This window comes from Lepidochelys kempii, chromosome 13, assembly GCF_965140285.1.
Source record: "Lepidochelys kempii isolate rLepKem1 chromosome 13, rLepKem1.hap1, whole genome shotgun sequence".
Lineage (NCBI taxonomy): Eukaryota > Metazoa > Chordata > Testudines > Cheloniidae > Lepidochelys > Lepidochelys kempii.
This window is the reverse complement of record NC_136392.1, coordinates 37,119,987-37,191,303: the sequence shown is the minus strand read 5'-3', so window position 1 is coordinate 37,191,303 and position 71,317 is coordinate 37,119,987. Positions and strand designations below refer to the sequence as shown.

Sequence of the window (71,317 nt, the reverse complement as noted above, 5' to 3'; positions counted from 1 at the left end):
CATCTATCTGCCACCCTGACTGGGAAAACCGAGAAGTCTGCTGCTTGCCAGGGGCTAAGATTCGCGATGTGACGAAGAGACTGCCGAGACTCATCAAGCCCTCGGATCGCTACCCCTTCCTGCTTCTCCATGTTGGCACCAATGATACTGCCAAGAATGACCTTCAGCGGATCACTGCGGACTACGTGGCTCTGGGAAGAAGGATAAAGGAGTTTGAGGCGCAAGTGGTCTTCTCGTCCATCCTGCCCATGGAAGGAAAAGGCCAGGGTAGGAACCGTCGAATCGTGGAAGTTAATGAATGGCTACGCAGGTGGTGTCAGAGAGAAGGCTTTGGATTCTTTGACCATGGGATGGTGTTCCATGAAGGAGGAGCGCTGGGCAGAGACGGGCTCCACCTTACAAAGAGAGGGAAGAGCATCTTTGCGAGCAGGCTGGCTAACCTAGTGAGGAGGGCTTTAAACTAGGTTCACCGGGGGAAGGAGACCAAAGCCCTGAGGTAAGTGGGAAAGCGGGATACCAGGAGGAAGCACAGGCAGGAACGTCTGTGAGGGGAGGGCTCCTGCCTCATACTGAGAATGAGGAGCGATCAGCAGGTTATCTCAAGTTCTTATATACAAATGCACAAAGCCTTGGAAACAAGCAGGGAGAACTGGAGGTCCTGGTGATGTCAAGGAATTATGACGTGATTGGAATAACAGAGACTTGGTGGGATAACTCACATGACTGGAGTACTGTCATGGATGGATATAAACTGTTCAGGAAGGACAGGCAGGGCAGAAAAGGTGGGGGAGTAGCACTGTATGTAAGGAGCAGTATGACTGCTCAGAGCTCCGGTACGAAACTGCAGAAAAACCTGAGTGTCTTAAGTTTAGAAGTGTGAGCAACAAGGGTGATGTAGTGGTGGGAGTCTGCTATAGACCACCAGACCAGGGGGATGAGGTGGATGAGGCTTTCTTCCCGCAACTCACAGAAGCTACTAGATCGCACGCCCTGGTTCTCATGGGTGACTTTAATTTTCCTGACATCTGCTGGGAGAGCAATACAGCGGTGCATAGACAATCCAGGAAGTTTTTGGAAAATGTAGGGGACAATTTCCTGGTGCAAGTGCTAGAGGAGCCAACTAGGGGGGAGCTTTTCTTGACCTGCTGCTCACAAACCGGGAAGAATTAGTGGGGGAAGCAAAAGTGGATGGGAATCTGGGAGGCAGTGACCATGAGTTGGTTGAGTTCAGGATCCTGACGCAGGGAAGAAAGGTAAGCAGCAGGATACGGACCCTGGACTTCAGGAAAGCAGACTTCGACTCCCTCAGGGAACGGATGGGTAGGATCCCCTGGGGGACTAACATGAAGGGGAAAGGAGTCCAGGAGAGCTGGCTGTATTTCAAGGAATCCCTGTTGAGGTTACAGGGACAAACCATCCCGATGTGTCGAAAGAATAGTAAATATGGCAGGCGACCAACTTGGCTTAATGGTGAAATCCTAGCGGACCTTAAACATAAAAAAAAAGCTTACAAGAAGTGGAAGGTTGGACATATGACCAGGGAAGAGTATAAAAATATTGCTCGGGCATGTAGGAATGAAATCAGGAGGGCCAAATCGCACCTGGAGCTGCAGCTAGCAAGAGATGTCAAGAGTAAAAAGAAGGGTTTCTTCAGGTATGTTGGCAACAAGAAGAAAGCCAAGGAAAGTGTGGGCCCCTTATTGAATGAGGGAGGCAACCTAGTGACAGAGGATGTGGAAAAAGCTAATGTACTCAATGCTTTTTTTTGCCTCTGTCTTCACTAACAAGGTCAGCTCCCAGACTGCTGCGCTGGGCATCACAGCATGGGGAGTAGATGGACAGCCCTCTGTAGAGAAAGAGGTGGTTAGGGACTATTTAGAAAAGCTGGACGTGCACAAGTCCATGGGGCTGGACGAGTTGCATCCGAGAGTGCTAAAGGAATTGGCGGCTGTGATTGCAGAGCCATTGGCCATTATCTTTGAAAACTCATGGTGATCAGGGGAAGTCCTGGACGACTGGGAAAAGGCTAATGTAGTGCCCATCTTTAAAAAAGGGAAGAAGGAGGATCCTGGGAACTACAAGCCAATCAGCCTCACCTCAGTCCCTGGAAAAATCATGGAGCAGGTCCTCAAGGAATCAATTCTGAAGCACTTAGAGGAGAGGAAAGTGAGCAGGAACAGTCAGCATGGATTCACCAAGGGCAAGTCATGCCTGACTAATCTAATTGCCTTCTGTGACGAGATAACTGGCTCTGTGGATGAGGGGAAAGCGGTGAACATGTTGTTCCTTGACTTTAGCAAAGCTTTTGACAAGGTCTCCCACAGTATTCTTGCCGGCAAGTTAAACAAGTATGGGCTGGATGAATGGACTACAAGGTGGATAGAAAGTTGGCTAGATTGTCGGGCTCAATGGGTAGTGATCAATGGCTCGATCTCTAGCCGGCAGCTGGTATCAAGTGGAGTGCCCCAAGGGTCGGTCCTCGGGCCGGTTTTCTTCAATATCTTCATAAATGATCTGGAGGATGGCGTGGATTGCATCCTGAGCAAGTTTGCAGATGACACTAAACTGGGAGGAGAGGTAGATATGCTGAAGGGTAGGGCTAGGATACAGAGGGCCCTAGCCAAATTAGAGTATTGGGCCAAAAGAAATCTGACGAGGTTCAACAAGGACAAGTGCAGAGTCCTGCACTTAGGACGGAAGAATCCCATGCACCGCTACAGACTAGGGACCGAATGGCTCGGCAGCAGTTCTGCAGAAAAGGACCTAGGGGTTACAGTGGATGAGAAGCTGAATATGAGTCAACAGTGTGCCCTTGTTGCCAAGAAGGCCAATGGCATTTTTGGGATGTATATGTAGGGGCATTGCCAGCAGATCGAGGGACGTGATCGTTCCCCTCTATTCGACATTGGTGAGGCCTCATCTGGAGTACTGTGTCCAGTTTTGGGCCCCACACTACAAGAAGGATGTGGAAAAATTGGAAAGAGTCCAGCGAAGGGCAACAAAAATGATTAGGGGTCTGGAACACATGACTTATGAGGAGAGGCTGAGGGAACTGGGATTGTTTCGTCTACGGAAGAAAAGAATGAGGGGGGATTTGATAGCTGCTTTCGACTACCTGAAGGAGGGTTCCAAAGAGGATGGATCAAGACTGTTCTCAGTGGTAGCAGATGACAGAACAAGGAGTAATGGTCTGAAGTTGCAGTGGGGGAGGTTTAGGTTGGATATTAGGAAAATCTTTTTCACTAGGAGTGTGGTGAAACACTGGAATGCGTTACTTAGGAAGGTGGTGGAATCTCCTTCCTTAGAGGTTTCTAAGTTCAGGCTTGACAAAGCCCTGGCTGGGATGATTTAGTGGCGGAGTGGTCCTGCTTTGAACAGGGGGTTGGACTAGATGACCTCCTGAGGTCCCTTCCAATATTCTATGATTTTATGATTCTATGATTCACTCCTTGTTCTTTTAAATCCTGTAGCAATTCCTCTATGTGTGGAGACCTTCTGCAGGATAAGAATATTGAGGAACTGGTTTTACAAATTTTCCTGCTAGGGAGAGTCCATTCTGGCTTATTGTGCTAGAATGTTGTTGGCAGGTTCTCTAGCTGATATGAAGGAAAGGCAGGTAACAGATTTGTTATATGATGGTTTAAGGGAACCTATTAAGATGTTTATAGGTTCTCGAGAGGAGCTGGATCAGGCCAAACTGATTAAAATGGCCCAAAAGGCAGAAAAGGTGGAAAGCAGAAGTGGTTCCACCTAGAAGGCAGTCAGCGAAGTCTCTTACAGCAATCAAACAGGTTACAGTGGTCCCAGTGATAGGACACCGTAAGTTTTGGACAGATTCCGTGGTCTGTGATAGCATGACTGAAAATCCTATCTCAGGTGCAGATGTGGTACAGCAGGAGCAACGGGCAATTGATCTGGTAGGAGGTTGGCTGTGGAAGAGGGAGACAGAGATGGTGAGCGAGCAGGTGATTTCAGGAGGATTAAGCAAAGGAGCTTGCAAAGCGATATCACGTGTGGTGTTACCAGATAATGAATGGACACAAGAGTTCCCTATGGTACGGGCCAACCAGAAACTTTGTAAAACCCTGTCAAATGCTTTCTCTGCATCGAGAGATAAAGCGACAGAGGGCACATCTGACATCTCAGGATTGCTGGATCAAATGAGCGATTTTTCTAATATTCGCAAAAAGAAAAGGAGTACTGTAGCTGTGAGCTGTAGCTCACGAAAGCTTATGCTCAAATAAATTGGTTAGTCTCTAAGGTGCCACAAGTCCTCCTTTTCTTTTTGCGAATTCAGACTAACACGGCTGCTACTCTGAAACTTTTCTAATATTATCAGCAGCCAATTTTCCATTAATGAAACCAACCTAATCTGTGTGTACAATTGATGGGATGATGGTGTTCAGTCATGTCGCTAAAATGTTTGCAATTATTTTACAATATGTGTCAAATAGAGATGGGGGGCAGAAGTCGCCACAGTTGCAACCACCTTTGTTCATCTTCTATATTAAAGTAAATAAAGCAGATCTCATATCATGAGACATCATTCTTTTTTGCAATCTTTCAGTGAAGACCTTTCAATGAGTAAGGAGTAACCTCAAAGTGGGGGGCATAAAAATAGAAAAGTTAAGACTGTGAAGCCTTCAGTTGGCTCTTTGTGAGCAGAAAATCACTTAGATAGGGTGATTTTAAGGGTGGCACCTTAAAGGCTAAGACATTTATTTGGGCTATAACTCACTTTGTAAGATGCATGGAGTGGAGATTACAGTAGGCAGGTATAAATATACTAACACATGAACAGATGGGAGTTACCTTACCAAGTGGAGGACCAGTGCTAAGGAGGCCAATTCAATCAGGAAGGAAAGGTAACTCCCATCTTTTCATGTGTTAGCCCTGGTCTACACTAGGACTTTAGGTCGAATTTAGCAGCATTAAATCGATGTAAACCTGCACCCGTCCACACGATGAAGCCCTTTATTTCTACTTAAAGGGCTCTTAAATTCAATTTCCTTACTTCACCCCTGACAAGTGGATTAGCGCTTAAATCGGCCTTGCCGGCTCGAATTTGGGGTACTGTGGACACAATTCGATGGTATTGGCCTCCGGGAGCTATCCCAGAGTGCTCCATTGTGACCACTCTGGACAGCACTCTCAACTCAGATGCACTGGCCAGGTGGACTGGAAAAGAACCGCGAACTTTTAAATCTTATTTCCTGTTTGGCCAGCGTGGCAAGCTGCAGGTGACCATGCAGAGCTCATCAGCACAGGTGATCATGATGGAGTCCCAGAATCGCAAAAGAGCTCCAGCATGGACTGAACGGGAGGTACGGGATCTGATCGCTGTTTGGGGAGAGGAAACCGTGCTATCAGAACTCTGTTCCAGTTTTGGAAATGCCAAAACCTTTGTCAAAATCTCCCAGGGCATGAAGGACAGAGGCCATAACAGGGACCTGAAGCAGTGCCGCGTGAAACTGAAGGAGCTGAGGCAAGCCTACCAGAAAACCAGAGAGGCGAACGGCCGCTCCGGGTCAGAGCCCCAAACATGCCGCTTCTATGATGAGCTGCATGCCATTTTAGGGGGTTCAGCCACCACTACCCCAGCTATGTTGTTTGACTCCTTCAATGGAGATGGAGGCAATACGGAAGCAGGTTTTGGGGATGAAGAAGATGATGATGATGATGATGATGAGGTTGTAGATAGCTCACAGCAAGCAAGCAGAGAAACCGGTTTTCCCGACAGCCAGGAACTGTTTCTCACCCTGGACCTGGAGCCAGTACCCCCCGAACCCACCCAAGGCTGCCTCCTGGACCCAGCAGGCGGAGAAGGGACCTCTGGTGAGTGTACCTTTTAAAATACTATACATGGTTTAAAAGCAAGCATGTGAAAGGATTACTTTGCCCTGGCATTCGCGGTTCTCCTAGATGTACTCCTAAAGCCTTTGCAAAAGGTTTCTGTGGAGGGCAGCCTTATTGCGTCCTTCATGGTAGGACACTTTACCACTCCAGGCCAGTAACACGTACTCGGGAATCATTGTACAACAGAGCATTGCAGTGTATGTTTGCTGGCATTCAAACAACATCCGTTCTTTATCTCTCTGTGTTATCCTCAGGAGAGTGAGATATCATTCATGGTCACCTGGTTGAAATAGAGTGCTTTTCTTCAGGGGACACTCAGAGGAGCCCATTCCTGCTGGGCTGTTTGCCTGTGGCTAAACAGAAATGTTTCCCGCTGTTAGCCACAGGGAGGGGGGAAGGTTGAGGGGGTAGCCACGCGGTGGGGGGAGGCAAAATGCGACCTTGTAACGAAAGCACACGTGCTATGTATGTAATGTAAAAAGCAAGGTTTACCCTGAAAGAGTGTAGCCACTGTTTTATAAAATGTGTCTTTTTAAATACCGCTGTCCCTTTTTTTTTCTCCACCAGCTGCATGTGTTTCAATGATCACAGGATCTTCTCCTTCCCAGAGGCTAGTGAAGCTTAGAAATAAAAAAAAACGCACTCGCAATGAAATGTTCTCCGAGCTCATGCTGTCCTCCCACACTGACAGAGCACAGACGAATGCGTGGAGGCAAATAATGTCAGAGTGCAGGAAAGCACAAAATGACCGGGAGGAGAGGTGGCGGGCTGAAGAGAGTAAGTGGCGGGCTGAAGAGAGTAAGTGGCGGGCTGAAGACAGGGCTGAAGCTCAAATGTGGCGGCAGCGTGATGAGAGGAGGCAGGATTCAATGCTGAGGCTGCTGGAGGACCAAACCAGTATGCTCCAGTGTATGGTTGAGCTGCAGCAAAGGCAGCTGGAGCACAGACTGCCACTACAGCCCCTGTGTAACCAACCGCCCTCCTCCCCGAGTTCCATAGCCTCCACACCCAGACGCCCAAGAACGTGGTGGGGGGGCCACCGGCCAACCAGCCACTCCGCCACAGAGGATTGCCCAAAAAAAAGAAGGCTGTCATTCAATAAATTTTAAAGTTGTAAACCTTTAAAGTGCTGTGTGGCCTTTTCCTTCCCTCCTCCACCACCCCTCCTGGGCTACCTTGGTAGTCATCCCCCTATTTGTGTGATGAATGAATAAAGAATGCATGAATGTGAAGCAACAATGACTTTATTGCCTCTGCAAGTGGTGATCGCAGGAAGGAGAGGAGGGTGGTTAGCTTACAGGGAAGTAGAGTGAACCAAGGGGCGGGGGGTTTCATCAAGGAGAAACAAACAGAACTTTCACACCGTAGCCTGGCCAGTCATGAAACTGGTTTTCAAAGCTTCTCTGATGCGTACCGCGCCCTCCTGTGCTCTTCTAACCACCCTGGTGTCTGGCTGTGCATAACCAGCAGCCAGGCGATTTGCCTCAACCACCATAAACGTCTCCCCCTTACTCTCACAGATATTGTGGAGCACACAGCAAGCAGTAATAACAGTGGGAATATTGGTTTCGCTGAGGTCTAAGCGAGTCAGTAAACTGCGCCAGCGCGCCTTTAAACGTCCAAATGCACATTTCTACCACCATTCTGCACTTGCTCAGCCTGTACCATAGAATCATAGAATATCAGGGTTGGAAGGGACCTCAGGAGGTCATCTAGTCCAACCCCCTGCTCAAAAGCAGGACCCATACCCAATTAAATCATCCCAGCCAGGGCTTTGTCAAGCCTGACCTTAAAAACTTCTAAGGAAGGAGATTCCACCACCTCCCTAGGCAACACATTCCAGTGTTTCACCACACTCCTAGTGAAAAAGTTTTTCCTAATATCCAACCTAAACCTCCCCAACTGCAACTTGAGACCATTACTCCTTGTCCTGTCCTCTTCCACCACTGAGAATAGTCTAGAACCATCCTCTCTGGAACTACCTCTCAGGTAGTTGAAAGCAGCTATCAAATCCCCCCTCATTCTTCTCTTCTGCAGACTAAACAATCCCAGTTCCTTCAGCCTCTCCTCATGACTCATGTGTTCCAGACCCCTAATCATTTTTGTTGCCCTTCACTGGACTCTCTCCAATTTATCCACATCCTTCTTGTAGTGTGGGGCCCAAAACTGGACACAGTACTCCAGATGAGGCCTCACCAATGTCGAATAGAGGGGGATGATCACGTCCCTTGATCTGCTTGCTATGCCCCTACTTATAGATCCCAAAATGCCATTGGCCTTCTTGGCAACAAGGGCACACTGCTGGCTCATATCCAGCTTCTCGTCCACTGTCACCCCTAGGTCCTTTTCCGCAGAACTGCTGCCTAGCCTGTAGTTGAACAGCTCCTGACTACTGTCCAGGCTGCCTGTGTACGGCTTCATGAGCCATGGCATTAAGGGGTAGGCTGGGTCCCCAAGGATACATATAGGCATTTCAACATCCCCAACAGTTATTTTCTGGTCTGGGAATAAAGTCCCTTCCTGCAGCTTTTGAAACAGACCAGAGTTCCTGAAGATGTGAGCGTCATGCACCTTTCCCGGCCATCCCATGTTGATGTTGGTGAAACGTCCCTTGTGATCCACCAGAGCTTGCTGCACTATCGAAAAGTACCCCTTGCGGTGTATGTACTCGGCGGCTTGGTGCTCCGGTGCCAAGATAGGGATATGGGTTCCGTCTATGGCCCCACCACAGTTAGGGAATCCCATTGCAGCAAAGCCATCCGCTATGACCTGCACATTTCCCAGGGTCACTACCCTTGATATCAGCAGATCTTTGATTGCGTGGGCTACTTGCATCACAGCAGCCCCCACAGTAGATTTGCCCACTCCAAATTGATTCCCAACTGACTGGTAGCTGTCTGGCACTGCAAGCTTCCACAGGGCTATCACCACTCGCTTCTCAACTGTGAGGGCTGCTCTCATCTTGGTATTCATGCGCCTCAGGGCAGGGGAAAGCAAGTCGCAAAGTTCCATGAAAGTGCCCTTACGCATGCGAAAGTTTCGCAGCCACTGGGAATCGTCCCAGACCTGCAACACTATGCAATCCCACCAGTCTGTGCTTGTTTCCCGAGCCCAGAATCGGCGTTCCACAGCATGAACCTGCCCCATTAGCACCATGATGTATGCATTGGCAGGGCCCATGCTTTCAGAGAAATCTGTGTCCATGTCCTGATCACTCACGTGACTGCGCTGATGTCGCCTCCTGGCCCGGTATCGTTTTGCCAGGTTCTGGTGCTGCATATACTGCTGGATAATGCGTGTGGTGTTTAATGTGCTCCTAATTGCCAAAGTGAGCTGAGCGGCCTCCATGCTTGCCTTGGTGTGGGGTCCGCACAGAAAAAAGGCGCGGAATGATTGTCTGCCGTTGCTCTGATGGAGGGAGGGGCTTCTGACGACACGGCTTACAGGGTTGGCTTCAGGGAGCTAAAATCAACAAAGGGGGTGTCTTTACATCAAGGAGTATTTCAGGCAGGACTTCACGGAGGGTTCCAATAAGAAATGGTGCACCTAAGTTATTGTTCTTATTGGAACAAGGAGGTTAGCCTGGCCTGATTGATACATGGCTAGATTTACCTCGCTGCACCTTCTCTGTGAGTGACTGCAGTGTGACCTAGAGGAATGAGTCCCCTAGACAGGGGAGGAGACAAATGAGTACAAAACAAATCTGGTCTATTTCTTGTTTTGATCCACTCCATCTATCTTTTACATCTTTGGCTGGCAGCAGACGGTGCAGAAGGACTGCATGCCATCCACATCTCATGGCTGCTCGGCAGAAGATGGTACAGTACGACTGCTAGCCATTCTCATCTCTTGCCTGCCTGGCAGAAGATGGTACAATACGACTGCTAGCAATCCTCATCTCTTGCCTGCCCGGCAGAAGATGGTACAGTACGACTGCTAGCAATCCGTATCGCCTGCCTTCTCACCATAAGACGGTTCAATAGGACTGACTGCAGGACTAAAGAGAATGACCTGGTGAAGTCACTCCAAATTTAGTCCCTGCACCCATGTCTGCCCAGGCGCTCCCAGCCGACGTGGCCAGGAGCACTTCGGACATGACGAGGACGACTACCAGTCATACTGCACCGTCTGCTGCCAGAAGGCAATGGGTTGCTGCTACTGTGTAGCAATGCCGTACTGCGTCTGCCAGCACCCAGGAGACATAGGGTGACGGTTACCTGAGCGGGCTCCATGCTTGCCGTGGTATGGCGTCTGCACAGGTAACTCAGGAAAAAAGGCGCGAAATGATTGTCTGCCCTTGCTTTCACGGAGGGAGGGAGGGAACGGGGGCCTGACGATATGTACCCAGAACCACCCGCGACAATGTTTTAGCCCCATCAGGCATTGGGATCTCAACCCAGAATTCCAATGGGCAGCGGAGACTGCGGGAACTGTGGGATAGCTACCCACAGTGGAATGCTCCGGAAGTCGACTCTAGCCTCGGTACTGTGGAAGCGCTCCGCCGAGTTAATGCACTTAATGCACTTAGAGCATTTTCTGTGGGGACACACACACTCAAATATATAAAACCGATTTCTAAAAAACCGACTTCTATAAATTCGACCTTATGCCGTAGTTTAGACATACCCTTAGTATGTTTATAGTTCTCTGAAAACATCAACTCAGTGTGCAGTGGCAGTCAAAAAAGCGAACAGAATGCTGGGAATAACTAAGAAAGGGAGAGATAATAGGACAGAAAATATCATGTTGCCTCTCTATAAATCCATGGGACGCCCACATCTTGAATCCTGTGTGCAGATGTGGTCGCCCCATCTCAAAAAGGATATATTGGAATTGGAAAAGGTTCAGAAAAGAGCAAGAAAAATTATTAGGGGTATGGAAGGGCTTCTGTATGAGGAGGGATTAATAAAACTGGGACATTTCAGCTTGGAAAAGAGACAGCTAAGGGGAGATATGATTGAGGTCTTTAAAATCATGACTGGTGTAGAGAAAGTAGATAAGGAAGTGTTGTTTACTACTTCTCATAACAAAATAACTAGGGGGTCACCAAATGAAATTAATAGGCAGCAGGTTTAAAACCAATAAAAGGAAGTATATCTTCACACAACGCACAGTCAACCTGTGGAACTCTTTGCCAGAAGATGTTGTGAAGGCCAAGACGATAACAAGGTTCAAAAAGAACTAGATGCATTCATGGAGGATAGGTCCATCAATAGCTATTAGCCAGGATGGGCAGGGATGGTGTCCCTAGCCTCTGTTTGCCAGAAGCTGGGAATGGGCGATAAGGGATGGATCACTTGATGATTACCTGTTCTTTTCATTCCCTCTGGGGCACCTGGCACTGGCCACTATCGAAAGACAGGATACTGGGCTAGATGGACCCTTGGTCTGACCCAGAAGGGCCATTGTTATGTTCTTATACCTGCCTACTGTAATTTCCACTCGATGCATCTGAGGAAGTGGATTATAGCTCATGAATATGTCCAAATAAATGTCCAAATAAATTTGTTGGTCTTTAAGGATTCCTTGTTGTTTTTACTGTGGTAAAAATTATTCCTTTCTCCCATCCATTTCTCTTGTAAGTTCTTTGGGGCAGGGGCTGTCTCTGGCCATGTGTGGGTGCAGCCCCTATTGCAACTCGGCTTCCACACAACAGAAGCAATAGTGCATTGTTCAGAATTATCCCTGACACATAGGATATGGGTTTTAACCTTGTCCCTTGAAATGAAGAAATAATACAACAAAAGAAGTGAAAGGAACCTGGGGGAGATGCTGTGAGCCTGGCCCCTGGCCCTTCTCCCTGCAGAGCAGCACATGCGAGCCCAACACCACGGCCACAGAAACAGTCCTGACTCGAAGCGAAGAGCGCCCCCTACTGAGTTTCCTGCACCACCCCCTGTGCTGCAGCGCCCCCATTGCACTGTGGGGGTTTGTCCTGAATTTTCTCTGTTGTTTCTTTGTCTTTCTCCAGGGAACCAATTTCCACAGAGCCACAAATCCAGACTATGCTGCCTGAGAAATGAAAACCTGGAATGGAAGTTCAGTGGAGAAATTGTGCCCATTGATTTCAAAAACCGCAGTAGCTTCTGATGGACAGTAGGAAAGCTCTCTTTACCTCCAAGCCATGGGCTCTGGGTGGCCGTAGAGGGAGAAGCAGGGCGAGCAGATGGCTATAGTATTTTGTAACTGAGAACTGTATCAACTCAACCAGGGTGATCAGACAGCAAGGTGAAAAATCAGTTCAGGGGGTGGGTTGTGAAGTAGGAAGAGAGCCTGAGACATAAGCCGTTGTAGCAGAGGCCCGGTCTGAGGCCTGGGCTAAAGTAGTATTGATATAAAGTACAGACTAGCTGTGAGGAAGAGGCAGGACCGGCTCATCGAATCAGGCAAGAACAGGGCTGATATCGCAGTAATACAGGTTCCTAAGAAGTGCCAGACACAGAGCACTCACGCAAACCCATCCTGATATCACGTGGTGCCAGAGCATCCCGATATCAAGGATGGTACAAAAGCATTCCCCAAGGATAACAGGAACACACTGGCCCCTCTTAAAAGTTAAGGTCTGGATGACAGTACATAATAGAGATATTTTGATCGTACCAACATATACCAGGTGAGGGTGATAACTAGCCAGATCAAGGAGGCGGGGGCAGTAACTAACTATGTCATAGGGGCAGTATGGAATTTGTTTGTTTCTGGGTATAAAGATGTATCTCAGAGGGAGTGTCTTTGTCAGTCCTTAGGGAGAAATGGAAAGTCCCACTGTTCACTGAGTTGGTACATTGTTACGGGCACACATGTATTAGGAGTCTGATAGGGTCTGCGGGATACTGGTACCATGCTTCATCGAATATAAACTTGGCTGAATGCCCTCATCTCTTAACAGATCTTGTGGACATTGGGTGGTTCGCTCGAGATCTGCTGTGCCAGGTGTCTACATGGGGCTGGGGTGGCACACACAGGGAACACACACATGCAGCCAGACATCTCACTGCATGGAGTAATAGGTGCCTATATAAGAAAAAGCTCCATATATTGTGACTATCCCTATAAAAGCAGGACATCCGGTCACCCTAACTCAACACACCTACATTTAAAGAGCCCGTGAGAATTATTTGCAAAGCATTATTTTGTGGGTAAGACAAAGGCCTGGGACACAGGAGATCTGGGTTCCAGTACAGTCTCTGTAGAAGTGTCCCTGTTTGCCCTTCAGTAACTCACTAAATCGCTTTGTGCCTCAGTTTCCCCATCTCTTATACATGGCTAGTTAAATCCTTTGTCACTCTCAGCTTTTAAATGTCTATCACATTCAGATGGGGGCTGTCTCTTACTCTGTGTCTCTGCGGGGTATGGCAAGAAGCGGCCTACATCTCAGTTCCAGACTGTAGGTCCTACCATTATACCGATGATAAAAATAGTGATAATACAAACTAAAATACCCAAAGGCAGTTCCCGCTCTGGTGGTTGTGGCAACAACACACTGAACTCAGCTCATGCAAGTCAAGAGCAACGTCTGAGCAGTGAGAAGGCTCAGCCTGGGGGCTCGTTAGAAATATTAACATTTTAATTAATCTCAGTGGCCATTGCACCTCATGGGATGTTATGCCTGGGCTGGGGTAACACATCTACAGAGATTAATTATCATGTCTGCTTCTGCCCATGCGTTCTGGCTCCCAAGTACGGTGCCCCCCAGAGGAAGAGCGGGAAATGAGAGAGATTAGAGGAATCACAAGGGACCTTATTATAACTGCACTGCTAGGACACCAGGAAATGGATGGATGAGATCATTGCTGGAAACCCCCTTAATCTAGCCCTGTCTCTCTCACATCCCTCTCTGTGCAGGGGTCTGTGGATATGTCCACATTAAAGTACTTCACACCTATTTAGCTAACCACTCCTGACCCCTTAGCGCAGATGCACAGTAGGGGTCCGAGACAAGGCGTGGGTCTATTATTCCACTTTCTTGGCTTGTAAAGAAGCAGCTTTGGTTCAGTTAAATCAGCCCCAATACTCTAAAGGCCCCGATTCCTGAACCCTGCTTGCACAAAGAGGAGGGTAAGAGAACAGGCCTGAAGCTTAAAGAGATGCAGAGCGAGGTTCATCCCAATGGAAGGAGAAGGCTGTTACGGCCAGTGCTCGGGCTGGAACCCAGGAAATCTGGACCAGATTCCCAGCTCTTCCACAACCTCCCTTTACCACCTTGGACAATTCAATCTGACTGAGAGTTTCAGCAGCCAGTAGGAATTGGGTGTCCAATGCCCAGTGAACTGGAATGAGTTGTGGGAGCCTGGCTCCTTTGAAAATCCCACCCTGAAATTCACTGTGCCTCAGTTTCCCCTTGTAACATGTGGCTGATAACTCTCACTGTGTTTGGTTTAGTTAGCTAGTGAGCTCTGACAGGCAGAATCTGTCTCGCCCTGTGTCTGAGCGGCATCCAGAACAACAGTGCCAGGATCTAGCTGGAGTTGCTGGGACCTACTGTACTGCCCAAAACGACTCGATGCTCTTCTTGGAGTCTCTAGTATCTTGTAAAAAGCAATGTGAAGTCGTGCGCAGGCTGTCCTCCATCTGCACAGGGGTGAATTTCACCCTCACACATAACCACACCACTGCATGAATACATCCCTGTGCATACAGAGACACAGAGATGAGGGCAGGGGAACAGGACATATAAACCCAGGAGAAAGCTGTGCTGGATACAGAGCCCTCCAGCTGAACCTCTGGCCCAGTTTACTCCTATTTCACGCCACGGGGCGGGGAGGGGGAGGAATTCCCTGGCTTGTGTCACAGAGCCGGAGAGCCTAGACAAGCATGAATGTCCCATCCCCCCTTCAATGGCTGGGCCAGATTCTCAGCTGGTAGAAATCTACACAGCTCCCTTGATTCTAGTGGTGTAACTCCTGATTTACACCAGGTGCGTGGCTAGGTGCTAGGGGAGAGAGCCCCAGGGAATCCAATGGAAATTGCTCAGGAATCAGGTCAGGGGGAGCAAGACTTGAATCCGGATGGATGGATGGATGGAGGTAGAGTAGGGATCTGGCCGATTCAGTTCCATGGCGCTACACTTACTGATGCTGCCTGAGGGCCTGGTCCCAGAGCTCCATGAGCATTAGCTGAAACGATGCCAAATCTCCATTCATTGAAGACTCTTCCAAGATCTCAGACCAGGAGCCTCTTGGGAATTGAGGGCCCTGGTCCTGAAGGGCCCGAAGGAGATTTAAAGACCAGGGAGAGCCGTAAGGAGGCTGGAAGCTGTGAGAAAGCAGTGGGGTCTGCAACAGCGTGGGGTGATATGCTGCAGATTAGGTCTCCCGTTTGGATACCAAGCACCCAGGCTGTGCACCTCTCCTGGGCGATGGGCCATTTGGGATAAGAAAGCTGGATGGTGCTAGACAAGATTCACGGCCGGGAGACAGAAAGGGAGAATTCCTGTCAGCTGGAGCGGCCTCTCCCAATGCAGCCAATGTAAGGCTCCTGCTTTGGTAAAGTTCTTCTCTCTTTGTCCCTCAGTTTGTCTCTGTCTCTGAACCTGCCAGTCTCTGCCTTGCGCCGAGAAAGGTGTCAGACAAATATTTTCTTTAGAGAGAAGTTGATCCAGCTGCCCATCCATCCTTCCCTGTGCAGTACCTGCCTGCCTGTCTCTGTATCATTTATCTTCCTCTCTCCATCTGTCAGAACCTGAACCCACCAGTATCTCCACTTCCTGTGCCTCTCCTGCCTGGGAAACTCCCTGGCAAAATGCAAACAGGCACTTCACCATTGTCCTTCAAATCTCACCTTAGAAAGCCCCCTTCACATCCGCAGAGTCCAGCCTGCTGTTCACAGCAGAGTGATGACAAGCTGTGCCTCGGGGCCCTGGAACAATGGGGAGTGAGGATGCTGAGGGCCATTCAACCAAACTGTGAACCCTGGATATGATGGAAACTATGTCAAGCCCCAATTCCACCACCTCTGGCTGTGGCTCTTCCCCTTCTCCTTCTTTCCTTTTCCTTCCCTCTCTAACCCCCATAAATACCCCCAAACAACGCACAGCACGAACAAAGCTGAGGTCATTCATCACCACATTCATTGGTTTGTATGTTCCATCCGCCCCCTCTTTCTTAACACAAACCCGTCGCAGCTCATGCATTTATAACAACAAAACCCGACCAAAACACAGCGCTGCACTGCACACACGGCCATTCCTCTGCAGAGAGGGTGAGAGAGAAAGAGAGAGAACAAACCGCTAGTAAGAAATGTGAGCCACAAATGGAAGGCTCTGAGGTACTGTGGTGAGAATGGGGGGTAAGGGCCTAGATAGAACAGAACTGAAGAAATTGGAGTAGGTAAGGAGAGAAGAGAAGAAGAACATAGAATAGAATAGAATAGAATAGAATAGAATAGAATAGAATAGAATAGACGTCCCCCTTGTCTGTTCTTCTCTGGACAGTAAGATCTTCAAGGCAGATATTTTCTCTCTCTATGATCAGCGCCAGCCCAGTGAGGACGTGATCCCAACTGGCAACCCAGTGACAGAAATATACACCACTCCGAATGACAGTGAGTAACGGGGGCAGTGGAAGGAAGGGTGACCATTGCAGCTATAGGACATAGGTCTTTTTGTTTCAGTAACTCACTGGCATTATTTCTCTCCCCTACCCAGGAATAAATCTCACATGGGGCTGGTCAACCACACTGTGGTGACTCATTTCATCCTCTTAGGGATCCCCAATGCCGATGACCTCCAGACCATCCTCTTCATCATATTCTTAGCCTTCTACCTCTGTACGCTACTGGGCAACCTGACCATCTTCTCAGCCATCCTCGCTGACCCCCGCTTGCACACCCCCATGTATTTCTTCCTCTGCAATCTCTCCTTGCTAGACATTGGAATCTCTTCCATCATCATCCCTAAATATCTGACCATCCTCTGGGGTCAGAGCAGAGTCATCTCGCTGGGCGGGTGCATGTCCCAGGTCTTCTTTGGGCACTTCCTGGGCAGCACCGAGTGCCTGCTCTACACTGTCATGGCCTATGACAGGTATGTGGCCATCTGCCACCCGCTGCGGTACCTGCTCATCATGAACCGGAGGGTGTGCGCCCTCCTGGCCGCCGGCACCTGGATCACTAGCTCCTTCCACGCCACCATCCTTACCAGCCTGACCTTCACGCTGCCCTACTGTGGGTCCAATGTGGTGGACTATTTCTTCTGTGACATCTTCCCGGTGGTCAAGCTGGCCTGCGCAGACACGTACATCATCGAGACCGTGACCTTGACAAACATTGGTCTGGTGCCCATGACTTGCTTCCTCCTCATCCTCGCATCCTACATCAGGATCATCTACTCCGTCTTGAATATGAACTCGGCCGAAGGGTGGCGCAAAGCGGCCTCCACTTGCGCCTCGCATCTGGTAGTGGTGACGCTGTTCTTTAGTCCCTGTGCCCTGATCTACACTCAGCCCCAGCAGAGCAAAGTGCTGACGACTGCTGTGCAGATCTTCGGCAACGCGGTCACGCCCATGCTGAACCCAGCCATCTACACGCTGAGGAACAAGGAGGTGAAAGTGGCTCTGAAAAAACTGAGAGGGGGTCTAATGCCTGCACATTGATGTGCAGCAGCTGCAGGAATTGCACGTGAGTCTGCATGGAAATACATCTACAAATACATCTGCATGCTTGCATCGTGGCTTCTGTGAGCCTCGGTGTGTCTCCCCATCCCCACACAGCCCCTTCTATCTATCTGGAGTTCTACAAATCGCAGAAACACTCCTGAAAATCCCTTCCTCTCGTTTAACATACGGTAAGGCTGACATTTTCAAAGCTGCCTAAGGGCCCATCATACTCAGTCTGCATCAAAATTAAAAGTAATTGGAGTGCCAAATTTTGTAGAAGACTCTGAAAATCTCATCTTTATTACACAGATCTGCAGAAGCAAGTGCAGCATCTTCTGCAAACCAAAGGGGAAGGAAAAAAATTCCCTTCATCTTCTGGCATGAACCACAGCTCACCAAGCACCTGCCCTAGGTAGCTGCCTAAAATTCCTGGGAGAACCACTGGATTTTTCACCACGCCCTAAAGATCAACTTATTTGTGGTAAAATTTGCAAAAACCACCTAAGTGATTTAGGAACCTAACTCTCACTTTCAAAATTGATGGAGGCATTTAGGAGTCTTATTCTCTCTGAAAGGCTGTGGGAAGTACGTGTCTGAGGACCAGATTTTCAAAGGCATTTTTTAGACACCTAATAAGGTTTCTAAGAGCACCTTGAGTGAGTCCGGCACCAGACTCCCAGTTACTTTCCATAGGAGTTAAACACTTAGCCTATTTAGAAGCTCTTTGTGCCTAGTGGAATTTATTTAACCCCTTCATAAATCTACACCTTATGGCAGATTTTTAAAGATAATTAGGCACCTAGTGGGATTTTCAAAAGATTTTCTAATAGAAATCAATGAGAGTTAGATGTCCAGTGCCAGATTTTTCAAGGTGTGACAGATACGGGAATTTCCTGAATAAACCTTATTGAATTAAGTTTAATCCCTTTGGGGTCTGTTGTATTACAAATACAATTGTGCATGCGTTATTGTGGACTGAATGTAACTTTTGTAGGAGACTGATGAATGAAATCTTGGGGAAATGTGAGAAACTTCAAAGAACTGTTTGGGACAGTACGTGTGAAGGGGGTCACGGAGTACTCTGGAGGTCTTTCAAAGCTATGCCGCGTGGAGAAAAAACCCATTCTCTATGGATTACCTGCCCCTGGAAACTCCAGATCAAAGACCCCCATCCTGCATAAAGAATGAACTAAACTTGTCATGCTGGAGCTAGTTCTGAGCTGAGGCTGTTATGAGCTGGTGACCATGGAAGAGACCTGGTTGTGCGGTTTGAAGGACTAATCCCCTGACAGAGCCCATGTTGGAGTTGGGGTGATCTCTGCTAAGCTTATTACTGTGCATGCAGGTTCTTTTATGTTTTTTCTCTGTATTGCTTTTACCTTAAGAATAAAATACGCTTGCTTAGGAAGAACTGTATGGTAACATAACTGAGGCCATTACGCCGTGCACCACCCAGAGGGAAGAAGCAATGCAGGGCTGCTTAGGTAGGCTGGTTTTTGAGGGAATAGCATGGTGAAGGGAACTGTTAAGCCTGGAAAAGCCCCAGTCAGGAGGAAGAGAGACATAGGTCTCCACCCAAGGAAGCCTACAGGTAGGGAGCTGGAAGCCTGAGGGAGATGCCCCTGCTGGACCACTATGGAGAAATACCAGTGCAGTTGCTCTGAACTGTGACAAGAATCTGGACCGAAACACCAAGGCCCATTTGAAAATCCCACTAGTTGCCTATCTGCACCTGTAGGTGGCGATATACCTTTGAAAATCTGGCCAATGTCCCCATGGAATTTCAGTGAGAACTGGGCACCTGAATGGCTTTTGAAAATGGGACCTACTTTCCTAGGTCAATTAGGTGTTTTTTTAAAAATTCACCCCTACTTAGATAGAGCTAGAAAGATAAATAAGTAAAAAAAAAAGGAATAAAAATGCTAATAGAAGATTTAACTAATGTGAGGACTCTACACTCATCACACACAATGTGTTTTGGGTTTGTGCTGCTTATGTATTGTGTCTTCTGCACGCGGTTGTGCTTGAAGTTTGAATAATATGCGGTGGGAATAAACCTAACCCAGGAATAAAACTTTTTTTCCCCTGCCCTCAGCTGTTGTTTGATTGGAACTTGTCTCTAAGTTTTCTGTGCTTTTTCTAGGTGTTCCAATGAAAAATAAATCTGGAAACCAGTGTCTGGAGTGGTTTAGGTTGGACATTAGGAAAGGCTTTTTCACTAGGAGGGTGGCGAAGCACAGGAATAGGTTAAAGGGGTGGAATCTTCTTCCTTAGAGGTTTTTAAGGTCAGGTTTGACAAAGCCTTGGCTGGGATGATTTAGTTGGGGTCTGGTCCTGCTTTGAGCAGGGGGTTGTACTAGATACCTCCTGATAGTCTATGATTCTGTGACTGGGCCCATTTATAAGACTGGCAGAGAACAAGTGAAATTTAAGAGAACAGTAAAAATATGAAATGAAAAAATAGTTGGATTTTAAGGCTGGAATTTCCAAAGGAAGACAAAAGTCTATGGCAGTTAGACACTTAGATCCTGGCAGGTGCCTTTGAAATTCACAACCTAAAGTAAAAGTGTGATGGTCTGCTCACTGGTTACATACCACTTAAGCCCTAAACCATTTTTTATATTTGTACACTTAGCCTGACAAACTCATGGCCACAAAATATTGAGGCCAAGAGCTTTTTAGATTTCAAAAAAGGGTCAGACAGGTGTACAGATGATGAGAACATCTTGAGTTATATAAAAGTCAGTCAATGTCATCTTTATTAAGGACTAGTAATAAATGATCCTTTGAAGCTTTTCTTTGGTGGAAAATTGGGTTTTCAACAGACCTGCACAGGGGAAATCACCCACTAGATGGGAACGTGAACCTCTACGACTGAGAAATTGATTACGTCGACACACAGTGAACTGAGCACCAAGGAAAGTAATTCTACTGGGCCAGAAAGTTATAGAAATCTCACTACATATAGATATGGCCATATGACCAGCCCCTTACTGGTATAAACTGACATGTCCCCAAATACTTCAATTCACACGAGTTGGAGATCTGAACCATTGACTCCAACTGAGCTAAGGCACTGTGCAGAGTCAGTCCTTGTCCTAAAGCGCTTATGTCCTAACCAGCCTAAAGGGAGTGGCACTAGTCCCGTTTTACAGATGGGAAACCATGGCATGCACAGTGAAAGTGACACAGGCTGTCTGGAGTCCCACTGGCACCGACTTTCAAAAGTGTAGGGGGGTGCTCAACCCCTGGCTCTGCCCTAGGCCGCACCTCACTCCACCCCTTCCCCCTAAATCCTCCTCCTCCCTGCCTCTTCTTCCCTGCTCCACCCTTGCCCCACCTCTTCCTGCCTATTTCACCCCCACCCCCGAACATGCCACGTCCTTGCTCCTCCCCTCTCCCCCTCAGAGCCTCACAAATGCTGAAAAACAGCTGATTGCAGCGGCCAGGAGGCACAGGGAGGGAGGGAGAGGCGCTGGTCAGCGGGGCCCAGCAGCGGGTGGGGGCAACTAATATAGGGGCTGCCGATGGATGCTCATTACCCACCAATTTTTCCCTGTAGGTGCTTCAGCCCAGAGCACCCATGGAGTCTGTGCCTATGTGGAGTCCCACTCCAGTGCCTTCACCACAGACCCTTCCTTCGCTGGGAATCATTGCAGGTTATTTTTCATAACACCGACATGCCTACAGGCCCCTGGCAAGGATCGGAGACAAGACAAATCAAGTGCATGAGTATACCGGGGTGGGGTAGGGGTGAGTTTTACAAAGATAAGATCATGTGGTGACATATGCCGTCATGTTATTTTTATGAGCGGAAGAGCTTGGACAGTTCCAAGGGCTGGACTAATGGGATGGATGGCCCAATGGTCTGATGTTGTTTGGCCTTTGCTGTGTTCCTAAAGCAAGTCAACATCTTGGATTCATCTCTTCTTAGATGAGCTTGAAACGTGGCCAGAATGGCTTTTCTCTGGCTCCTCACAACCCTCGGTGTTAGGTGTTAGGATATAGATATTCAGGCCTGTCTGTAAAGGCCTATACTCTAAGAATTTAGGTGTATTCTTATCACTTGGCTAGCTATAGAGGTACAAAAGAAAGAATCAAAATCACTGTCTGCCGGTGTAAGGGCCTTCTCTTACTGTGACAGTTTGTGGCCCTGTTCTTAGGCCAAGGCCTTTGGCTAAGCAGCAGAGGCAGCCATAAGCTGGGAAGCGACCGGGCACAGCCTCACATTCCAAACTAGTCACACTGAAATAAGGTGCTATTCGGCTGTTAGGATACAATCCTGTCCTGATAGTGCCCATCGCCTCCAGAGAAAGGGAAGTGCCTAGAAAATGTAAAAGGAAACTTAGTTTGATAGCATCCTGTCTGGCAAGAACTCACTTCTCAATAGCTGGGATGTGAAATCCTCACTTCTGTATTGTTTTGTCATTATAGTTCCCACTTTGCTGTTGTTTGTCTGTATAATCTCTGTCTGGTTCTGTGATTGTTCCTGTCTGCTGTATAATTAATTTTGCTGGGTGTAAACTAATTAAGGTGGTGGGATATAATTGGTTACATAATCATGTTACAATATTTTAGGATTGGTTAGTTAAATTTCAGGAAAATGATTGGTTAAGGTATAGCTAAGCAGAACTCAAGTTTTACTATATAATCTGTAGTCAATGAGGAAGTGAGTGGGTGTGGGTGGGAGGGGGTGGATGTGGGTGGGGGAAATGGGAACAGGGAATTTGGGTAAGGAAATTGGAATCATGTTTTGCTAAAGGGGGAGATGGGAACAGGGAATGGGGGTAAGGAAGTTGGAATCATGTTTGGCTAAGGGCAGGAATGGGAACAGGGACACAGGTATAAGGCTCTGTGGTGTCACAGCTGGGAAGGAGGATACTAAGGAAGGAAACTGGAATCATGCTTGCTGGAAGTTCACCCGAATAAACATCGAATTGTTTGCACCTTTGGACTTCGGGTATTGTTGCTCTCTGTTCATGCGAGAAGGACCAGGGAAGTAAGTGGGTGAAGGAATAAGCCCCCTAACATTAGGCAGTAAGAAAATGACACGCCTGAGGAAACTGATGCCAAGTGATTTGCCCAAGGTCATGCAGGAGCCTGCAGCAGAGCTGTAAACAAAAAACCCAGGAGTCCTAACTCCCAGCCCTCCCTGCTTTTACTACCAGACACCACTCCTCTCCAAGAAGCAGAAATACAATCCAGGAGTGCCAGTCTGAGTGTCTCTACCCACCAGAGAATTGGAACAAACTCCAATAGCTCCGAGGAACCAGGAGTTCAATCGGTAGAACCCACTCCCCTCCCAGAGCCAGCGAGAGAACCCCAAGTCCTGATGCTAATCTCCAGATCCCTCTCTCCCTGTCCAATTCCCAGACAGCTCCTGCTGGACACAGGACAATCATGGCTCAGGCCCCAGCAGTTTGCTGTCCCTCAGTCTCATCAGGGCATCCTAGGATACAGGATCCTCATCATAGGATACAGAGGGACCTAGACAAATTGGAGGATTGGGCCAAAAGAAATCTGATGAGGTTCAACAAGGACAAGTGCAGAGTCCTGCACTTAGGACTGAAGAATCCAAGGCACCACTACAGACTAGGGACCGAATGGCTCGGCAGCAGTTCCGCAGAAAAGGACCTAGGGGTTACAGTGGACGAGAAGTTGGATATGAGTCAACAGTGTGCCCTTGTTGCCAAGAAGGCCAATGGCATTTTGGGATGTATAAGTAGGGGCATTGCCAGCAGATCAAGGGACGTGGTCGTTCCCCTCTATTCGACATTGATGAGGCCTCATCTGGAGTACTGTGTCCAGTTTTGGGTCCCACACTACAAGAAGTATGTGGAAAAATTGGAAAGAGTCCAGCGGAGGGCAACAAAAATGATGAGGGGACTGGAACACATGACTTATGAGGAGAGGCTGAGGGAACTGGGGATGTTTAGTCTGCAGAAGAGAAGAATGAGGGGGGATTTGATAGCTGCTTTCAACTACCTGAAAGGGGGTTCCAAAGAGGAGGCTCTAGACTGTTCTCAGTGGTAGCAGATGACAGAACAAGGAGTAATGGTCTCAAGTTGCAGTGGGGGAGATTTAGGTTGGATATTAGGAAAACCTTTTTCACTACGAGGGTGGTGAAACTCTGGAATGCGTTACCTCGGGAGGTGGTGGAATATCCCTCCTTTGAGGTTTTTAAGGTCAGGCTTGACAAAGCCCTGGCTGGGATGATTTAGTTGGGGATCGGTCCTGCTTTGAGCATGGGGTTGGACTAGATGACCTCCTGAGGTCCCTTCCAACCCTGATATTCTATGATTCTATGATCCTTCATCTCCTTGTTCCTCAGCATGTTGATGAAGGGGTTCAGGAGCGGGATCACCATGGTGTAGAATACAGCCACCACCCTGTCCACACTGTGCTGGGAACCTGGCCTCAGGTAGATGAAGACCACAGGGACATAGTAGGTCACCACCATGGTGACGTGAGCCTCGCAGGTGGAGAAGGCCCAGCGCCTGCCCTCAGCAGAGTGGATACTCAGGATGGCCGAGATAATGTAGACATAGGATGTCAGGATCAGCAGGAAGCAGGTGAAGGTCAGGAAGCCAATATCCAAAAATGTCATCAGCTGGTTGAGCGCCATGTCCCCGCAGGCCAGTTTCAGCACAGCCAGAATATGACAGAAGATGTATCCCACTCGGTTCCCCTGGCCATAGGGCAGCTGGAAGGTCAGTGCGGTCTCTATCAGCGAGTGCAGGGGACCCCAATCCCTTCCCATCTCTGGGGATAGAATCCAGGTGTTCTGACATCTAGCCTGCCCTGCTCTAATCCAGTAGATCGCACTCCCCATTCCTGCATGGGCCGAATCTCAGCCCCCACTGAACCCCATTTGCCTTCCCGAGCCAGCTTTGAATTCATGTAAAGTAACCAGATGTCCCAATTTTATAGGGACAGTCCAGATATTTGAGGCTTTTTCTTATATAGGCTCCTATTACCCCTCACCTCCGTCTCCATTTTTCACACTTGCTATCTGGTCAGCCTAAACCCAGGAGTCCTGGCTCCCACCTCCAATGCTTCAGCCCACTAGACCCTCCTCTTCTCCCACACCCAGGAACAGAACCCCAGAGTTAAACAGAGACACATTCAAATTACAAACAAAGTTCACATTGATATGTGTGAGGGTGATTAGCCGTGGGAATGGACTCTAAAGGGAAGTAAGGCATGCTCTGACTTTTGCGATCTTCGAGTCAAGATGGCCTTTGTTGAAATAGGTGTTAGTGAGACATGAGTTATTGGGCATGACATTCTGTGGTATCCAGGAGGTCAGATTAGATGCTGCTGCTGGTCTCCTCTGGCATTAATCTATCAGTCTATGAATCCGCACATCCGGCTGTGGTGCCTGGCTATGCGTCCAAGCTGGGCTGCTATGGCCAGCATGCTAAGCCATTCTCACCTGCTCCATGCCATGCCCTGAGATCTCCCTTGGCCTTCACCCCTCTACATCTCCCGCACCCAACCCTTCACATAGAATGTAGCCTTGTCCCCCACGTGAAGCCAACCTCAGCCTGGAAGGGCTTAAGGGGAAACTTGCATGTGGAGATTAGCCCAGAGTTGCCCACTTCAGGGTCCTTGCCCCTGCCTCTGACACAGCTGGTACCAGGCACTGTGGGACACCTGGTTGGCATGAGGCACTGTGGGATGCTAATCCTAACAGGTAGTTGCTCTATTTCTATTCCTTTCTCTGCTCTATTTAGTTTCTTCTTCAGCTTGGACATGTCCTTTCTTTCTGCAGCTTCTTATAACCTTGCACCTTCTCTGTTCTCTCTCCACTTTTCCCCCGGTGTATTTCACTCCCCTGGTCACACAGAGCTAGGTCAGTGTTAAACTGTTGACATTGGCTGTGTTTTAAAGCACATAATGATGCCCTCCCACTGGCAAACTCCAATGGCCCTTATTAGAATCGTTGTTTGGGGCAAAGTGAAAGAGCTCGTTCATGTATTTCATCAGAGAGGAAAGTCTGTGGCCATGCTAGAACGGGTGGCTCGTGCAGGTTGCATCTGGTGATCACTATGGGCATTACACCGAAGGTCCTGTGTTTCTTTAATGTAATGCAGCAATTCTCACAGAAAACTGCTCTCCCTGATATTCCAGGCCTGGCCTCCTGCTCTGAGCCAGTCCTGAGCCCGGGGCTCTGCGAGACGGTGCTGTATTGCAGAGAGTGGAGTGGGTTACTCATTAGGATGTGCGCTCTGCTTGGAGTCAGTGCCAAGCCCAGTGTCCCAGCAAGCTCCTAGGGGGGCATTGTATTGCTGGAAGGACAGTGGGGGGCTCAGTAGATGGCCCTGTCCTCTCTGAGTCATTGCTGACCCCCATGTCCCAGCATGGCAGCAAGGGGCGCTCTGCTGCAGAGAGTGGTCTTGTGGGGCTCAGCAGGGAGTGTTTGGAAACCTCATGGCACTTTTTGGTCAAAGAAGATATTTTACCCTTCACTTTCTGGCTAAATGCTAACTTTGATAATTCCATTCCAGTTACAGAGGCAGCTCTAATGAGCAGGTCGTACCCCCAGCTGGAGTAATTTGCCAAGGCACCATGGGAGTTATTGCCCCTCTGTCTTCTTACACTGAGAAAATTCACTTTGACTCTTGGTAGTAACATGTAGTCTCCTCGGTGCATGGCTCTCGGACTATACGAGAGCAGGTCTGCTTTCAAAGCAGGCCTGGGCAGCAGATGGTTTTCCCATTCCATGGAAGTTTTTGGCATTTTGAAATTGTTCCTGTTATAAATCAGGATGAAAAGTCAAAATGTTTGTGAGTTAAAAATCTGAAAAAAAATAATTTGGGTGAATCAAAAAATTTAAAAAAACCCACAAAATTTCTGAAATAAAAAAATAATAAAATAAAAAAACGTTGTTTTTAGATAATTTAACAATGTTTTATTTCTATGTTATTTCTCTGTTAACCTTCTATGATAACTTTTTTCCCTTTTAAACGTTTTAGTGTATATTTACTACATTTCAAAATGAAGTTAAAACTCCTCAAACTATCGTTGAAACTTTTCTAGCCAAAAATGTTTTGAGTTGGGTGTTCCACTGAATGCAAAACTGCTTCGCGAGCAGTTTTCATTTTGCTGTATTGGCATTTTCCAACTAAAAAGTCAGGAACATTTCCCCAGAAAATTTCCATCCAAATCTCCTATTTCAAAGGTCCTTCTTCCTGGCATCTGGCTGAGCTAAGGCCACCTAGGGCTGGAGTCTGGAGACTTTGAGGGCATGCCTCTCGCTGGTTCCTCTATGACCCCCCCCACCCCCTGAATTCACTTACACCAGTGAATCTATCCTCACGGCTGTGAGGTAGGGAAGGGTTATTGTCCCCATTTCACAGGGTGAGCACCAGAGACATTAAGTTTCACCTGGGCTCCTGGGATCGAGGCTACCCACCTCCTGTGTGCCCTCCTAGAAGCTATGTGTGATACTGCAATCTTTTTCCGCTCATGACCACCTCACACCCCCACCCTCCCAGGTTGCCAACCCCCTTCCAGGTCTTCAGTGGCTCAGCCCTCTGGCCAAGTCACACAGTATAAAAACGGACCTGCTCCAGAGTAGCAAAGAGTCCATCAAACTGTGTGCCTTCACCCGGGACTTCAACCCGGTCACTGGGCCTTTTAAATGCCACCCTTGGTTCAGACTTCTAAAGGAGACTTTGTCAGTGGCCGGTGGAGGAACCCACCACTCTGCGTTCCAGCCCAGGGACCCTGATCCCAGCTGCCATATCCTGCTCCCTTTAATTAGCTGCTGTTGCTTCCCCCAGATGGACAAATCCCCTCTGGTTCATGGTGCTGGCATACTGAAGAGGGTCACATGTAGCCATGTATTGGTCGTAGGCCATGACCATCAGCAGGAAGCACTCAGCACCTCCAAAGAAGTGGAAAGAATACAGCTGTGCCATGCAAAGCCAAAGGAGATGGAGTGGGAGCCCGCCAGGAACTCAGCCAGCATCCTGGGGAGCGTGACACTAGAATGACATATGTCCAGGAGGGACAGCTCTCTGAGGAACTAGTACACAGGGGAGAGTAGCTGAGGGCTGAGACTGATGGTCAACAGGCTGACAAGATTCCCCAGCAGAGTCAACAGGTAGATGGCTAGAAAGAGCAGGAAAAAGTCAATCTTCCATTCCTGTGCCTCAGAAAATCGCAGGAAGGTGAATTTCAGCACATGGGTGACATTCTGCCTTTGCATTTGTCCCTAACGTGGTTCCTATTGCTATGGACTTTTGTCTGAAGGCAGAAAAGAAAATGATATAATTTAGTGAGGAAGAAGCACATGGTGAATTGTCTGACAATTTACAAGTAAATCTTGGTTGAGTGACACATGGGGAGATAGACAGACAGACAGATAGAGAGACAGAAAGAGACAGAGAGAGAGAGAGAGAGAGAGAGAGAGAGAGAGAGAGAGAGAGAGAAGCATATTCCTCATTCTTAGAAAGAAGAGCACTGTGGATTCATAGATATTGCTGGCCAGAGTTCAATTTAGTACAGCATTCTGCCTCCAATGATAGCCAGTACTAGATGGATGACAAACTTAATATGAGCCAACAATGTAATCGACATAAGAATGGACATGCTGGATCAGATCAATGGTCCATCTAGCCCAGTATCCTGTCTTCTGACAGTGGCAAGTGCCAAGTGCTACTGAGGGAATGAAAAGAAAAGGGCAATTTATCGAGTGCTCCATCTGCTGTCATCCAGTCCTAGTATCTGGAAGTCAGAGGCTTAGGGTGACATCCCAGGCAATCTTGGCTAATAGCCATTGATGGACTTATCCTCCAGGAACTTATCTAGTTCTTTTTTGCCTTCACAACATCCCCTAGCAATGAGTTCCACAGGTTGACTGAGCGTTGTGTGAAGAAGTACTTCCTTAGTTTGGTTTTAAACCTGCTGCCTATTAATTTCATTTGGTGCCCATAGTTCTTGTATTATGTGAAGGAGTAAATAATATTTCATTATTTACTTTCTCCACACCAGTCACGATTTTATAGACCTCATCATATCCCATTTCTTTTCTAAGCTGAACAGTCCCAGTCTTCAATCTTTTGTCATATGGAATCTGTTCCATACCCTTAATAATTTTTGTTACCCTTCTCTGTACCTTTCCCAATTTTAATATATCTTTTTAGAGATGGGGTGACTAGAACTGCATGCAGTACTCAAAGTGTGGGTGTAGCATTTACATACTGTGATAGACCCAGGCCAGTTGGGTACAGCAGAGTAGCCCTTTTGGGATCCAGGAAGTGGGCGGGTGAAGCCCACCCACTACTAAAGGATTCCCCCTCCAAGAGGGGGATCCACAGGATCTGGACACCAAATAAATACGGGGGACAACTAATGAAATAACAGGGACAGGAGAGTGGTCAAAGGGTCAAACAAAGGGAACCGGACAGGGACACCGAGCAGAGAACCCTGGACAGCGCCCACTGCTCCTCAAAGGCGTCAAGGGAGTCAGTGGACGCCGCTCAGAGGAACTCTGCCCGGAGGCGTGAACGGACGGAGGATTGGAAATAGGCCCCAAGTCACAGGAGACTCCATCAGCCAACCTCCTCACTCTGGTTTTATAGATGGCCATTTTAGCCAGGATCAGGAGGAGGCTGACCAGGACTTTGTGGGGCCACAGATAGGGAGTGCACAGATAAGGAGGTGAGGGGAAAAGTGCAACCAAAATCTTAACAAAAGGTTCATAAGGAACCGGACTAGAGGCTGCAGCCTGGCGCACTCCAGGTATATGTGCGCCAGGGTTCCCTTCACACCGCAAAAGGGGCAGGTGTCTGAGATAGGGGTGAACCACGCCAAGTACACAGTCTTCAAATACGTTAATGGCTGTTATAAAGGGGATGGTAACAAATTGCTCCCCATGTCAGCTGAAGGTAGGAGAAGACGTAATGAGTTTAATCTGGAGTAAAGGAGATTTAGGTTAGATATTAGGAAAATCTTTCAGACTCTGAGGATAGTTAATGTCTTGAACAGGCTTCCAAGGGAGATTGTGGAATCCCCATCACTGGAGGCTTTTAAGAAAAGGTTAGACAAACACCTGTCAGGGATGGTCTAGGCATATTTTGTCCTGTCTCAGAGTGGGCAGGTTGGACTAGATGACCTATCGAGATCTCTTCTAGCCCTACTTTTCTGTGATGCTATGATTCTGTGCTTCAGGGGATCATGTAAGACACTCTGCAGCGGTTAGTTATGGTATTGCCCATGTACAGGTGAAGTATTTACTTAACCCACTTTGTGGAGTGGTTGGGTTTGTTTCCCGGAGCTGGAGGTTTCAAGTATCCTGCTGTGCTCATATTCCAGGTGAAACAGTTGAAGTGAAGAGTAAACCTTTAAAGGAGGAAGTGTTTTTGATCTTTCTTCTTTCATCCCTGAGAAAAGCTTCCCAGAGAAAGTGGAAGCAGAGGCATCAGCCTACTGAGCAATCATTGGATTTTACATCATTTCAGTGAAATGACAGCTGGCAAGGATGGGCTGCTTCTTAAATACTTTAATGTCTGAACAGTTTCTTTTGACCTACGTAGCTGTACCAGTATGGAGGTGGTTGACCACAGTTCCATTGTTAAGGTGGAGCTGAGGCTTGGACTTAAAGTAAGGATTCAATACCTTTGTTACATACAAAGGAATTGGAGAAGGTTCAGAGAAGAGCTATAAAAATGACCTGAGGGCTGGAAAAATTTGCTCCACAGAGGTTTAAGGGGGTCAATCTATGTAGCTTATCAGAAAGAAGATTGAGAGGTGACTTGATGACAGTGTATAAGAACCTTCGTGGGGAGAAAAGACCAGGTACTAATCACCTCTTTCATCTAGCAGAGAAAGGCACAACAAGAACTAATGACTGGACACTATTGTTGGATGAGCGCAAATTAGAAACAAGCCATGAATTTTTTTAACAGGAAAGGTGGTCAATTATTAACACAAGCAACCAAGGGAAATGGTGGATTCTCCATCTCTTTAAGTCTTCAGATCAAGGTGGATGCCTTTCTGGAAGATACGCTTTAGTGAAAGACAAGTTATTGGACTCACTACAGGAGAAACCTTATGAAATTCTCTGGCCTCTGTTACTAGAAGATCTAATCTTGGCCTTAAAATCCAGGAATCCATGAAAAAAATCACAGCATAGTAAAATATTACAGCTCTTACTCTCTGGGCACAGGATGACCTTTCTCATGATTTACAAATAAATCAGTTAATTTGTTGATGGGTTAAAATGGGTTCTTTTAATATTAACACCTGGTGTCAGATCATTTCTTTGAGGTGAAGGATCTTAACAATGAAATAGCTCTGAGGTGTCGAACTTCCCAGATAGTTAAAATTACTTGAAATCTTGTGCGTTGGCTACAGTTGGAGACTTTAATTAGGGTCCATGGTCCATCCCCCCAATTTTTTTTCATACATGAAAATTTCTCCTCAGAAGGGTCTGATGAACAACATGCTCCTACAAGAGGTACATGTAGATCTGCCCTCTTCCCACAAGGCTGCCATCTCCCACTGTTCTTAATGAGACTCAGGAAATAATGCGCCCAGTTTGATGGCCATATATCTCCCATTGTTCTCACCATGACTGAATCATAGACTAATAGTCACGTAGGACTGGAAGGAACCTTGAGAGGTCATCAAGTCCAGTCTACTGCACTAATGGCAGGACCAAGTACCATCTAAACCAGAGGTGCGCAGACTACAGCCCAGGGGCCACATCTGGCCCTCCAGACATTTTAATCCGGCACTCGAGCTCCCGCCGGGAAGTGGGGTCTGAGGCTTGTCCCGTTCCGGTGCTCCAGTTGGGGAGCAGGTTCGGGGTCTTGCCCCACTCCGCATGGCTCCCAGACGCAGCATCACAACTCCACTCTGGCTCCTAACGTAGGGGCATTCAGGAGGCTCTGCATGCTGCCCCACCCCAAGCACCACCTCTGCAGCTCCCATTGGCTGGGAACTGCAGCCAAGGGGAGCTGCAAGGGCAGTGCCTGCACACAGGGCATCGCGGAGAGCCGCCTGGCCGCACCTCTGCATAGGAGCCGGAAGAGGGACATGCCACTGTTTCTGGGAGTTGTTTGAGGTAAGCGCCACTGGGAGCCTGTCCTCCCGACCCCCTCCCGTTCCCAAACCCCCCGTCCCAGCCCTGATCCCCCTCCCTCCCTCCAAACCCCTCAGTCCCAGCCCGGAGCACCCTCCTGCACCCCCAAGTCCTCACCCCCAGCCCCACCCCAGAGCCTGCACCTCCAGCCGGAGCCCTCACACCCACCTGCACCCAACCACTAATTTTGTGAGCATTCGTGGCCTGCCATACAATTTCTATACCCAGATGTGGCCCTCAGGCCAAAAAGTTTGCCCACCCCTGATCTAAACCATCCCTGACAGATGTCTGTCTAACTTGCTCTTAAAAATCTCCAATGATGGAGATTCCACAACCTCCTTAGGCAAATTATTCCTAACCACCCTGACAACCCTGCTTAGGGTTGCATTCCCATTTCCCATGGTAAGTGAGTCCTTCATGCCACAGAACAGCCACTTGCTCCTTGATGGTGGCCTGAACTGGCAACATCAGGGGAAGGGCAAAAACCTCTGCAGGGGACAGTTCCAGTATTGACTTTCCAGAGTGTTTTTTTTCCTATCCCAGGTCACTTAGAAGTTGAGTTTGACCCCAAAGTGGGAAGTTTTATCCCCTTCTGATCTGTGGAGCACCCCGGTTGAAATCCACACCTGCGCAGTGGGACTAGCATGAGGACTAGACACCTAATTCCTCAGATGGGGGGCTCTAGAAGGACTTCCTGTTGTCAAGTGTGGGCTGCAGGGAGTTAGAAGATGAGGAGGGGACACTGGGAGCAGGTCTCCTGGGTTGTAGGGTTGTAACCCCAGCCCCGGGAAGGGAATGGGGTCCAGTGGGTAAGATTGGGGGTGGGGTGGGGCTTCTGGATTATTTTCACAGCTCTGGGTGGTAAGTGAGATGTCAGGGGTGAGGAGGGGATGTGAGTCAGGTCTCCTGGGTTATATTTCCAGCTCTGGGAGGTAAGTGGAGTCCAGAGGGTTACAGCAAGGGGGGTTGTTTGCCAGGACTTGTAAGTTCAGGTCCCAGCTCTTGGAGTTGAGCAGGGTCAAGTGGCGTAGAGCAGAGGGGAAGAGGCTGGGAGTCAGAGCTTCTGGGCTGGATTCTTCCCCTGGCACAGGAGTGAATCTTGTCCCAAATGCTGCTGCAAAGATCATCCATTGCTTCTCTGCTCATTAATTAACACCCCGGGTTCACCTTCAAAAACACAGACCGAGCGAATGGAGTGTGGGAACTGATCCCAGCTGAACCCATTTCATCCTGGTGGGGCTCCCATACCCCCCCAGAGCTGTGGGTTCCCTTGTTCCTTTTTTTCCTCCTCATCTACCTGTTGATGCTGTGTGGGAACCTGCTCATCTTGCTGAAGTGATGAAGTGAGCTGTAGCTCACAAAAGCTTATGCTCAAATAAATTGGTTAGTCTCTAAGGTGCCACAAGTCCTCCTTTTCTTTTTGCGAATACAGACTAACACGGCTGTTACTCTGAAACCTGTCATCTTGTTGGCAGTGGCCCGGGAGCCCCAGCTGCACAAGCCCAGGTACTGGTTTCTCTGCCACCTGTCCTTCCTCGACATGATGGCCTCCTCGGTGGTCGTGCCCAAGGTCGTGGCCAGCTTTCTGCCAGGCGGTGGGGCCATCTCCTGCCAGGGCTGCGTGGCCCAGCTCTTCTTCCACTTCCTTGGCTGCACCAAGTGCTTCCATGGCACAGGAACCACAGTGTGTGCATGTTTCACACACCCCCAACCAACCCCACTCTCCTGTTGGTAATAGCTTATCTAAAGTGATCACTCTCCTTACAATGTGCATGATGACCCTGAAGTTTCTGAGGGTCTCAGTAAGAAGCCACATCAATCTCCCACAGGCCTGTGCGTGTGTCATGTGGGCTTTCTAAGGGGTGCAACCTCTCCATTTCTGGCTCCCCCTGCCTCTGCCTATAGAGGGGGAGGCATCATCCCAGTTTCACCTGATTCAGCCCCACCGTGCAGGAGCTAATCTGTGACAAGCAGACCCAAATGCCAGGCCTCACGTGATTCTGAGCGAGATACATCTGGGCCAAGCCAAGCCACTGCCACTAGCTCTGGAGCTCCCAAGGCAGGCTCCTGGAGCCAGGCCTGCCACTGGGCATCTTTCCTGGGTGTGTGTGATACCACACTCCAGCTGTCCTGGACCAGTGCTGCAACCTCAACAAACACCTCCCATCACTCTTCAGGGTGCGCCAGGAGATGCCGTCAACCCAGCTTCCCATCTGGAACCAATTTGGGCCACCCGTGTGCAGGACAGAGGAATTCAGACCGGAGCAGATGCAGAGAAGGGCTGTGAGGGCATTCAGGGGACCAGAGAGAAGGTCTGACGAGAGGAGAGTGAAAGAGCTGGGCTGGATTAGCCTAAAATGCAGGCTGAGGTGGAGTCTGATTACTCTCTATGTTGGTGGTGTGGGGGTGGAGGGTTTGTGGAACATCAGTCTATCTTCTATGGGGAGAGGGGGCTGTAGAGTTTGGATGGCCTCCACCTCAGGAGAAGGGAGACCAATCTCCATGGGGACAGGTTGGTTAGAGGAGTCAAGGCGGGGGGCTAAACTAATAAGAAAAGGGGAGGGTAAAAAGGGGCAAGAAATGAGCTCTCAGCAAAAATCAAGAACAAAATTAATCCAGGAACCCCAACTAAATGAAGAGAAGAAATTCGTGGCTTGCCCCTGCACCAGTGCAAGGAGTCTGGGGAACAAACACAAGGTACTGGAATTGCTCCTCTCGGAGCAGCAGTTTGATGTAGCAGGTGTGACTGGAACCTGGTGGGATGATTCCTGTGACTGGACGGTTAAAATCCATCATTACCAGCTGATCAGGAAGGATCAAGTGGACAAAAGGGGAGGGCGTGCACTCAATGTCAAAAATGGCACCACCTGTTTCCAAGTCACTGATAACTGGGAAGAAAATGATCCTGGATACTTATGGATCAATGTCCTACCAGATAAAACACATGAGAGGTTAGTTGGTGTCAGCTATAGACCATCACATCACACTTGGGAAGAGGATGTGTGGCCCCTTGAGCACCTTTCTATAATGTGTAGGGAAAAAATCCATGTGATGTTGTTACCCGGGGTTCTTTCAACCCAAAGCTCTTGGTAACTTTTACTCTGTGCGAGGTGGTGTCAGGAAATAAATCAGGGGAGACACAGCCGTCCAACCGATAGATGGCTGGCACATATAGGACGACACAAGAGTGCTTTCACTTAAAGCTAAACAGGTTAGTAAAACACCCCCAACCCTCGATAATTACCGAAGCTGAGTGTGGCTCTCGAGTGGCACAGCGCCGGTGGGGAACACAAGATTCATCCAGAGGGAGAGTCCAGTCCAACTACCTCAAACTTTTCCCCCTTATTTATAGATTAGTAATACAATGACATGTCCCTTAAAGAAAACTTATTAAACAAGCAGTGTCAATGGTCAAGCAAGAGGTCCCTTCTGATTATTGATTAACCAGGTGTGGGTTTTTCCATAGTTTGCAGTCTTGAGGCCCCAGTAGACATTCCTGGGGCTCTTCTAAAATGCATGTATCAGCAGCTTCAACACAATTCTTATCAGGAAGGACGCGGGGTCAAGCTGCCCCTTCTGTGTCACCCAAACCCCCTCCCCTCCTGCCTTGGTCAAGCTGAGGCTGCTGCATGGCCACTTTAAGGCCTGCTGACTTGGCTGCATTTAGCAATAAGCAGTAGTGGTTTCAGGCACTTTACTGGTTTGCCAAAATCTCCCCATACAATGTGTCCTAAGTCCCAGCTTAGTGCATTAACCACGAGCCCAGCCTTCCCCTGTAGGGGTGAATTCCCGCCTGGCCCTGGCCGATGCAGCAGCTGCTCTGGATTTCACAGCTTGGGTTGATGGCTCAATACCTGAAACACTTTATTTTTTTTTGGTAACTTCATTTTTATTCATTGCTGGCAATGTAGCAGGGAGCGAAATGCAGCAGGCCGCGCGGCAGGGAAGGTGGGAAGGAGGCGATCAGCGCCGGGGATGGATCTGCAATCCGTTCAGTGCAGCCTTTTCTGCATTCCCTTCCCACTGGCCTTCCCAGCACTGGGAACAGGAGTATTTGAAACGGGTGGTGGCCAGCCCGATGAACTAACCCATGGGATAGGTCCAGTGAGGCCAGGGCAGGCTGCAGTTTTCACAGGAGTTAGCAGGTCAGGTAACAATGAAAATCCCCCAATAAATGATCACTCAACCAGCTGATATGGGGGAGAGCTACAAACTGCCAGGTCTGACCCAGGATTTGGTTTATGTCTGTTACCCTCGAGGAAATAAACCAGCTGTTTCCCTAGCCTAAGGGTTGGGGTTTGGATTGCCAAGGGAACCAAAGGGATGTGGTCTTGAACCTGGCTCCTTATTTCCCCTAGGCTCACTGCCTTGATGCTTATGGGTTGGGCACTGCCTGAGTGGAGCGATGGCTGAGGGGGCTATCCTGGGGAGAGGGGAGCTCAGCCAATCTGCAAAGCAGGACCTACATCTGGGCATCACCAGAGGACAGAAGCGATGCAGCTCCAGCCCCCGCTGCTATTCCCGGCTTGGCTCTGGGCTGCAGCCTTTTCATCGTTGCCCGTATCCAGGGGATGAAGGTGGAGACTTTCGTGTACACCCCGGGAGGGGTGGGAGGCCCCCAAGAGACGATGCCCTGGGCTGTATTCCTGCACACCAGGGGGCCTCCAGAATCGCCCTGTGAAATAGAACAAGTCACAGGTGGAGAACAGCTCAGTGAGTCATTCCCGCTGACGCACAGCTCAGTGACATCCCCCTATGTCCACCCATTCCCTGATTGGCTCCCCCAGTATCCAGCTGGTCTGAGCCCCCGTGCCCCCACCCCTAGAACTGTTCTCTGCCTCCCCCTGGGAGAAGACCCGATATTTTCCCCTTCATTTATACAGCGCAGTGGGGCCTGATCGCTGACAGCTGCTCGTAGGCCTGATTGCAACACCAGCAGCCTCATTAATAATGATTTATCGAGGATGCTTGAAGCCAGAAGGACATTCACCTTCCAAGAGTCTTTGCCCGTCTTTGGATCCCCCACACACATCATGGTGGAAGCATTATAGTAGCGGTATGGCCTGTAAGTATTCGTAGGACATGCAGCATCCTGCATCACCAACACGTCCACCTCCTGGAGCCTGGCCGGGGTCGATGTACAATCTGTGTGAGTGCGGCCCCAGCCGGCAACGCTGCAGGTGGCCCCGGCCTCAACTCTCTCGCTGGCGCGGGGCAGGGAGATGGTATCCACCGATTTGTTCAGCTTCGCTCTCTTTGCCAGCTGAGACACAAGACCGATGAAGATCAATGTGAGGGTCGCACTCAGGGACACAGAGACACACCCCAACCCCCAGAAACAGGCAAACCCATGACTGCGAGGTCACTGGGGATGGGATGGGGAGGTACCTGCAGCTGTGTGAGGTCACTGGGGGCAGGGGGATGGGATGGGGAGGTACCTGCAGCTGTGTGAGGTCACTGGGGGCAGGGGGATGGGATGGGGAGGTACCGGCAGCTGTGTGAGGTCACTGGGGGCAGGGGGATGGGATGGGGAGGTACCTGCAGCTGTGTGAGGTCACTGGGGGCGGGGGGATGGGATGGGGGAGGTACCTGCAGCTGTGTGAGGTCACTGGGGGCAGGGGGATGGGATGGGGGAGGTACCTGCAGCTGTGTGAGGTCACCGGGGGCGGGGGGATGGGATGGGGGAGGTACCTGCAGCTGTGTGAGGTCACTGGGGGCAGGGGGATGGGATGGGGGAGGTACCTGCAGCTGTGTGAGGTCACTGGGGGCAGGGGGATGGGATGGGGAGATACCTGCAGCTGTGTGAGGTCACTGGGGGCAGGGGGATGGGATGGGGAGGTACCTGCAGCTGTGTGAGGTCACTGGGGGCAGGGGGATGGGATGGGGGAGGTACCGGCAGCTGTGTGAGGTCACTGGGGGCAGGGGGATGGGATGGGGGAGGTACCGGCAGCTGTGTGAGGTCACTGGGGGCAGGGGGATGGGATGGGGGAGGTACCAGCAGCTGTGTGAGGTCACTGGGGGCAGGGGGATGGGATGGGGGAGGTACCTGCAGCTGTGTGAGGTCACTGGGGGTAGGGGGATGGGATGGGGCAGTACCTGCAGCAGCATGATGTCATTGTTATAGGACTCCTTGTTATAATCCTTGTGGGGGTACTGGCGTCTCACAGGGATCACTTGTCGGCTCCCTTCCCATTTGGTAATGTCATGGGCTCCCAGGATGACAGTGATCTTGCTGCAAAAGCCAAGAGCAACATGTGGGTTGTAGGGGCTAGAACATGGGATGGGATGGGATGGGATGGGATGGGATGGGATGGGCATGTGTGGGTCTGACACAGGTATACGGCTACTTGTGGGAACAGGGCAGCCTGGGGTCTAAAGAAGTGATTTCGGACTCAGTTCGCAGCCAGTAAAAATGTAAGATTCCCATTCCCATTCTCTGATCCAGACCCTGGACTGGAGACTTACTCTTTTGGGGGTCTGGGGAAGGGGAGACAAGGCCTTTTCCCTCTAGCAGAGCTCGCTCCGATCCATCTTGGGAGAGAGACTGGCTTGCTCAGGTGGGGTGGGGCATGGCACAAGGGCCTTTCCCCTATGTCAGGCACTGGCTCCAGCACAAAGCATCTGCCCAGAGGTGTTGGGGTCCCAGCATGTGTCTTCACCAGCCCTTGTGCTGTCCCACAAGCGGCTTCACTCCCATTGTCCTCCCGGCCCCTGGGTTTCAGGTTCCCTTATCCCTGTGACCCCTCCCAGCTAGATCCAGACAGGGGTCCATGCCCAGGCCTCCCAGAGACCTGCAGAGCTTTCCTAGGGCTGTGAGAACCTCCCTGCCCTGATCTGGGCAATGGGCCAGACCCCAGCTGCTCACACTGGCTATAGCTCCATTGAACTAACCAGCGTTGGTTCTGGACCATGGTTTGCAGAGGCCCCCAGAGACAGGCCAACGCCCCCTGAGCAGATCAGACCCTTGGGCTCTGCTCTCCCAGCCTGTCGCACTAACTGCTCCTTCCCTGCAACTATGATGGCGCCAGAGCTCCCGGCTCCCCCATCACCTGCTAACCCCGACCTGCCCCGACATCCCCAGCACAGAGACGCTTACTCTCCCTTGCAGTGAGCGGCCGTCAGCACGAAGTTCTGCGACACCAGGAACCCTCCACAGAAAAGATTCTTGTCTCCACGTTGTATTGACAGATAGGCCATGTAGGGTCTGGAGTGGGGCTGGGCTTCCCAGCCCCCGATGATCTCACCTGTGGGGGAGACCAGGTTCATACAAAGAGCTCCATTTTCTCCCAGGGCCAGGCTGGAACCGAACTCCCCATCCTGAAGGGGAGTCCCCACAGCCTCAACCCATCCCCTGTGATGCTTTTCTGGGGGGGATCCCTGTGCCTGGAACCCTGCCCCCTGCTCCACTCTGCCCCAGAGTGGACACCCCATAGTGCTGGGGGTAAATCTACAGCTTTGACCTCTCTGGGTGGCGAATCAGTGTCAAACACATCGGGAGTGGGGCAATAATTGCTCTGCCTTGAATTAATGGATTTGGGAGGCAAAGTCAACCAGAAACCCACTGACATGTCCCCTGCTGATGTTTCACCTTCTCCATCAAGCCACAGTGACAAGCCAGGGCTGCTCCCAAGCTGGCCCTCCAAATTCTTTTTCAACAGAAAACTGGGTTTTCTAGATCATGAAAAGTTTCTTAGACCACACCTCCTCTCCTCAACATTTTGGCATTTTTCTTCAAAATCTGATTCTTTCCCCCAGTTTTGGGCACTTTTCAGTTGAATATTTGTAACTATTTTGCCAGAGCAGGGATAGTTAATTATTTTTTGTCAAGGTCCACATTTCTTGGTCAAGTTATAATCAAGGATAAATGCCACAGAACATAATCATAAAAAGCCAACAATAATGGTAATAATAATAAGTAAATAAAAAGCTTTTGGGGTCCATTCAAAAGTGTCTGGACCAGATTTGGTCCAGATTTGGTCCATGGTCCGCCTATTGAATAACTATGTGAGAGAGTAAGGAGGAGTGGCAAGGTTTGCAACAGTAACATGCTGTCTCCCATCTGTTTATCCCACTTCCTTCCCAACCCCGACCCAACCCTGCTGTCATTTCTCCAAATGTTTTGCCAGATCCAAGATCTGAGGCAACATTATATGCACAGCTGGCCAGCAAATTTGAACTAAACGCTGATCCCCTAAAGCATTGGGAGGAGGAACAAGGCCAATTATTTTCTGCTAAGCAAATGGAAACAAATTTTAGCCCGTGCTCTGAACTGCTTCTTGGACCGACATTTAAGATTAATTCCACAGGAATATGGAGGATGTATTGTGCCTCTCTTCAATCATTCAAAACAGATGCCGATAAGTCAGACAAATATTGATGCTGTAATTCGGCAGGTACTGACTTAACCCATGTGCTCTGGGAAGGCACCTAGATGCTTTGGGTGGAACTGAATTGGAGAGGGGTTTTTTTTTATTCAAATAAAATTAAACATGTATTTTTCAACCTAATGTGTGTTAACTGGAAGCGGAACAAATCTGAAAGACTCTGGCTAAGCAGAGCACTAACAGTGGTGGAAAGACTAGTTCCACAAACACAGAAATCCAAAAAGGGACCAACAATCAAAGATTGGACCATAGACATCCTAAGCTTGGCCAGCATGTAAAGAGTGGCAGACTGTGTGTAGTGTGGTGGAGTGGCTGAGGGGTGTGACAGGAAGTATAAGAGGAGCCTCTAGCCTGTTGAGCCTGAGCCAGGGAAGGAGACAGATGTCCAGGGCCTGCTGCCGAGTCAAGGATCACCCTGACTCCAGAGGAAGCTGAGAGTGGAGGGGACTGACCAGGATTGCTGGCAGGTTAGTACCTCGATGAGACAGAGGACCCGTGGACTACGGAACCCCTTGCTCAGACTGTGGTCAGAAGTAGCTGAGGGAAAACAGATGCTGGTCCAGTTTGTCTGTCAGAACCCGAGTCACCATGTTGTGGTAGGATCCCCGCTGAGTCATCTGCCCTTGTTAGAGCCCTGGGCTGTGACCCAGTGGAGTAGGGTGGGCCCTGGTCCTTCCTACTCCTGTTGCCTGGGGTGGCAACATCCTCACCTTAGGAGGAATGGCCTGTTTGTTGCTATGCCATGCCCAAGGATCAGCGCCACCGAGCCTACGTGGCAACTCAGCCCTACCCCACTAAAGGGTCTTCAGGTCCATACGTTTGATTCGCTAACTCCCCAATACTGGGCGGTGCCCCTGTGATATAGTGAGCCAGAAGGGGAGGGATAATCGCTAACCCTCTACACTGTTACAGAGATACCAAGAAAAGCTGTTAGAGATATGAGATGCTTTCCTGGAAGTATCCGAATGATCCGATCAAATGCATCCCCCCCCGCCCCCCGCACCTCCTTCTCTTCTCTACCCACTTCCTTCCCCTACCCATCTCTATCCCCCTCCTCTGACTTTTGCTTCTAGTCATTTTCTTCCTTTAATAATTTTCCTTTAGTGGGATTTTTATAAGCAAATTGTGTTTGTAAATTGTGGAACATAGTGAGGGATTAATATTCTAACCATTCATATTACAGATAACATCTCAAGCCTAGCTAAGGTGAGTAGCAAATATCTAATATCTTATGAGAAGTTTTTGGTTTATGAGGAGTTTATGTATGTTTTGTTGTTTATTTTCGCACTTTCTCTCTCTGTCTTTTTAAAAAATTAATAAAAAGTTAATAGAAAAAGACCTAACTTTGGGAGCTTTCAAAGAAAAGTCAAAATTTCCCATGGAAAAATAAAAGCCTCTTCGGACCAGTTCAGAACAAGTCCCAACACACATGGGTCTCTGGGCATGAAATAAAATCTAGACAATCGATGTAAAGACATCAGGGTGGAGGGGACAGAAGGGCAAGGGAAGAGCTAGTGACGCTGAAGGACAATTGTCCTAACAAGGACAAATGGGATAAACTGGGCAGGAATAGATTGAGGTGGAAATGAGAAAGTCTCTGACCATCAGAGGGATGCAGGATTTAGGAACTGCGAGACTGCACCGTTTGCTTTAACTCCGGGCAACCCCCCCATATGCAGGCACTCATATGGGTTGACCCACCGTTGGTTCTGTGGGGCTAGCTGGCCCCTGGGAAATTTCCAATGCTATCAGCCAAGTTTAAATCACAGGGAAAGCTGAACCAGTTGAACTACAGATGTGGTTTAAAATCAGTTTAGTTAAACCAATGTAAGTCTGTGTGTAGCTCACACCTGACCGCTTTCAGAGATGACTTAGGAATGTTAATTTGGCATCCATATCAACCAGGCTGTTTGAGAGTCTGTTGCTGTTATTTGCATATGGTACAACCAACCGAGATCAGGGCCCCATTGTGCCAGGCGCTGTACAAACCCCAACCGAGATGAGTGTCTCTATTGTGCCAGGCGCTGCACAGACCCCAACCGAGATGAGTGTCTCTATTGTGCCAGGTGCTGCACAGACCCCGACCAAGATGAGTGTCTCTATTGTGCCAGGCGCTGCACAGACCCCGACCGAGATCAGTGTCTCTATTGTGCCAGGCGCTGTACAAACCCCGACCGAGATCAGTGTCTCTATTGTGCGAGGCGCTGCACAGACCCCGACCGAGATCAGTGTCTCTATTGTGCCAGGCGCTGTACAGACCCCGACCGAGATCAGTGTCTCTATTGTGCCAGGCGCTGCACAGACCCCGACCGAGATCAGTGTCTCTATTGTGCCAGGCGCTGCACAGACCCCGACCGAGATCAGTGTCTCTATTGTGCCAGGCGCTGCGCAGACCCCGACCGAGATCAGTGTCTCTATTGTGCCAGGCGCTGCACTGAGTCTGGCCGAGATCAGGGCCCCATTGTGCCAGATACAGCACTGCCCCTTCCCTAAACAATTTCAACCCAATGTGACAACACAGACAAAGGAGCTAGAACCCAGGAGTCCTGACTCCCAACCCCGCACGCTGCTCTAACCTCTGGACCCCACTCCCAAGCTAGGGATAGAACCCAGGAGTCTGGGCTCCCAGCCCCTACTTAAGACCCCCCTGTGTCTCTCTCCTGCTCTCTCTGTGTCTCAGGGGGTTTATCTCGGTACCAGCTCTGCCACCCGGGTTCCATCGCCCCCACCTCCAAACCCTTCCCTAGCCAGGTCCTGGGAGCCAACGGTCGCCCTGGCAGAAGCATCTGACTCTAGGGAGGAGCCAGGATTTGCAAACAGTCCAGAGAGCTGCCGGCTCCACTCCCCATGATCCCTCATCTCCCTGTACTCACCAGCCCCAGCCCAGGGGGGCAGGAGAAAGGCCACCGGCAGCAGGATCAGGATCAGCATCGTCACCATCCTGGGATAGTGACAGTGCTCGAGCCTCAGTCCTGGGGCATTTATAGAGCCAGCAGCAAACCACAGGTCATGTACGCAACCCCCTCGCGGGGAGCTGGGACCACACAGGCACCCTCAGAAACCTCAGCATCACGCCGCTGACACGTGGGGGACAGGAGGGAGGGAGCTGGGGCTGGAAAACAACCTCCCTCTGGGGGAAGGAGCCCAGAGGAAAGTCACTCGGGGTCAGGGAATCTTTGCCCCCTCTCCCAGAGCATCTGGGATCAGTGCCCCCTGGGGCCTGCCTGGAGCCCAGCACACCTTTCACCGAGCTCATCTGGATCTCTCCAACTCCTCCCTCCAACAGCTCATCTGGTGGGGAGTGCAGCCGATGCTGAGTCACCCGCTGGCTTGGCTCAGCTCCCCGCTTCCTCCCCAGCGTGTCTTTCAGAGCAGCAAGCTGAAGACAGGGCCCGGCTGTGGGTTTCTGGAGCCCAGCCACAGAGCCCACAGCCGACGTTCTCCCAGAGGCTGGGGAGCACGTGTCCTGCGAGGTGGTGGACCTGGGGCAGCACAGCTACCATGGGGATGGGCAATGGGGAAGGCCCTGAACAGCCGGCACAGGAGCCGTGTCCCTGTGAGCCTGCCCCATGGCAGGCATGGTTGAGTAAAGAGCAAACACCCCACACAACAAGGCTGACCACCAGGAAATGTGACCTTGGCTGTCCAGAAGTTTGAATCTCTCACGTGCCTACAAGTCTCTGCCCCAGAAAACAGCTTAAAAATCACCCTGAGACCCCGGCCCCATTTCTCCGAGCCCCCCTGAAATGGCTCTGTATTTTTTTGTTAAGCTCCAGTGCCAGGAGTCACAGGAACACCTGCAAATCTCACCTTCTTGTGTGTTCAAATTGGATGTTTCAAGTCTATGAACCTGTGGAGAAGAGCTTGAAGACAAGACCCCTACATGTAAAAAGCCCCCTGGCCTTCTCCTCACCTGTCCCACTTCCTTATGGTGCCCCATAAACATCACCTACAAAGTGTGGGAACCTCCCTTTCTCTCCCAGGGGGCCTCCTCCAATCCCCCACGAGTGGCATTTTCATGGCCAGTTTAAGGAGGGGGGGAGTGCTTCTATCTGGACCCAGGAGGTTTGCAGCCCCAACTGGGTGGGGACAGGGTATGGGTCCCAGGGCCTGTACACCCAGACATATGGCAGGGAGAAAGGACAGGCCCCCAACATCTGTGGATGCATGGCATATTGCGCCCTGCACAGCTGGGGCTGTGTCCAGTCTGGTCCACACCCAGGGATCAATTGACTCACTCTCTGAAACTTGCTGCTATGGTGATGTACCCCCAGTGGCCATTCCTTGGAAGATAAAACCCTCCCATCTGTAGCAGACTATTAGCCCTGAGGCCTGACTGTCAAGCCAAGTGTCTGAGCAGGGACTTCTCCCAATCCCCCAGGCAGTGAAAGGTGTGTCTCCACACACAGTTGTGTCACGAACAGAAACAGTTCTCAGAGTCAGACATTAGGGAGCATAAGCAGACCTGGCTGAGGGTGAGAATCCAGGACTGGGATGGGGCGGGGGTGCTGCAGGTCAGGATTGAGAGTCACCGGCAGAGATGACCCATGCCCATGGAAAGGGGGCAGAGTGAGGGCAGCCGGCTTCAGCGGTGTTTCTGAGCATCCTCAGGCCATGTGAGTGTAACCCTTCTGCCCGTCAGAGTTGGCAGCAACAAGGGCCGGGTTCAATATCTAGGGGTTCCATTCCAATAACACAATGCAAACCGGCTCGAGCCCCCACCCAGTGACCTGGGACAAATATATACCACCCCCGCTGGGCGCCTCCAAGAGGCAATACTTCCCCTCTCCCAAGCACATAGTCTGAGGGTAGCAAAAGCCTTTTAATAACAGAGAGAAACAATGTGGCATTATGTTGGGGAAACACCACCAACAGGATTCATAACACAACCCATGAGCAAAACAACCCCACCCCAAGCAAATTGGGGCATGCCCTTTTCCCTTTGGTTCTTGAGTCCAGCAACCCCAAATCACCCAAAGTCCCAAAAGTCCAATGCCCCAAAAGTCTCTGTCCCTGGTCAGGGCAGCCCAGAGTTCCAAAGTTTATCGGCGGAGCTTTACCTCCCAACCTGGGTGGAAATGGGACGGGGGTAAGAGGCACCTTACGTGATCTGAAGCTGACCGCCCCATAGCTCCATAGCGGCGCTCCGCTCCGCCAGCCGCCCCACAAAACTCCTTCGCTCAGCTGCACTCCGCTCCGCCAGCTGCCCCACGAACTCCTTCGCTCAGCTGCGCTCCGCTCCGCCAGCCGCCCCACGAACTCCTTCGCTCAGCTGTGCTCCGCTCCGCCAGCTGCCCCACGAACTCCTTCGCTCAGCTGCGTTCCGCCAGCCGCCCCACGAACTCCTTCACTCAGCTCCATGGCCCACAAGCAGCTCCTGCCATCCACACACTGCTCCGCGTCGAACTGCTTCACCAGCCGTCCTGCAAACTGCTCCACAATATATCTTCAGGCTCCCCCACTACTTAACACAACACTCAGTGATTTCAGCTCTTAGGTAAATTCAGCTTATAGTAGGGGAGCCCCAGTGCTGGTGCACTGTCAGCCCAAAGTGAGCTCAGCAGCCTATAACTAGACTTCTAATGAAATCAAAATTAGCTCTGATATTCCACAGTGGAGAGAGGAGGAAGTGCCATCAGCATGTAAGGCCCTCACCAAGGGGCCCATGCCACCAAGTATTAATACTTGTCCCCAGCCTCTCTCCATTCACACAGTTTTGGAACCCATGGCCCTTGCCTAGCGAGTGCTACTTAGTTGATGGTGAATCCCTCCATCATAACAAAAGGCCACGTACAGTTTCAAGCACAGTTCCCATAATCAGGGTAATAACAATTTATTCTTCCTGCCCCAATAACAGGGACACTGGGGATCCCACGGCAGCCAAAGTGACCATTTGGGCAGCTATGGTCTCATTCTAGGCGTGGTGGGTGTACCTATGCAAATGAGATCGGCCCCTGAAGTTCTTTTCCATAACTTGCCACACCTCACCACCAGATGTCAGGGTGGAGCTCATCCTGACACTGCTTACATCCTCCCCCCAGCCGAGACTTTGTCGTCCCGACAAATCACACTCCCTTTATACCAACTCATTGGTTTCCTCCAAAGGGCCTCAGGAAGCCCACTTTAGCTTCCACAAGCCTGTGTGCTAAATGTATTGGCTCCTCACTAGTCACCCCAGGTGCATCATAAGTTAACCGTTTCACTGGTCTTATCACCCTGTCTCGTCTATTGAGAATCTCTGTTGCCGAAGTAAGGGGAACATCCTCTTGAGTGACGGATGGAGAGGCTTCCCTGGAGGGTCCCTCGGCTACTGGCGTAGGCCCCTGCACTCCTAGTGCTAACGCTGGAGGGTCCAAGGTGCCCAGGACATCCTCTACCTGTCTGTCCCCATTGTCCAATAACCTGTGTGTGTCATCACAGGGGGGTCTCATCAGCAGCACCGGGGTATCAGAAAGGGGCCTAAATAGTTCCGCCATTGGGTTTAGGGCGGAAGAGGGAAAACTCTCGTTTGGTTCAGCTGATCGAGACTGAAATCTTGTCTCCATCCCAGGATACACCAGGATTGTGTCTTCCTCCTCAGACTCACTCTCAGATGTGCAGAATAGGGGTAAGTTAGCTGCAGGGGGCCCACTGTCTGTGTTGGATGGCGGCTTTGGTCTAGTACCTCTGTTCTGCCCGGCGGCCCTGCCGTGGCCCATCTCACAAGGGGTGCTTACCAATTCCCCCACAGGGAGCAAAAGGTTTCTATGCACCGTCTTTATTTGCCCTGGACCGTCTTCAGGTTTGATCTTGTAGACCGGCAGATCTCCCAGCTTTTCCATCACCAGGTAAGGGATTGCCTTCCATCTGTCAGCTATCTTGTGTTTGCCAGCAATACCCAAATTTCGCAGCAGGACTCTGTCCCCCGGCTGGAGCTCCTGCGAACGCACTCTAGCATCATATCGATGTTTGTTGCGGTCTGCGTTCTTCCGAGCCGCAGCGGTAGCTAAGCGATAAGCATCCCGCAGCTTTTCTCTTAGTCGGGATACATATTGCTGATGAGTTTCATAGCTATCTCCATCCTCTGATACACCAAAGCACAAGTCTATGGGTAATCTTGGTTCTCGCCCAAACATCAAGAGATATGGGGTGACTCCCGTAGCATCGTTCTTTGTGGCATTGTAGGCATGCACCAGAAATGCGACATGCTGGCTCCAGGTTGCCTTCTGCTCTGGTCGCAAAGTTCCCAACATATCTAATAGGGTTCGATTGAACCTCTCTGGCTGAGGATCACCTTGGGGGTGATAAGGCGTTGTCCTAGACTTTTTAATTCCTGCTATCTTCAGCACCTCCTTCAGAAGGTGACTCTCAAAATCCCGCCCCTGATCAGAGTGTATCCGAGCCGGGAATCCATAGACTGAGAAATATTTGTCCCACAATACTCGAGCAATGGTGGTGGCCCTCTGATCACGTGTGGGATATGCTTGTGCATACCGTGTAAAATGGTCAGTCACTACTAGAATGTTTCCAACATTCCTCTTGTCTACCTCTACAGACAAGAAATCAATGCATACCAACTCCAAAGGTTTGTTGCTGGTGATGTTCTTGAGATATGCAGCCCTCGTGGGCAGAGTTTTCCTTTGAACACATCGAGCGCAAGTCTCACATTTCCTGCGAACATCTTCAGCCATTCGGGGCCAATAGAACCTACTACGAATAAGTTCCAGGGTCCTCTCCATCCCTAAATGCCCAAAGTAATCATGCAGGGCCCTCATGGCCAGGGCTCTGTACTTTTTTGGCAGTACTAGTTGTGCTCGTTGTTTTTGTAAAGGGTCAGTGGTCATTCGGTGTAGCACTCCCTGAATCAGTTTTAGTTTGGTCCATTCTCTCAATAGTAGTTTACCCTCCGGGTTAGGTGGGACAACCGCAGCTGGGCTTCGCCCCTCCCTTTTGGCAAGTAGTGTATCACGAATGTCAATATCTTGCCGCTGGGCTTCTTGCCAGTCAACCGCATTGAGCATGGGCAAAGGAGATTGGTCTAATGCAATATAGTTCACCGAAGCAGAAGGCATGCATTCAGGGGGCAGGCCCAAAGCTTCTGCAACACATCCCTGAAAGTCTTCACGGGCCTCTGGCTCTCGGCGACTCACACTGCAAATAGCTCTCACTCCATCTGTGGGTATCACAGCAACTTCTGGAGCCTGCGGACGCCTGGACAATGCATCTGCATCTACATTGCTTCTCCCTGATCGGTACTGAATGCTGAACTCATAGCTAGCCAAGGCGGCCACCCATCTCTGCCCTGTAGCATCCAGCTTAGCACTTGTTAACACATAAGTCAGTGGATTGTTGTCTGTCCACACCTGGAACTGAGCACCATACAAGTAGTCTCGAAATTTCTCAGTGATGGCCCATTTCAAGGCCAAAACCTCCAGCTTGTGGGTGGGATAGCGAGTTTCACTATCAGACAATCCTCGGCTGGCAAAGGCTACAGGTTTACATTTGCCTTCCACTTCCTGGTACAGGACTGCTCCCAGACCCTCCAAACTGGCATCAGTATGCAGGATAAATGGTTTGCTTGGGTCAGCAAAAACTAGGACTGGAGCATGAGTTAGGCAAGTAATGATTTCTCGAAAAGCCCTTTCACATCTCTCATCCCACCGTGGCCCAAATTGTGCAAAGGGGCCATTGTCTCTCTGCACAGGAGGCTTTGGGGACCTCCCCTTATTCTTGGACTTAGATTTGTTCTTGCTGGACTGATGTCCCCTGGTAAGATCATTCAGAGGCTTTACAATCGTAGCATAGTTTTTCACAAATCTGCGGTAGTAGCCACTAAATCCAAGGAAGGTCTTGAGTTCTCTGTAGTTACTTGGACGTGGCCATGTAGTGAGTGCTTCTATTTTATCAGGATCAGTACTCACACCTTCTTGGGACACAATGTGACCCACATACTTCACTGAGGTTCTGCAGAACTGGCATTTGTCAATTGAAAGCTTCAGACCATAATCCTCCAACCTATCAAGCACTTTAAGAAGTCTTTCTTCATGCTCCTCTAAGGTTCTTCCAAACACAATCAGGTCATCCAAATAAACTAACACTTGCAGTAAATTCATGTCTCCCACAACTTTCTCCATGAGACGTTGAAAGGTGGCAGGTGCTCCAGAAATCCCTTGGGGCATGCGTTCGAACTGATAAAACCCTAATGGGCAGATGAAGGCTGTCTTCTCCTTATCTTCTTCTCCCAGAGGGATCTGGTAGTATCCACTTCGAAGATCCAACACAGAGAACCACTGGCTTCCCAGCAAACAGTCTAAGGCATCTTGCACTCGAGGCATAGTGTACTGGTCGACCACAGTACGGCTGTTTAGGGTGCGGTAGTCAATACACATCCGGATTTTCCCATTCTTTTTGCGGACTACCACAATGGGTGAGGCGTATGGGCTGCGGGACTCTGTAATGATGCCATTCGCAGCCAGCTCCTGAAGATGATGTCGCACATCTTCCATCTCAGAGAGAGCAATCTTCCTAGATCTCTCCCTGAAAGGTCGAGAGTCATGTAGTCTGATATTGTGCTCTACTCCTTTTGCACATCCCACATCCCACTCATGCAGTGAGAACACCTTGGATCTTTCACAAAGTTTCTTCCTCAGGCGATCTTTCCAGTCCTCGGACACTGGTGAATCTCCAAAGTCAAACTTTGCTGGGTCTATTGCTGGAACTGGAGTTTCATACTGGGGTTTTACAATTGACTCAGGCTCAAAGAGGTCTGCTATCTTTTGTCCTTGCTTCACAAAAATATCACGACTCGTTTCATTAGCAATCAGTATAGTCACCCTTTCCTGGGCTTCAGCAGGTAGAGTTATGACTCCACTGGGGACCAGCACTCCTTCAGGGAGCTCTCCTCCCATCGGCTGCTCTATCATTGCTAACGTCCCTTTACTGCCTTTCAGACAGGTACTCATGACAAGCACTTCTTGCTCCGTCCTTGCAGGCACTACTAAGGGGGTTGTGCCCGCGTACTTCAGTGCCCCAAGCGGTAGCTCAGATGTGTCCCTTTTAGCGCTCTCAATTTTCCTATAAGCTTTAGCACAAAGCGTATGGATCATCAGGGTATTCAGGTACTGGTCCCCAGCCCGCCTTCTGCAGTAATCTGCGAGTACCTTGAAGAGACTGGAGTTGGTCCCTATCAGCACAGACACATCAGAAGTCCCTTTAGGGTCAGGGCATATTAAGGCAGCTGTGTCTACCTCTTCTCTTACCCCAGCAACCTCCTCTGGGAATTCCAGGTGCACTATGACATACCCTTGATAGGGGTATTCATCCATGCTGAGGCCACATAGGCCAAGGCCAGTCAGTGGCTGTATAGGCAGGTGCCTAAGCATCTGTTGGTAGAATGACTGAAATATAATAGTCACTTGAGATCCAGTGTCAAGCACTGCTTTACACTCCACCCCTTCGATCCTCACCATGACCTCTGCTCGAGGCCCTATCAGTCCTGCAGGGATCCCAGCTGGACAGTCTTTTCTGGGGGAATCTTCAAATCCTGCAGACCTGGGGGGTCCCTGTCCCCAGACCCTCTGGCAGCTACCGGATCTCTCCCAACTGATCCTCAGCTTTCCATACACTAAGGAGGGGTTTTCTTCATTACAGCACTTGGCAGCACTGTGTCCATCCTGACCACATCGGTAGCAGAAGAATTGGCCTTTCCCCCTTCACCTGGGGGGGATGGTGGCTCTAAGTGCGGGCTTCTCAATCACCACAGTTTGAGGCTTCTTATTCCTAGAAGTCTTAACTCGGTCAACGGTACTTTGCAGCTCAGCTATCCGTTCCGTCAGGACCTGCATTTGTTGGGCAAGTTCCTCTCTGGTGCTCACCATCAGTACACTGGCCATTTGCAGTGGTGTTGTGCTGGCTGGCTCCGATGATTGGGCTTCCCAAAACTCACTGGCAGCCTGCCTTTCTTCCTCCTCTCGGACCTCTTTTATCAGCTGGGAGTAACTTGGGGGATGTTCCCGTCGTTCTCTTAGCCGGAAATGAAGTAGAATCGGGTTCTGATACTGAGTTCCTCTTACAATTTGAGCCAGACTGGTCTGATCCATCTGCTCAGCAGTCACTGCTCCCCTCATGACAGCTCTCTGAAGCAGTCTCTCCAGTCTCTGTATGTAGGCTGAAGCCTTCTCGCCCTTTTGTTGTCGGGAATTAAGGAACTTACAGTAGCTGTCTTCAGGGCCCTCTACGCTCCCAAAGTTGTGTTCAAGGGCCTCTAGGCAGTCCTTCACACTGACCCCAGGGTCAATGAGCTTCAGGGTGCGAATCACATCTAATGCTGGGCCGCCAAGGCTCTCTATAAGGCATCTTCGCTTTTCTGCATCTGGTACGGCCCACTCTTGCAGCATTTCAGTGGTATGCTCTAACCAGGGTTCAAACTCCTCCTCCCCAGCAAATAATCTTAACTTACGACAAGAGTCTGACTCAGCATGGGGCAGCACAACCTTTTCCAATATTTGCCCCAGAGCTTTTGTCCAATCATCAGCCGAGGCTGCAGCCTCCGAGCTAGAAGCTGCTGAGCCAGGGCCCAACAAACCTGACATATTAGCCATTATACAAACAGTAATTTCCTCAAAATATAAGCACAAACAAAAAAAAATATAAATTGTTTCCCAATGTAGTGGATCACTCAACAGGTGCTTGCGAGGGGTACTGACCCAGGCGATCCCGGACGAGCCCCCAAAAATGTAACCCTTCTGCCCGTCAGAGTTGGCAGCAACAAGGGCCGGGTTCAATATCTAGGGGTTCCATTCCAATAACACAATGCAAACCGGCTCGAGCCCCCACCCAGTGACCTGGGACAAATATATACCACCCCCGCTGGGCGCCTCCAAGAGGCAATACTTCCCCTCTCGCAAGCACATAGTCTGAGTGTAGCAAAAGCCTTTTAATAACAGAGAGAAACAATGTGGCATTATGTTGGGGAAACACCACCAACAGGATTCATAACACAACCCATGAGCAAAACAACCCCACCCCAGGCAAATTGGGGCATGCCCTTTTCCCTTTGGTTCTTGAGTCCAGCAACCCCAAATCACCCAAAGTCCCAAAAGTCCAATGCCCCAAAAGTCTCTGTCCCTGGTCAGGGCAGCCCAGAGTTCGAAAGTTTATCGGCGGAGCTTTACCTCCCAACCTGGGTGGAAATGGGACGGGGGTAAGAGGCACCTTACGTGATCTGAAGCTGACCGCCCCATAGCTCCATAGCGGCGCTCCGCTCCGCCAGCCGCCCCACAAAACTCCTTCGCTCAGCTGCACTCCGCTCCACCAGCCGCCCCACGAACTCCTTCGCTCAGCTGCGCTCCGCTCCGCCAGCTGCCCCACGAACTCCTTCGCTCAGCTGCGCTCCGCCAGCCGCCCCACGAACTCCTTCACTCAGCTCCATGGCCCACAAGCAGCTCCTGCCATCCACACACTGCTCCGCGTCGAACTGCTTCACCAGCCGTCCTGCAAACTGCTCCACAATATATCTTCAGGCTCCCCCACTACTTAACACAACACTCAGTGATTTCAGCTCTTAGGTAAATTCAGCTTATAGTAGGGGAGCCCCAGTGCTGGTGCACTGTCAGCCCAAAGTGAGCTCAGCAGCCTATAACTAGACTTCTAATGAAATCAAAATTAGCTCTGATATTCCACAGTGGAGAGAGGAGGAAGTGCCATCAGCATGTAAGGCCCTCACCAAGGGGCCCATGCCACCAAGTATTAATACTTGTCCCCAGCCTCTCTCCATTCACACAGTTTTGGAACCCATGGCCCTTGCCTAGCGAGTGCTACTTAGTTGATGGTGAATCCCTCCATCATAACAAAAGGCCACGTACAGTTTCAAGCACAGTTCCCATAATCAGGGTAATAACAATTTATTCTTCCTGCCCCAATAACAGGGACACTGGGGATCCCACGGCAGCCAAAGTGACCATTTGGGCAGCTATGGTCTCATTCTAGGCGTGGTGGGTGTACCTATGCAAATGAGATCGGTCCCTGAAGTTCTTTTCCATAACTTGCCACACCTCACCACCAGATGTCAGGGTGGAGCTCATCCTGACACTGCTTACATGAGCACGCTCAGTACAAGCCATGCAGCAAATCTGGGGGTGGGGGGAATCTGACCCTGCATTCCTCCCCTTCCCCCAGCCTCTGGCCCACACCGGCAAGACTATTAGAAGTCTACATCTTTGTCTGCAAATTTGTCATTTCTTTACTTCCCATTTGCCGAGTCATTTCCTTTTACTTCCTATTCTCAGGAACTTTTCAAGACCAACTTTGTTTTCTTGGTTTGATGTTTCACATCTGCCTGGCCAGTCTCCAGATAATGGGCAATGGAGGAAAAGGAAGCTCAGAGGATTTAACCTCAGAAGACAATTCACAGGCTAGAACCATAGAGATATCAGGGTGGAAGGGAACTCGAGAAGTCACCTGATTCAGCCCCCTGTTGTGAAGCAGGACCACATCAACTTAGACCATCCCTGACAGGTGTTTGTCCAACTTGGTCTTAAAACCCTCCATTGATGGGGATTGCACAACCTCTCTTGTGATCTGATTCTAGACATTAACTCCATTTAGGGTTAGAAAGTTTTTCCTAACAACTAACCACAATCTCCCTTGCTGCAGATTAACCCATCACTTCTTGTCCTGCCTTCAGTAGATATGGAGAACCACTGACCCATGTCCACTTTATAACAGCCATTCACATAGAATCATAGAATATCAGGGTTGGAAGGGACCTCAGGAGATCATCTAGGCCAACCCCCTGCTCAAAGCAGGACCAATCCCCAATATTTACCCCAGATCCCTAAATGGCCCCCTCAAGGATTGAACTCACAACCCTGAGTTTAGCAGGCCAATGCTCAAACCACTGAACTACCCCTGCCTCCCCCCCCCATATTGAGAGATTGTTCTCAGGTCCTCTCTTAGCCACCTCTTCTCTAGCAGAAACATACCCATTTTTTTTCACCTTTCCTCTTAGGTCAGGTTTACTAAACCTTTGATCATTTTTTTGTTGCTCTCCTCTGGACTCTCTCCAATTTCTCTACATCTCCCCTAATGTGTGGCACCCAGAACTGGACACAGTACTCTAACTGAGACCTCACCAGTGCCAAGGAGAATGGAACAATTTCCTCCTCTGTCTTACATATGACACTTCTGTAAGCACCAACTCTTCTGGGTTTCCTGAATTCTTTGAAGGTTCTGTTGCACTAAATCCATCATACACAGTAAATTCTCCTTCAGACAGGATATACTCCCCTACTGGATGTCTTCTCTCCACAGCACTGCCTTCCCTAGATCCTTGAATCAAATCATGGGTCCCCTCACTTGCCTCCCATACAGGAGATCAAAGCGGGGCAAAGCCAATAGTTTCCCGAGGAACACTTCTGTAGGCATTGTGACAAGATGGCCAATGTTAGTATGGTGGGTCCTGCACTTTTCTTGGTGGGGGGCTAAGATGCCACCCCTTGCCCCTGCTCTTGGGGCACCGAGGTTCCCCCCTAGTGACCCGGAAAAGTGGTAGAGGAGGGAAGCAGGGGTGGGGTCTGGGTTTTCTCCTCACTCTGAGCCCCAGCCCCTCTCACCCCCAGCGGGCTCTTACCCTCTTCCCCCTTGGTTGGGGTACCTGTAGTCCTTAGATGCTGGGGAAGGGTCTCCCCTACTTCAGTTCTCTGGTTTTCCAAAACACACCTCCAGGCTCCAGTCTCTCTTTTTTCCCCCTCCTCCCCCCCCCCCCCCGACTGCCTGAAGCAGGGGGTTTTATTAGGTTCCTGACAGGGCCTTAATTGAGAACAGGTGCTCCAATTAACCTGTAGCAACCCTCCCTAGTCTACAGGGGAAACCACACCTTAATTAGCCTAGGGCTTATATATTTCCCCTCTAACACTCTACCACTAACCTCCTTCTAGCCCTAGCCAAAACAGCCATTTATAAAACCAGAGAGGGGAGGTTGGCTAATGAAGCGTCCTGCGATTGTAGGGCCATTTTCCGATCTTCAGTACATTCACGTATCCGGGCGGAGTTCATCTGGGCGGCATCCACTGACTCTCTTGACGCCTTCGAGGAGCGGTGGGCGCTGTCCGAGGTTCTCTGCTTGGTGACCCCGTCCAGTTCCCTCCGTCTGACCCTTTGATTGAGGGGAAGAGCGAGAGACCCCAGCCCCAGCTGTTGCCACTGTGGATACCATCATCACTGTCACCGAGGAGGGGTCCTATCACACGTGGGTGTACGTCCCCCCCCGACCCCCAAACCGCTCACCTCGCAGCCGTGCCCATCTTGTCGGGCACTCTCAGGAGAGGAATAATCGGTGACACTGGGCGTGGCACTAGGTAACTCGAGGGGGTGGAAGACCACGAGTGTCGAGGAAGCCCCCCCGCTCTAGGCCACCAGGTAACTCAGGAGGGTGGAGACCACGAGTGTCGAGTAAGCCCCCCTGCTCTGGGCCCAGGCTAGCCTGAACACTTCTCCCTCCTGAAGGCTGTATGTTATACCTTGTGTTTGCTTTTGTTTTGTTGCATAGGTTTGCTTTATCCTTTTTGGTGATTCTTTGTAAGTGTTACATAAATAAAATTCTTTTCTGCTTCAAAAAAAAAAAAAAACACTCTACCACTGCTCCCTGGCCCTCCTGTCTCACAGCTTATAGAAGATAAGGGAGACACACGTCCCAGTCATTCTCATGCCTGGATATATATATTCTTAGCATAGCTTTTAAAGTCCTATGAAATCATTCCAAAAGCCCATCCATTTCTGTATGATTGGGAGCAGCCTTTATTTGTTTTACTATAATTCCCATAACTTTTTAGAGACATGAAATTTGCTCCACGGTCTGTCAAGATTTCTCTGGGATCCGCCAGGGGGTGTCCCCTTCTGGAATCCCGAAGAGATGATGCTCTAAGATGTTTTTCCACACACTAGGGGGCCCCCAGAGTCGCCCTGTGAAATAAAACAAGCCACAGATGGCACACAGCTCAGTGAGTCATTCCTGATCATGCACAGCTCAGTGACATTTGTTTCAAAATCTAATGCTGCCCTCCAAAGTGTTATCAGCCCCTCCCAGCTTGGTGTCATCTACAGATAAGTACATTGTCCACTCCATCATCTAAGCCATTAATTACACAGTAGCAGACCCAGGACTGACCACTGCAGGACCCCATTAGAATTGTTCTCCCAGTTTGAGACACTACCACTGATAGTTTTTTAGTACGCTTTTTCAACCCATTTTGCCATCACCTTATGGTAATTTCCCTAGTTTAGTTATGAGAATCTCTTGTGGCACTGTAGCAAAGGCCTTACTAAAATCAAGATCTGTTATGTCATAGCATCATAGAATCACAGAATGTTAGGGTTGGAAGAGACCTCAGGAAGTCCTCTAGTCCAATCCCCTGCTCAAAGCACGACAAACCCCAACTAAATCATCCCAGCCAGGGCTTTGTCAAGACAGGTCTTAAAAACCTCTAAGGATGGAGATTCCACCATCTCCCTAGGGAACCCATTTCAATGCTTCACCACCCTCCTAGTGAAATAGTGTTTCCTAATATCCAACCTAAACCTCCCGCACTGCAACTTGAGACCATTGCTCCTTGTTCTGTCATCTGCCTCCACTGAGAACAGCAGAGCTCCATCCTCTTTGGAACCGCCTTTCAGGTAGTTGAAGGCGACTATCAAATTCCCCCTCACTTTTCTCTTCTGCAGACTAAGTAAGCCCAGTGCCCTCAGCCTCTCCTTGTAAGCCCTGTGTCCCAGCCCCTGAATAATTTCTGTTGCCCTCTGCTGGACTCTCTCCGATTTGTCCACATCCCTTCTGTAGTGGACACCTGGGATGCAAATACTCCAGGTGTGGCCTCACCAGTGCCGAATAGAGAGGAATAATCACTTCCCTCGATCTGCTGGCAATGCTCCTACTAATAAAGCCCAATATGCCGTTGGCCTTCTTGGCAACAAGGGCACACTGCTGACTCTTATCCAGCTTCTTCTCCACTGTAATCCCCAGGTCCTTTTCTGCAGAACTGCTGCTTAGCCTCGGTCCCCAGCCTGTAGCGGTGCATGGGATTCGTCCTTCCTAAGTGCAGGATTCCGCATTTGTCCTTGTTGAACCACATCGGATTTCTTTTGGCCCAATCCTCCAATTTGTCTAGGTCACTCTGGACCCTATCCCTACCCTCCAGCATATCTATCTCTCCCCCAGTTTAGTGTCATCTGCAAACTTGCTGAGGGTGCAATTAATCCCATCATCCAGATCATTAATAAAGATGTTGAACAAAAGCAGCCCCGGGACCGACCCCTGGGGAACTTGGCTTGATTCTGGCTGCCAACTAGACATCGACATGTCTACTGCTTTCCCCTATCCACTAGGCCAGTAACCCTGTGCAAGAAGGAAATTAGATTGTTTTGGCATCATTTCTGCTTGACAGACCCATCCTGGCTATTTCTTATAGCCCTATTATCCTCTAGAGGCTTCCAAATTGATTGTTTAACAATTTGCTCCTGTATCTTTCCAGGTATCATAGTTAGGCTGACTGGTCTATAATTCCCTGCATTTTCTTTATTACTCTTTTGAAATATAAGTTCTATGTTTGCCCTTCTCCAGTTCTCTGGGACCTTATATCTCCTACAGAGGTTCTTGAACATACTTCCTAATGATTCCAAGATTGCTTCAACCAATTCAGTAAGTACCCAAGGATGAATTTCATCAGGCTCTGCTAACTTGAATACATCTAACCTATCTAAATATTCTATAAATTCTTCTTTCTCCATTTTGTCCCTTTCCCCTTGCTAATATTAATTGTTAAGAGTATCTGTTCACCATTAACCTTTTTAGAGAAGACTGAAGCAAAACTGACATTAAACACATTTTTCATGTTCTTGTTTGCTAGTTCTCCTTCCTGGCTAAGTAGCAGACCTACACTTCCCTGAATCTTTCTCTTGCTCCTAATGCATTTCAAGAACCTCTTCTTATTGTCTGTTATTTCCCTTGCTAGGTGAAACTCATTTTGTACCTTAGCCTTTCTAATTTTGTTCCTACATGGCAGTCCTATTCTTTTGTACTCCTCCTTAGTAATTTTTCCAAGTTTCCCCTTTTTGTAGGATTCTTCTTTGGTTTTCAGGTCATTAAAGAGCTTCTCTTGGAGCCATTTGATTAACACTACAAAAGGTTCCCCCCTCCCCACCCCTACCCCCCCTCTCCTGCTGGTAATAGCTCACCTTAAGTGATTGCTCTGGTTACAGTGTATGGTAACACCCATTGTTTCATATTCTCTATGGATATAAATCTCCCCACTGTATTTTCCACTGAATGCATCTGATGAAATGAGCTTTAGCTCATGAAAGCTTATGCTCAAATACATTTCTTAGTCTCTAAGGTGCCACAAGTACTCCTTTTCTTTTTACTGTTCTTCACGTCTTTCCTTTGCAGAGGAATAGTTTGCAGTGGGCCTTTAATATTGTCCTCTTCAGAAACTGAAAGCTCTCCTGAACTCCTTTAAAACTTATATTTTCTTCATGTGGGAGCTCACCTATACTTTTCTGAACTGGTTAGTCTGCTTGTTTAAAGCTCATTGTCCTTATTCTGCTGCTCTGACACTTCCTGGACGCTACAGTGCTAATAAACAATGGTCACATAAACACAACCCTATACCAGAAACCTACTGGCCGCTTTTCCTACCTACATGCCTCCAGCTTTCACACTGACCACACCACACGATCCATTGTCTACAGCCAAGCTCTGCGATACAACTGGATTTGCTCCAACCCCTCAGACAGAGACAAACACCTACAAGATCTCTATCAAGCATTCTTACAACTACAGTACCCACCTGCAGAAGTGAAGAAACAGATTGATAGAGCCAGAAGAGTTCCCAGAAGTCACCTACTATAGGACAGGCTTAACAAAGAAAATAATAGAACGCCACTAGCCGTCACCTTCAGCCCCCAACTAAAACCCCTCCAACACATTATCAAGGATCTACAACCTATCCTGAAGGATGACCCAACACTCTCACAAATCTTGGGAGACAGGCCAGTCCTTGCCTACAGACAGCCCCCCAACCTGAAGCAAATACTCACCAGCAACCACATACCACACAACAGAACCACTAACCCAGGAACCTATCCTTGCAACAAAGCCCGTTGCCAACTGTGCCCACATATCTATTCAGGGGACACCATCACAGGGCCTAATAACATCAGCCACACTATCAGAGGCTTGTTCACCTGCACATCCACCAATGTGATAGATGCCATCATGTGCCAGCAATGCCCCTCTGCCATGTACATTGGTCAAACTGGACAGTCTCTACGTAAAAGAATAAATGGACACAAATCAGATGTCAAGAATTATAACATTCATAAACCAGTTGGAGAACACTTCAATCTCTCTGGTCACATGATTACAGACATGAAAGTTATGATATTACAACAGAAAAATTTCAAATCCAGACTCCAGTGAGAGACTGTTGAATTGGAACTCATTTGCAAATTGGATACAATTAACTTAGGCTTGAATAGAGACTGGGAGTGGCTAAGTCATTATGCAAGGTAACCTATTTCCCCTTGTTTTTTCCTACCCACCCCTCAGACGTTCTTGTTAAACCCTGGATTTGTGCTGGAAATGGCCCACCTTGATTATCATACACATTGTAAGGAGAGTGATCACTTTAGATAAGCTATTACCAACAGGAGAGTGGTTTTGGGGTTTGTTTTTTTTGGGGGGGGGAGAAAACCTGGATTTGTGCTGGAAATGGCCCACCTTGATTATCATACACATTGTAAGGAGAGTGATCACTTTACATAAGCTATTACCAGCAGGAGAGTGGGGTGGGGGGAGAGAAAACCTTTTGTAGTGATAATCACCCATTTTTTCATGATTTGTGTGTATAAAAACGTCTTCTGTATTTTCCACAGTATGCATCTGATGAAGTGAGCTGTAGCTCACGAAAGCTTATGCTCAAATAAATTGGTTAGTCTCTAAGGTGCCACAAGTACTCCTTTTCCTTCTGACTCCTTCATTTCATTAAGATAAGGAATTCTATATTTCAGGATCACTTCCACCTAAATTGCCTTCCACCTTCAGATTTACAACCAATTCCTCCTTGTTGGTCAGAATGAAATCTAAAATGCCTCTCCCTCCCAGCATCTTTCTCCACCTTCTGACATAAAAAGTTGTTCCCAAGCCATTCCAGGCACTTATTGGAAATGTGTCTTGCTTCATTACTTTTCTAGCAGATGTCTGAGTAGTTAAAGTCCCCTTTTCTCCCCACCATCTGACCTCTTTACTTGTTAATTTCACAGGCTGGTTTGTGTCCTCTGGAATCAACACAGAGTTTTATGAAATCCCATCCCTGTGAGTGTTTCCTTCTCTCCTGGAGCTCTGTCAGCCGGGCAAGGGGAGCCCCAGCCTCTCAGTGGTTAAGCCCAGCAGTCTGAGCTGTCTGTCAGACCAGAGCTGTAAGAAAAACAAATCACTAGGATCCAGCCACTCAATATGTATCCACCTATGCTGTCAGAGGTAATGGGGAATACAAGATGGGGTCTTTCCCCTCTGAGTGGCACTGGCTCTGATCAGGACCCATGTCTGGGGGACTGACTGGCTTGCGGGGAGCAGGGAATGCTACAGAATCTCAGCTGAGGCCTGGAATCCACAGGCCAAAGCTTGCACTAAGTTGCTCTTTCTAAATCCCCATCTGCATCTCCAGTTGAAGCCGCATCCCGTCCCCTTCATGTGAGTAAGCGGGCGGATGTCTCACATCAATAAAGAGCATTAGCCACATTCATCATCAGACCAGTGCGGATGGGGGTGCACGTGTGTGTGGAAGGACCTCCCATGGGCTGCAGAACTGCCCGAGCTCAGCTCTAGGTAGGCCTGGCTCCAGCTGTGCAAGGCCCCTGCTGTGCATTCCAAAGCTCCAGCTGTGCATGGCCCCTACTGTCTGTTGTATACCTCCAGCTGAGCATCGCATACATCCAGCTGTGCATGCCATAGCTCCAACTTTGCATGGCCCCAGCTGTGCAGTGCTCTAGGCTGTGGGCTGTTCCTTACCAAGTGGCCTTATCCCCTACATCTTGAATGTGAGAAAGAAGGAACCACAGCACTTGCATGATGACTCAGAGGTTTCTGAGGGTTTCATCCAGAAGCCACATCCATCCCCTAGAGGACTGTGCATGTGTCACCTGGGTTTTCTGAGGGGCTGAACCTCTCCATTTCCTTCTTCCCCTGGCTGGGACTCTTGAGTGGGAGGCATTGTCCCAGTTACATCTGACCCAGCCCTGCCATGCAGGCTCTACCCCGTCGCAAGCAGACCCATATCCGACCCTCACATGCTTGCACGTCAGATGTATGTGGGCCAAGCCAAGCCACTGTCCATAGCTGTGGGGCTCCCAAGGCAGGCTCACGGGGTCAGGCCTACCACCAGGCACCTTTCCTAGTGGCATGGGATACCTCATTCCAGCTGCACTGGACCAGTGCTGTGACCACAGCAAACACCTCCCATCACTCTTCAGAGTGCACTGGGAGCTTCCTGTGACAAGTTGGACCACCTGGGGTGTCACTTGTGGTGCTGGAACACCCACTGAGCCAGACTCTCCTGCTAGCATGGGCCTCCTTTTTACCTGGACTTGCTGGGCTAGGTTCCCTCCAGCTTTTTCCAGCGAACCACACACAGGCAGAGCCACACCCAGCTGCACATAGAGACAGAGATGTACTCTGAGAAGACTCAGCTTAAGGGACTTGCCCACAGCACCCAAATGTCCACCCCTCCTAGGAGTTCAAGCCCAAAATTATATTAAATTCGCCTCTCCCCTCCGTGTGGAAGAGAATATGCACAGACTCCGTGCTCCACCCCAGGTAACAATTACTTACACTGGGTTTATTCATAAGCAAAAGTGATTTTATTAAGTATAAAAGGTAGGATTTAAGTGGTCATAAGTGACAGCACACAGAACAAAGTAGGTTAGTAAGCAAAATAAAACAGAACACGCAAACTAAACATAATACACTAAGGAAACTTGTTCCATGTAGATGAGTTTCAGAGTGGTAGCTGTGTTAGTCTCTTTCAGCAAAAACAATGAGGAGTCTTGTAAATTCGTTAGTCTTTAAGGTGCCATAAGACTCTTTGTTGTCGTTACGTGTAATATGTTACCCCCCCCCCCCAGTTGTTCTAAAAATCTTTGCACAGGCTGCATGCCCTTCCAGTCTGGGCCCAAGTGCTTGTCCCCAGTTCAGTCTTTAGTTGTTTCTAGCAGTCATCTTGGGTGGGGTAGCAGGGGAAAACTGACAACCAAGACAGGTTTCAGAGTAACAGCCGTGTTAGTCTGTATTCGCAAAAAGAAAAGGAGTACTTGTGGCACCTTAGAGACTAACCAATTTATTTGAGCATAAGCTATGCATCCGATGAAGTGAGCTGTAGCTCACGAAAGCTTATGCTCAAATAAATTGGTTAGTCTCTAAGGTGCCACAAGTACTCCTTTTCTTTTTGACAACCAAGAGTATTTCACTTCCCACCCTTAAATAGGATTTGCATAACGTGAGACTCCTTTGTCTCCCAACTCCCTTCTAGTGGAAAAGTATAGAATTCAAGATGGATTCCAGCATCAGGTGACATGGTCACAGGTTGTTGCAGAGCCAGTAGCCATTTCTGACAGGCTAATCCTCATGCTTACAGGAAAACCAAGTTTTTGCATAATCCGCTGTCTCTCTTGCTAATGGGCCATTAGCTCTGTGTCTGGCTTCTTCATTGTTGTACCTGATGAGCCGGTAATTGGCTCTTTCCTACATGAACTCATTGATAATAAATTAATAGTCAACATTTTGGAACATGTGTTCCAGTCCCCTAATCATTTTTGTTGCCCTCCGCTAGACTCTTTCCAATTTTTCCACATCCTTCTTGTAGTGTGGGGCCCAAAAATGGACAAAGTACTCCAGATGAGGCCTCACCAATGTCGAATAGAGGGGAACAATCATGTCCCTCGATCTGCTGGCAATGCCCCAACGTATACATTCCAAAATGCCATTGGCCTTCTTGGCAACAAGGGCACACTGTTGACTCATATCCAGCTTCTCGTCCACTGTAACCCCGAGGTCCTTTTCTGCATATTCTCCTAATCCCGCTGACCATCTACAAGTTTTTGGAAATTGGCGGGTGCATTCCGCAGCCCGAAAGGGAGTACATTAAATTCATACAGCCCAACATGGGTGGTGAAGGCTGACCTTTCCTTGGTGGATTCATCTAGCAGTACCTGCCAGTACCCCTTGGTTAAGTCCAAGGTAGAGATGAACTGGGCCCATCCCAGTTTCTCTAATAGTTCATCTGTGCGTGGCATTGGATAGTTGTCTGGGTAAGTTACAGCATTTAGCTTACGGTAGTCCACACTAAAACATATCTCCCCATCTGGTTTGGGAACTAGAACCACTGGAGATGCCCATGCACTGCCGGAGGGGCAGATTACACCCATCTGTAACATATCCTGGATCTCCCGTTCTATAGCAGTTTTAGCTTGAGGAGACACCCGGTAAGGTTGGACTTTAATTGGGTGAGCATTACTTGTGTCAATGGAGTGGTATGCCCGTTCAGTCAGTCCTGGGGTGGCTGAGAGCATCGGTGTGTAGCTAGTGCACAGCTCCTTGATCTGCTGTTGCTGCATACGCCCAAGGGTCATGGAGAGGTTCACTTCTTCCATGCCACCAGCACTTTTCCCTTTGTAGTAGACACCTTCAGGCCACTCAGTGTCATCTCTTCCCTGGGCTGTAAACTGACAAACCTTTAATTCTCTGGAATAAAAGGGCTTTAGAGAATTAATATGGTACACCTTAGGCTTTCGGTTGGAGGTGGGGAATGCTATGAGATAATTAACAGCTCCCAGGCACTCCTGGACCGTGAATGGCCCTTCCCACGATGCTTCCATTTTATGGGCCTGGAGCGCCTTTAAGGCCATGACCTGGTCCCCTACTTTGAAGGAACGCTCTCTGGCATGTTTATCATACCAGGCTTTTTGCTCTTTTTGAGCATCCTGTAGGTTTTCTTTAGCAAGGGCTGGAGAGGTTTGGAGGGTGTTTTGTAGGTTGGTTACAAAGTCCAGAATGTTAGTTCCTGGAGAAGGGTGTAAATCCCTCCCATTGCTGCTTCACCAACTGTAATGACCCCTTAACCTCATGGCCATATACAAGTTCAAATGGAGAAAACCCTAAACTGGGATGGGGTACAGCTCTGTGGGCAAAGAGCAACTGCTGCAACACTAGGTCCCAGTCATTGGAGTGCTCATTTACGAATTTACGTACCATGGCCCCCAAAGTCCCATTAAATTTCTCCACCGGGCCATTTGTTTGATGATGGTAAGGGGTGGCAATCAAGTGATTCACCCCATGAGCTTCCCAAAGGCTTTCCATAGTTCCTGCCACGAAATTGGTTCCTGCATCTGTGAGGATGTCGAAGGGCCAACCTACCCTGGCAAAAATGTCTGCTAGTGCCTGGCACACACTTTTAGCTCTGGTGTTGCTTAGAGCTACTGCTTCCGGCCATCGGGTGGCAAAATCCATGAAAGTCAGGATGTACTGCTTTCCTCTGGGTGTCTTTTTCAGAAAAGGACCCAGAATATCCACAGCTACTCTCTGAAATGGAATTTCAATGATGGGGAGTGGCTGGAGAGGGGCTTTGACCTGGTCTTGGGGTCTTCCCACTCTTTGGCATACCTCACAAAACTGGACATAGGTAGAAACATCCTTGCCTATTCCCTCCCAGTGGAATGACTCCCCCAAACGGTCTTTGGTCCTGTTCACCCCAGCATGGCCACTAGGATGATTGTGGGCTAAGCTCAAGAGCTTGACCCAGTACTTAGTTGGAACTACCAACTGTCTCTGAGGATGCCAGTCTTCCTGGTGTCCACCAGAAAGAGTTTCCTTGTATAAAAGTCCTCTTTCTACAACAAACCTGGATCGATTAGAAGAGCTGAGAGGCGGTGGGTTGCTCTGTGCCGCTGTCCAAGCTCTCTGGAGGCTTTCATCTGCTTCCTGTTCGCTCTGGAACTGTTCTCTTGATGCTGGAGACATCAGTTCCTCATTGGATTGTGGACCTATGCTTGGTCCCTCTGGAAGAGATGCAGGGGAGGGGGCTGTTTCTGTTGACTGTGAACCGCTCTCCGCTGGGACACTATGTTGGGGTTCAGGCTCTGGCTGAGCCTCTTGTGTAGGGTTATGGGCTGCTGCCAGTTCAGGTTCGGTGGGGCCCTCTGGTGTTGAGGTTGCAAGTACTGGATTCAGTGCTGGCAATGGGTCTGGTGTTGGTTGTTCGGCTGGTTCCGGTTCTGGGATTGGTTCCGTCTGGGTCTCTGGGACTGGATCCACTACTGCTGTTGCAGACATTGGCCTGGGGTCCGGGTCCATCACCTCTGACCGGGTCCTGGTAGAAGTTTCTGGAACAGAGCTAGGTGTCATGGTTTGTCTAGCCTGGCTGTGGGTGACCATTCCCACTGTCTTGGCTAGCTTCACACTATTGGCCAAGTCTTCTCCCAACAGCATGGGGATGGGATAATCAACATAGATTGCAAAAGTCCACGTTTCTGACTAGCTCTGGTACTGGACAGGCAACTTGGCTGTAGGCAAATCGAAAGAGTTTGACTTGAAGGGTTGAATCATTACTTGGATCTCTGGGTTGATTAAACTGGGGTCCACTACGGAAGCATGGATAGCTGACACTTGTGCTCCGGTGTCCCTCCACGTGGTGACCTTCTTCCTGCCCACACTCACAGTTTCCCTCCACTCCAATGGTATCTGGGCCTGAGGATCTCTGGTGTGATTCAGGTGCAATGGACTGTAATCTGTTGGGGTTCTTGGGGCAGTTGGCCCTTACATGCCCCGGCTTGTTACATTTAAAATATCGTCCATCTGACAGGTCACTGGGGCAAGGTGGGTTGCTGGAGAATGGTGTGGCGGGACGATAAGGTGGCTGGAGGGTTCCTTGGGGGGTAGGTGGGTCCTTGGGCAGCCCCCGGTAGTAGGGTGTGGTCTGGGGTTGTCCCTTCTGGTATCTGCTCCAACTGCGACCAGTTTTTTTCCTTTTCTGCCACCTCCACCCATTTGGCTCCAATCTCCCCCTCCTCGACTACAGTTTTGGGCTTCCCATCTAGGATGTATCTTTCTATTTCCTCAGGAACACCCTCTGAGAACTGCTCCATTTGCATTAGGAAGGGCAAATCTTCTGGAGATTCAACACTTGCTCCTGATATCCAGGCATCCCAATGTTTCACAATGTGGTAGGCATGTCGGGGAAATGACACGTCTGGTTTCTACCTTAGGGCTCTTAACCGCTGATGGGAATGCTTGGGTGTTAGCCCAATTCTGACTCTCGCCTTGGTTTTAAACAGTTCATACTCGTTCATGTGTTCCTTAGGCATTTCAGCCACCACCTCAGCTAAGGGTCCACCGAGCTGCGGCCTCAGCTCTACCATATATTGGTCTGTAGAGATGCCGTACCCAAGGCAGGTTCCCTCCCCACTGTGTTTGTTACATGGCAGGAGACAGAGTCTGTTGAACAGGAATTGCCCTGAATACAGAGACGGAAACACCGTGAAGGTGGGAAGGTTTCTATCATGTCGATGCTGAGCTGTTTGTAGAGCCGGAGAAGTGATGGCTAGAGGGGACCATCAGACCATCTCCTCTTCCCCCTGACCCCATACAGTGGGGGCCAGAGCACCCAGCCCAGGAGATCTGAATGACGTTTTCTGGGAATTTCTCACTCAAATCCCTTCGGTGGCTGGGCCAGCGTCGGGCTTGGAGGCTTTGCTATCAAGGGCTGGGCTGGATTCTCCATCCCTGGCAATGTGTGACTCAAGCCGGGATGTTTCTCTAACAGCCCTACTCTAGTTTGAGCCGAGATTAGCTCAGGGCCGTCCTCGGACTGGGGCTACCCAGGGGTCAGATGGGACTAGCTCTGTGGCCCCTTCTGGACTCATAATGGGGGGAGCGACACCCAGGGTGTTGGAGCGCAACTCTGGGTATCTCTCTCATGCCTCTGGATCAGACAAATCTGACCTCTAGACAGACAGGGATCAGCAGTACGGCGCCACCTGGTCCTGGGGAGTGCTGGCCACCACTGCCCCTGTTACCAGACAAAGCGAGCCAGATGGAGGGGAGTGTGGAGATACATATATCGATTCTGTCTGTATCCGCTCCACAGCCCTCGACTTAGGGTGGATGTAATTCTAGCCCTATAGGTGTTGCAGCCCCACAGCCTGTAACCAGAGACCTGCCCTGCCCTGCCGGACCCAACACCTGCCCCAGACAACATAGGTCAGGAGGGAATTCAGCACTGGAGACATTTGTATCAGGACTGTACTGATTCCAGAGGATACAAGACGGGAACTGAAATGATCAAGCTGTGTGGTGCAGGGGCTGGGGGGCCGTGGTGCCTGGGACTGCCATACGGAGCTGCTGGGAGTTGTGGGGAAACAGTGTGGTCTAGTAGCCAGACCCCAGGCTTGCACCTCAGGACGACAGGGTTCTGTTCCCATTTCTGCTGCTGGGTGACCTTAGGCAAGTCACAGCCCCTGTCTTTCCTCAGTTTAGCCAGCTGGGGAAAATTATTTTGACCACCCTTTGTAAAGCACTTTGAGATCTCCCAGAAGGAAGAGCTAGGGGCCTAGATCCTCACAGGTATTCAGGCTCCTGCTGATTTCAATGGGCGTTAGGCACCCAAACACCTCTGAGGATCCAGGCCTAGATGGTCTCATTTAGCTCTAATTTTGTTGGTGGCTCAACCCAGCTTCCCTGCATCCTGCCCACTGCCCCCACTGTGATGTCCAATCAACAGGCCAGTGATGGAAAAGGGAGAGTGAATTGTTCAAACAAGACTGTTTTAAGTTTTTAAAATGGATTTTTTCCCCTCTAGTGCCATCGGTTTTACAAACAAGTGTCCATTTTCTATATCTTCCAAATAGATTAGATATAAAAATAATCAACATCTGTAGGGGGCTTATAGAATTCAACTGAGAAAATTCTACCCTTGCTGAAGAATCCCCTAGGTTGATGTAAAACCCTGTACACAGGGGGGAATTCTGATGACTCAGGAGAAAAGGTTGTCACTGAATATTGTTCTGGGGTAATGGGGCATTTGGATCAGAAAAGTCACAACACAAACAGAGAGACCGGGGACAGAAGCGAGGCAGATGCAAATTAAAAAGCCAGGCAGGCACAACCTGTAAGTACAGGAATATGACCCTGAGAGACAGCTAAGAGAGGAACCCTTTTTGGCAAAGAGTCTTGGCACGAGAGGCAGGACGGGAACAGTGAACAGAGGAGTTGTCCACTGCTGTTTGATTCTGACTTTGGATATTCCTTGTAAATAAACCATATTGCATCAGAGTAAATACCAGACCCTAGCATCAATTTCTGCTCCCTACCAGAATACCCGCACGGCCCCAAATGTTGACTAGCCACTTGGGGTGACAATAAAATATTACAAAATTTCAAACATCAAAAGGACATTTCTACCCTCAAAAGGATTTCAGGACTGAGCCATCCGTAGCATTTCTCTAACAGCAGAAAAAAATACTCTAATGTAAACCATATCAGGAGTTCCACACAGGCATGGAGCCCAGTTTGGCCAAACTGGCCCTTTAAAGCGGGGTGTCTCCTTTAACTCAGCTTCTGCAGAGTTTTGTTGATCCAGGAGTTGAATTTGGAGATTCTCGTGTATACACTGGGGGGTCACCCATCTCGATCTCCATTGGAGATGATGTCCTGGACCACCCCATCGCACACCAGGGGCCCACTGGAATCACCCTGCCAATAAGGAGAATAACATCAGTGACTGACATTTCCCAGCCCGGCCTGTCCTCCGAAGATTTCAGATTGCATGTGGGACAAGTGCTCTCTACAGCTAAAGGCCCAGCCCTTGCCGCCAAACAGAACCAGCCTGAAAATGGGTGGGCAAAGAGAGAAATCTAGAGCTGGGCAGGATGATGTACCTGTGGAAAAGGCAGTTTCCACAACACTGAAATTTTCCATACAAATACTTTGATATTCCTGAGAATTTTCCATTTTTGCATCACGAAAATTGAAATTTAACATTTCATTTTGAGCCAGTTCCACCCAAATCAGAATATTCCATAGTTAGTCATCAGTTCAACAAAATGTTAAACTGCTTTTTCCTACTCATGCATTGGCTTATGGATGTTGTAGTTCCGGTCTGCATTCTCTCCTAAGGGCTTGGCTCCATGGAGGACTTCATCTCCCATAATGCAATTCGGATTCGCTTCTGACTGAGCTCTTTGGGTCATCATGGGAATCACATCACTCAGTGCATTGTAGGAGACGTAGTCCAGGCAAGGGCTACCTAAGGGAAAATAGAGGCCTGAACTACAGTTCCCAGAAGGCAATGCACCTATAAGGAACTGCAGCTTAATGTTGAACTGGCTTGAAATGAAGCATTTTGCATGAGCTCAGCAAACCAAAATCCTAGAATCATAGAAATGTTGGGCTGACAGGGACCTGGAGAAGTCATCTAATCCAGTCTCCTGCACCGAGGCCAGAGCAAATAAACCTAGATCATCCCTGACAGCTATTTGCCCAACCTGGTCTTGAACACCTCCTGTGATGGGAATTCCACAATCTCCAAAGTTAACCTGTTCCAAAGCTTAACTATCCTTAGAGTTAGAAAGCTTTTCATAATATAGAACCTTAATCTTTCTTGCTTCAGGTTAAGCCCATTCTTCATTTCCTCCCTTCAGTGGACATGGAGAACATTTAGTCACTGTGCTCTTTATAATAGCCCTTAATATATTTGATGATGGTTATCATGTTCCCCCTTCAGCCTCATCTTCCCTAGCCCAATTCTTTCAGCCTTTCCTCCTAGATAAGGTTTTCTAAATCTCTGGCCATTTTTTTTGTCCTTGTTTCTCTCCTCTGGACTCTCTTCAGTTTGTGCACACGGAAGGAAATGTTTCAGTCTGTTCACGTCTCAGCACGTTTCATCTTGATAAAAAAAGGCGCAATGAAACATTTTGACATTTCTGAGTCAAACCTGCTTTTGGAATTTCCGTTCTGCCAAAAAATGTTGAAATCTCAACTTTTCTTCAGAAACAAACATTGAAATATTGCCATTTCCTGTGAGATGGAAACCCTGATTCTCCCTCAGCTCCAATGCCAACCTGGCCCTACGGACATCAGTGGCAAAGCTCCCATCCACGTCTATGGGGCCAGGATTTCACCCAGGGTCCTGTCTGTTGGGTGGCCTCAGGGTTGAGTTCACCAGTAGACCCTCCAGTGATGGTGAAGAGTGAAGATGGCTAGAACATGTGGGGGGATGGGGAGGGGGTTCCCCTTTTTCATCAAAACTTTTACTGGAACATTCTGCTAAACAATCAAACACCAACAATGTCTAATCATGATGCATCATGGGAGTTTTATTTCAGGTGCCTCATGCCATTATGGGAACACAGGACTTCGCGTTGATCTACGAGAGGCCCCACCCAGGTAAAAGTTTATCCCAACCTGCAACAATAGCATTGGCCCATCTCCTCCCTGGGAGCTGGACCCCCCTGGTTTCAAATGAAAGGGGTTGGGGAGGCTACATCTCCCAGGTAGCTCTGGCCTTCTTGGCCTTAAGACATTTGCCACCGCAACCCATAGTTGGCCAGTGCGAAACCTTTAGGACAGCACTGGGAGATCAAGGGAAGAATAGATCCCCTGGAGTTTAGTTGGCAGGCCCCCACCTCTGTCAGTGATGGGGAAAGATCATGCTTTGGAAAGCCACATGGCAAGAGCTGTGCAGCGTCTGGAGCTCAACACAACTGGGCTTCCTGTTTCCAATATTTGGTGCCTCAGCTGCTGGAAGCCTTTCCCCTTTGGGGGAGCAGGCTCTATTATGGCTGCAAGCCAGAGGACTGGCTGGCTCAGGGGTGGGGAATGAGACATGGGGTCTTTCTCCTGGAGGGCAGCTTGCTGCTGCTGTCACTGTTCCAAGGGATTTTTTTGCACTTCCCCAGCTGTTCCTTACATGGGTGGTGGCTAACACTCAGTGGCATCGGTGCCGGGTGAGACAATACGCCCTGATCCCCTGTAACACTCTGTACCCCTGTGTTCACCCCTTTAGAGGACAGTGATAAATTGTGTACAATGTGTGCCTTGTGAGATATCATTTGCAAAGTCTCTCTCACCACATATTTCTGCAATCTTACTGGCTCAATTTCCTTCAATCCCTCCTCCAGTCCAGTGCTGCTTCCTTTGTACTTCTGGTGTTATGAATTGCCATGGTTAGAGACAAAGGGAGAGATCATTTGTGGCGTCTGTCCTCCCTTCTTATAGTTCTTTCTCTTCTTCAAGAATCATCTCTAGCTGAGGTTCAGAAGACAGAACGTCTGTGTGGACGGGAACCCTGAGCTCTTTCATTGTCAAAATGTAG

General features: G+C 49.3%; 2 protein-coding genes and 1 pseudogene across 2 annotated transcripts; 1 reads left to right on the top strand and 2 right to left on the bottom strand.

The window, feature by feature from the left end:
* Positions 1-16,511: 16,511 nt before the first annotated feature.
* LOC140896771 (olfactory receptor 10D3) lies at positions 16,512-17,444 on the top strand. Its single transcript, XM_073308808.1, has one exon. It carries the CDS (start codon positions 16,512-16,514, stop codon positions 17,442-17,444), a length of 933 nt encoding a protein of 310 aa, XP_073164909.1.
* A 6,259-nt stretch (positions 17,445-23,703) lies between these two features.
* LOC140896770 (olfactory receptor 10G6-like) lies at positions 23,704-27,663 on the bottom strand (annotated as a pseudogene).
* A 7,768-nt stretch (positions 27,664-35,431) lies between these two features.
* Positions 35,432-42,866, bottom strand: LOC140897071 (mast cell protease 3). Its single transcript, XM_073309351.2, has 5 exons — positions 42,800-42,866; positions 38,639-38,786; positions 37,639-37,774; positions 36,533-36,805; positions 35,432-36,217 (listed from the first exon to the last, which is right to left on the bottom strand). Exons 1-5 carry the CDS (start codon positions 42,864-42,866, stop codon positions 36,005-36,007), a joined length of 837 nt encoding a protein of 278 aa, XP_073165452.1. The 3' UTR covers positions 35,432-36,004.
* Positions 42,867-71,317: the final 28,451 nt, after the last annotated feature.

Bases quoted from the DNA above. Each gene is read 5' to 3' on its own strand.
- LOC140896771 (XM_073308808.1), top strand. From the start codon at position 16,512: ATGGGGCTGGTCAACCACACTGTGGTGACTCATTTCATCCTCTTAGGG.
- LOC140897071 (XM_073309351.2), bottom strand. From the start codon at position 42,866: ATGGTGACGATGCTGATCCTGATCCTGCTGCCGGTGGCCTTTCTCCTG. The intron at 37,775-38,638 runs GTAAGCGTCTCT...TGGCTTTTGCAG, and splicing joins GCCGCTCACTGCAAGGGAGA to CAAGATCACTGTCATCCTGG. The intron at 36,806-37,638 runs GTACTGCCCCAT...CTTGTGTCTCAG, and splicing joins ATGACATCATGCTGCTGCAG to CTGGCAAAGAGAGCGAAGCT.